Genomic DNA, 72,089 nt, shown 5'->3' with positions numbered 1-72,089 from the left:
AGCTGCAAGGCATGAACATAGGATATCGATTGATCTCCGAGAGAATTATCCAATGGTTTAACCCTCAGTGTGACTGAGGTGATGAAGCATTTTGAAAAAAAAAATGGCACCAGAAAGCTAAAGGATTTATGAGAATTATTCTCTTTAAGGGGAGAAAAGACATCATTAATAGTCTTAGGTCCCTTTTGGTGCGCTTTATCGTTAATGAAACCGAATATTACAGACGTGATCAACACAATACATGTGGTTTATATTTGTCATAAACTACAGATGGTTGGATTTGTTCAATCCTTAACCTTGCCTGCAAGATGAATCCTCTCGGTATGTGGTATCTTGTACCGCTCCCACTTAAACCGTTTGTGACCAAACCAAAAAAGGTTTGGGCCAATCACGTTGCAGTATTATGGTTTAAGGCGGGACATACAGCTGTGATGAAACCAAGAGCTGCTGAGCCCACAGCTAAAACAATATAAACATGACAGCGCAGGAGGATGCATGCGTAGCTGCTTCTATCACATCTGTTTAGTCAGAATCCATCATGTCTTTGAAAGAAGAACAGCCAGAAGTAACTTGTGGTTTCTCATTGATATCGTGAATGGCTAAAACAAACCTTTGGTTGGCGGACACCGGGTGTTGGTTCGTCTTGTCAGCTCAGAAAGTTCTGCTGCATGTCCCTCCTATCACCAAATAGATTTGATGGGAGCAGGACCAGACTGATAATGTGCAGAATGGAGAGTGCTACACGTTATGAATCTGGCTTGCCATGTTAAGAAGTCCTAGCTTTAGCAGAATAACTGTAAATGGAATCTGAAAACGGCTAGAGCAGAGAAACAAATTTTGGAGAGTATTAATTATTGTCTGCTAAAATCATTAACATTTTTAATCACGCATAACAGTCTATAAATGTGATACTCAATTGTAACAAAATGTCCTGCTTACCTAAACACCTTTAGGTAAAAACTAAACTGAAGACAGATTTAGTCATCCACTATTGTCATTCAACGTGTGTCTAGCACACTGAGTCCATATTCTGAATAAATATATAAACTTTCATAAGACGTGGTTGCGAAAGCTACACATATTTAGTAGTTTGTATCCAGCTTTAACTAGTTTAGCAACAATGCTAATGCTAAAGTTAAACTTACTAGCAAGTTTGGCCACAAATGCTGTAGACTAATAGCACACCTGTTAGCTGGGAAAAAATTAACATACCGTTGGCTCTTATACCTTGTTAATATTCAGTGATGTTTTATGCATTAATCACAAAGAAAAATCTTATTTTCCTGTTCTTTTTAAAACTTGCACAACAAATCTGATGAGCACTATGATTTTAACAATGCAAGGTTTGAAATAATCAGATTTAATTTGTAAATTTTAGAAATTGGTTGGAATTGGACAAAACTATATCTGTGTTTTTTTTTTTTTTAGCTCTTTAACGTATACATAGTTTTTGCTCCAAATTGATGTCTACAATCTACCCATAAGTTTGGAAACCGTTTCATCAGCTTTGGTTAAGGCAGAGCTGTCTTCAAAGGCCAGTGTGCTGCATGATTTAGATTTGTCCCTGCACTAACACTCTGGACTTAGATAGGTGATTCAGCTCCTCCGCATAAATGTGAGCTCAGCAGAGCCCTGCTAATTAAGGATTTATTTAGTTCAGTTATGTTTAATCAATAGTATATAAGCAATATCTAAGAGCATGCAGGGCACAGGCCCTTGAGGAAAGACTTTGTGCATTACTGGGTGTTAGGTGGTTTTACATTTTAAAAGATAAAAGTTTGTTTTACTAATGAAGGTTTTGTAAAAATTCAAAACTGAAAAATGCTGCTCAATTAATCAATGAATCAATCAACCAATCAGTCATTATAATTGCGTTATTACTGATAATAAGAATCCTAGATTTTAAAAACCAGATAAGAACGTTGAAACACAGATCACAAATAAAGAAATGAAGAAGACAATAAAGAAATGAAGAAGAGAAAACTGAAATTAAACTAAACCTGAATTTATTTTTCACAATAGGCTTAAAAGTTCAGTGATTACGGCAATAAAAAAAAATCAAACAATTTACAGCAAAAGGGTTATTGATGCTGGGTTAAGCCCAAAATGCATCAGATTTGAGCTTTATAAGCCTATTAGAAATCTGGAATCTATCTTTAAAAAAAAAACTATCCATGAAAAACGGAAAAGACATTCATTTAGAAAATGCTAACAATGCTAAAGCTACACATTAGCAGACAGGCAAGCAATAGCATGTTGCTATTAGTAGCAAATACTTTAGCAAATAGCTAGCTATTGTGCTCTCATTAGCCAATATACCATATTAGTTTATATGCTAACACTAGCAAACATGCTAACATTTGCACCCAAATCAAGTCAGTTAGACCAACATCAACTATTAAGCTGACGTGTGCTAATGTGCCAACATTACTACATTAAATAAAAGCAACATCACCCTTCTTGGTTGGCTAAACATTTCATGTTGTAATTCAGCTCAGAAAAAAGTTTTAAATTAGCCTTTCTGATTTCATGCGTTATTTGGAATCCATTTAAAGTCATTGGAACAAAAATAAACATACAATGAACTTTGGATAAGTAATAGAGTACGTCCATCACATTTCATGACCCCTATCGGTTAAAACTAACTGGATTATAATCTAATAAAGTGAAAATGGAAGGAAATCACAAAGTGCCCACAACAGTATTTAACTCTTCTTTTATCTTCTTGAGGTGATGGAAAACACAGAGATCCATGTAGTACCCAACCTGCTAATGATGGTCGGCCTGGCTTCCATCGGCGCCAACTGGGTTGCCAGTCGGGTGTGCCAGGACTCCCTGGATCCAAGCCGCTTCCCCCGCTGGAACGTCCTCCTGCTGGTCTGGTTTGCTGTGGCCACGCTGCTGTGCTGTCTGCTCCTTGCCGTGGTGGTCCTCAGTTATGCCCTGCAAGGGCGGCTGGAAGAGTCGCTGAAGGTGAAAGTCACATAAACTGGGTTATTGATCCCAACCGGTCAAAGGGGTGAAATACGTGACAATGTGGCCTTAAAAGGTCAAAAAGGTTAGCTGGTCTGAATACAGAATGAAGAAGGCAGAGTTTAGAAGAACTAGGGTAAAGGTGGTAAAAAAAAAAAAATAGACAAGAAAATGTGTGGAATTTTTCCCCACATATTTCTGAGTATACCATATACACTATATTAGTGTTAGGCAATCCTGGCCCATTGTCCTTCAAGTTTTAGATGTGTCTCTGCCTCAACAGACCCTGATTCAAATGGTTGCATGACTTCCTCAGCATGCCATCAAGGGCCGCAGAGGCCTGTTAATCACCCATTTATTTACATCAGGTGTGTGGCAGCAGGGGAACAACTTAAACTTTTCAGGAGAGTGGGTCCTCATATTGAGAGCCACTGCATTTATAAAAAATTCTCTAAAACATTTTGCAATCCACATCCTTTGCTGTTAGGTGGGCCTGAGGAACGGCATCCGGTTCTACAAGGATACAGACGTCCCTGGCCGCTGCTTCCAAAAGGAAACCATTGATCGTCTGCAGATGGAGTTTCGCTGCTGCGGAAACAACAACTTCAAGGACTGGTTCGAGGTTCAGTGGGTCAGCAACAGATACCTGGATTTCACTTCCCAGGAAGTCAAAGAGTGAGTGAGCAACATCAAAAACACACACATATGATACGGGATGAAGAGAAATGAGATCAAAAGCGGAGAAACTAAAGTGATGTGAGGATAAATGACAGAGAAGGTAGCTGAATAAGTGACAGATAAACAGACTTCACTTCCAAAAAGGTCAAACTGTATCTTACAAAGAGGGGGGGAAGCGTGCTGTGTTGTTGATACTAGGAAGGGGTTTAAAAATAGATCTGGCCTTTAGTTTTGAAAAGAGACAGAGCAGGTTGAAGCAGAAGAGGATTGGTTGGTCAAAGATTAAATAAGTGAAAGGGAATGAGTAAACAGGGAGGTTATGACATGATGACACTTGTATTGATGTGCTCTTCACTTCTCACTAAGCTGAATCTCAGGCCTTTTGCTGCACTTAACATTTTGTAAGGGTAACGTTCCTCTTATTGCCTCTTACTTTTAACCCTTTTGTGCTTCTTTCCCATCTCTGTCCGTCTCCTGCAGTCGTATCCGGAGTAATGTGGATGGTCGTTACCTGTTGGATGGCGTTCCTTTCAGCTGCTGCAACCCTGTCTCTCCTCGTCCCTGTCTGCAGTACCAGCTGACAGATAGCAGAGCCCACTACAACTATGAATACCAATCGGAGGAGCTCAACCTGTACAGCCGCGGTTGCAGACAGGCTTTGACCGACTACTACATGGGTTTGATGAACTCAACTGGCCCTGGTGTGCTGTCAGTCATCCTAATTCAGGTGGGCAAAGGTGGAACAAGGCAACTTTTCTAGGAAGTAAATAAGTAAGACTGGGTACAGCCCATTAATGGTTGGTGTATTTATTTCCACGCATTCCTAATGAGGGTGAAACTTTAAATAAAAGGTCTTCCACAGTAAGATGACCTGAAAAGAAGCAGTTGCAGTTGTTTAAATACCCCTTGTAAAACAGTCATGGTCAAACTACCCATTCAGAAAATTGCAGAGTAGGACCAGAATGACCTCAGCTACAATTAGTATTAAAAGAAATGGTAAAGACATGTAGTCCGATCTAATTTTCTGCAACACTGACAGAATTGAAGTACAGAACAAGGGGTTACTTTGTGAGTATAACTTTTTAAACTGGCAATAGTTGATTGTGTGACCATACTGACAAGTCTAGGGTGAGATCTTAGCCAAACTTGTGTTGACAAAAACAAATGACAGGTGGCCCATGGCCAATGTCAGATGGACAGTACCAAATGTCAGATGGACAGTAACCAATGTCAGGGGGACTGTAACCAATGTCAGGGGGACAGTAACCAATGTCAGGGGGACAGTAACCAATGTCAGGGGGACAGTAACCAATGTCATGGGGACTGTAACCAATGTCACGGGGACAGTAACCAATGTCAGGGGGACTGTAACCAATGTCAGGGGGACAGTAACCAATGTCAGGGGGACTGTAACCAATGTCAGGGGGACGGTAACCAATGTCAGGGGGACGGTAACCAATGTCAGGGGGACAGTAACCAATCTCAGGGGGACGGTAACCAATCTCAGGGGGACGGTAACCAATGTCAGGGGGACAGTAACCAATGTCATGGGGAAGGTAATCAATGTCAGATGGACAGTAACCGATGTCAGATGGACAGTATTCAATCTCAGGGGGACAGTAATCAATGTCAGATGGACGGTAACAAATGTCAGGGGGACGGTAACCAATGTCAGGGGGGCGGTAACCAATGTCAGATGGACGGTAACCAATGTCATGGGGACGGTAACCAATGTCAGATGGACAGTAATCAATGTCAGATGGACGGTAACAAATGTCAGGGGGACAGTAACCAATGTCAGATGGACGGTAACGAGTGTCTAGGGGAAAGTAACCAACGTCAGAAGGACACTAACCAATGTCAGATGGACAATAACCAATATGGCCCATGACCAGTGTCAGGTGGCTTATCTTGGGCAAAACCTCCCTGGGTTTCTAAATACGGAAGAATTAAAAAACAGCAACACAGTCCTTGGTGACAGAATCTAATAAACAAAACAGAATTTTATATACTGTTGACACCGTGTCTGCCATGACAACTGAAACAAAGAAAAAAAAAAACACTTCAGAGACATATCAACTCCTCTCATTCGAGTCATTGTAGTCATCTCTTTGTAAAGTCCCAGCATTGATGTCACACTCTATTCTTGGGCCCTGAGGGCTGAAACAGGAAACCGATGCAGAACCACACACTGCTCACAGCTGATCACACAATCTATACTTCTGAATGCAGAAGTTAAGTGCTGCAGTTTTTTTCTTCTTCTTCACATCGACTGGGACAGATGGCTGTTATAGAGGCATCAAGTCCAGCACAGCTTGTTTTTCTGACTTTGCATCATAATGCCGGCAGCTGACTGTAAAAAAGAGGAAAAGGAAGCATGATATAAAATGTGATGAGGAACATTTGTGTTTTAGTGTGGTTGTTTTAGTAAAACTGAAGCCAAAGAAGCATATATGTTCTAAAAGTATTCACACATCTTTGCCTTTTCTACATTATTTCATGCTACAACAAACGTAATTGTATTTTATCAGGTGTTATGTGATAGATCAATACAAAGTAGTGCACAATTGTAAAATGCAAGAAAACCAATAAGGCTTTCAAACTATCTTACAAATAAAAATCTGAAAAGTACAAGTGCAGATTTATGTTTAGCCCCATTTACTCTGATACCCCTAACTAAAGTCTAGTGCAATAATCACCTATTTAGTACATGTAGCCCATCTCTGTGACTTAACCTTGGTATAAATCCAGTTGTTGTGTGAAGGGCTCAGAGGTTTGTTTGGAAACATTAGTGAACGTATGGCAGCATGAACACCAAGTTGGGGAGAAGTTTAAAGCAATGTTAGGTTATAAAGCAATATCCCAACCTTAAACATCTCATGGATCCAATCTGAAGAGGGAAAGAGACTTAAACTTACCAGCACATGGCAAACCATCTAAACTCAGAGATGCAACCAAAAGCCCCATGGTTATTCTGGAGGAGCTGCAGAGAACGACAGCGTAGGTGGGAGAATCTGTTGAGGGACAGCTATTAGTTGTGCGTTCAACAAATCCAGCCTTTGTGGAAGAGGCGCTGGAAGAAAGCCATTGCTTAAAGACAGAAGAAAGACAACAAAAACACAATAATGGCAAGTATAAAATGTTGCCTCTCATTGCTGTCCATCCAATTTGACTGAGCTTGAACTATTTTTCAAAGAAGAAAGGACAAACATTTTAGTCTCCTGATGTATAGATTTGTCAGAGATATACCCCAAACACTAGCAGCTGGAATTTACCACAAAATGAGGTCCTACTATACATCAAATTGGATCAAACAAGCATTAACACACTTATTGGTCTTTTTTTTTTTTTAAACCAAATATCTAATAGTCGACCACTACATCGCTATATAAACCACTTTGTAATGGTATAGGACACTAATTCCCATCAAAATGCATTGATGTTTGTTGCTGTAACATGATTATGCATATAAGTTTAAGGGTTATGAACATTTCTGCAAGGCCCACCTTGTAAGGCCACCTGACCGTTTTCTTCTTTCTCTTCAGGTCTCTGTGATCCTGAGCATGCGCTACCTGCAGACGGCCGTGGAGGGGGCCATGGCCCTGGAGGCTCCCGAGGGTGAAAGTGAGGGTTACATCCTGGAGAAGGGTGTGAAGGAAACCTATGCCGACATCAGAGAAAAGGTTAACAATCTCCTAAAGTTTGGCCAAGTTGATCCAGCTTCCGAGGACGCGGGGGCCGAAGAAGGGGAGAAAGCAGCCGAAGCCATGGAGAAGGCCGCCACTCCACCTCCGGCCAGCTAGAACAAGGAAAAGAAGATTTCAAAATGAGCTGAGGAGGAAGGGAGGCAGGTTGTGTGTCTGTGCTTCACTTATTTATTAAAATGTTTGGTTGTGTGACTTGGGCGGTAGAAGGAAGGACACCTGTTGGGTTTTGAGAGCGGTAGGCTTGATTTGTGCTCCATCTGTAAAGCAGCCGCAGCTCCCTTGAACATGACCAGAACAGGACAACACACTAGGCACAAAGGAAAAAAATAAAATAAATCTCCCGTGTGCAGGACTCGACGAACCATCAGATAATCTGCTCACAAGGTTGAGAAGTACATTCTGTTTCTTTTTTTTCTAGAAGAGATTCAAAGTTTATTCAGGTGTAGCATAAACACAGAAAAAAAAAACATATCTGACTTGTTTTGAGTCAAATTTGGGAAAGTTACACTCAGGAAGCTAAGGTTTATCCCATGTGCAATGTATTATTCATCTCTCCGCTGTAGAGTTTGTACTGAACTGCAATGAAATGCTTAGGAACTTGTTAAACTGGCACATGAATATTATATTAAAGGTAGAAGTTTCTAACTGCTTTGTAGTGTCTGCTTCCTTTTGTGCGTGTGAAACAATCGAGGTGTTAAGGGATATCTCAGTTCAGCGAGCAGAGGTGGATTAAGTGTGTGTTTGTGTGGTTATACTGTATGTGTGAGTGTGATGGCCTATATGAAGCAGTTATCACATCTATTCTGGCAGCCCTGAAACAATCTGATAATCCCAGCGTGGTTAATCCCAGAATTGCTGCACCAGCGGTAACCAACACCCCACCCTCCCTTGGCAGCACGCAGCAACGCACACCTTCACACAGAGACGGCTGGATCGCACTGATGAAATGTGTTGAGATGTTATTTCACAGACATGAAATGGGCTTTTTAAAAGAAAATAAAAAAAAATGCTTTTTTCCATCCGCAAGGAACACATCACAGTGATTTGTCCTATAGCTACAGATTTACCCAATGTGTGCACAATCTTCTGAAATAAAATTTCTATCACAGAATAAGCTCAATGAATGTCTTATTTTGATTCCCAACAAACGGATGAATGTTGCCGCCTGCCGCTGCTAAAAGGAACGTCCTTTAATGCGGAAACAAGTGGAAATGGACGCCTATTACTAGAGATGGAAAACAATTGATTTCAGTACCAACCATTTAAATAGTCATATGACAGCAATAGTTATTTCCTAATACAGTAAAACAGTGAAGAGTATAACTTATTTACTGGGCCAGTACAATAATAACTACAAACACAAGTTTATGCCAATGCAACGAGTATTAAAGTTCATACGGTTTCAAAGTTTATGTTTTGTTTGAAACAACAGGACCAGAAGTGCAATTTGCATATAGTACAATAAATACATAATCAAATAGATACAGTCCAGTATACTACAATCAAAGGAAGATGCAAATTTAACTACATGCATTTAATTTATTCCTTGTAACTATATATATATATATATATATATATATATATATATATATATATATACAATCAGACACAATATTGCAATCAAATTCAGTTTGCAATGCCCCATAAAAACTCATTATAACAATCCCTCCTCCAAAGCAAGCATGTGGTAACAGTAAGAAGGAATGATTTTCCTTTGACAGGAAGAAACCTCCAGCAGAACCAGGCTCAGTGTGAACAGGCATATGCCAAAAATCTGTTGAGAGGACAAAGCTGACACACGGGAAGTGCTTTATAAGGGAAAAAAGACCTAGAAGAGACCCACAACCAAACAGGGCTGGGCTAGTAGTGATGTCTTGTGTAACAAACAGTAATGGAATTTCCTTTCAGGGACAAGGTAGTCAATGAGCATGAGCTGAAAGGCTATTCAAAAATTGGCAGACGAGGGAAGGTTGTCAGATCGTACTTGTTATTTTTTCACATTCTGCCAAACGTCAGCACAAGGTCAAGAGTATAAAGACAGGAGTGGGAAGGACTGTAAACATTTTTGAAGGCTAAATTCAGGCAGCCACTTTGAATGCCTTCACGGAAATTAAAATACCCCAAAAAGACTTTATTAGTATTTAGCAGTACATAAGATAAGAAGTCCCGAAATTGTTTTGAAAATTCAGAGTAAAAAGAAGTTGGCTGATCTATACTGACATAATCGTCCTGCTGCTGCCTGGTTTCTGTAAGACAAAATAAATTAATCCGACAATCACAAAAATTTAGAAAGTATCTAAAGAGCCAGAGTTTAAGTGCAATGAACAACTTTTAATCGTTTTAATTACAATTACCTAGGGCCGTTCTTGTCTCTGTGAATGTGGATCTGCAGTAAAACGGCGGCTGCATAACCTCTCCATGTGCGTCAGATAAATGTTCCCCTGCACTTTTTTATCTGTGCACAGCAACAAGAGATCTGCATGCCATAAATATTGGGGATCTTATGGTATCTCTTGTGCACACTGACACCCCTGCCACAAAACGTAGTTGCAAAAACAAAAATGTGTACAGCTGAAACCAGACATTTATTGCAAAATAAAAAGGGGCTCAACCGTTTTTCTCACTGTTTTCTCTCTGTCGGTTTTAACCAGAGGGTGGTCAAAACTGCCCAGGATATCACTGGTCTTCCTCTTGAGTACATTTACCACTCGATGTTGCAATAGGGCCTGCAACATTGTGAAATACTTTACACACCCCTTTCACCATTTGTTCACCCTGCTACCCCCCAGCAGACAGCACAGGTCTCTAAAGACACACACTGCCAGACTCAGAAACAGTTTTTACCCAACAGCCATCGATGAACTGAGTTCCCCTCTGCCCAGCCTTCCTAAAATTATGTAACTAGCATCCCTAGAAACCGAATGCAACAGTCACTTCAGAAATATTATAACAGACAAGTCATTTTTCATGTGGTCATAGCCTTCTATGTATTCACTCCTCTTTTGTTGTCAGTCTTTGTTTTGTTTTTTTGTAAATTATTCAGGTTATTGTGTGTGAGAGCGGCAAGAATAAGAAATGAAGGGAAGGGAAGGGATTTGAAATCTGAATGTTTGGTTTTATTTTAAGGAAACTCACTGAATACACGAATGTCATATGTGCAATGATAATAAAGCATCTTTTAATTCTTGACATTAAATCTGACTAAACATTTCCCATTTTTGGGACTTGAAAAACTATTTCTATTTGCAAAATAGCAGAGTAATATTTGAAAAATGTTCCCAGATAAACTGAAGTTTACTCACATTTCATCAGTATTTGACATAGTTGCTTTTTAAACTTCATGATGCGGGTCAAACGTTTCTGGTATGTTTCCATAACATTTTCACAATAGTTTGCCAGAATTTGAACCAATTCATCCAGACAGAACTACTGTACCTGAGTCAGGTTCAACACCTTGCTCCAATTCATCCGTCCATCCATCCATCGGTGCCTGGGGCAGATGTATATTCATCTATGAAAGAACGTTTGTGAGATTGGAAAGTGCTTTTGTCTCATTTTGATCAAAGAACACAATAGAAAACACCACCATGGTACTATTTTGTCACCAGCTGCACAGCGGTGCAGTTGGTAGCAGTGTTGCCTTGCAAGAAAGTTCTGGGTTCAAATCTCAGGCTGGTGGTGTCGTTGTGCATGTATGTAGTTTGCAGGTTCCTGTGCATACTTGAGTTCTCTCCAGGTACTCCAGCTTCCTCCCACAGTCCAAAAACATGACTGTCTGGTTAATTGGTCTCTCCATATCGCCCTTAGGTGCACGTACATGGTTGTTTGTCCTGCGTGTCTCTGCGTTGCCCTTTGGTGGACTGGCAACTTGTCAGGGTTGTACCCCCCCTCTGCCCAATGGGAAATAAGCACCAGTCCCCCTGCGACCTACCATTGATAAGCAGGCAGAGATGATGGATGGATGGGATTTATTTACAGAAAATATGATGCAAGTCATTCATCTGAATCGAGAAAGCCTCTAATTCCCTTCCCAGCCAGCAGAGGTCAGGGTTGCACAGAGCTTGTTTTATACCCCCAAGTATAATTGGGCTAAAAAAAAAACCCTTTCTGAACTTTGAGGTTGACGAATAAATCTTGTGTCGTTGTTTTCAGCCACAGGGGGACAGTAAACAACGGAGATAATCAAACAACATCGTTTCAAAGGTGGTATTACACCTTTGAAGCCGTTTCCACCAAGGCATACATTAATTACCACAGCATTAATCGACATTTTTTTTCCCACTTAACAACCCATATTTTATTGTATGCCATCTACTTTTAATCCTGAGAGATAAGGTTGCGTGAGATGACGCGTGCGTGGTGTGCTGGAAAGAAAAAAAAGAAAAAAGAAAAAAAAAAGCGCAACATGTGCGTTTTGAGAAATTCCGGTGCGGTTTTGCAATGAAACTATAACTGACATGCAGTCATAGAGGAAGACAGAGGCGAGGCGAGGCGAGGTGAGGTGAGGGGAGGGCCGCAGAAATGTCAAACTGCTTCACCCAACTCAAGATGGATCCTCGCTGTTTGCGTTATCACAAACAGAAAAGTTGATGCTACTTTTATTTATTTAATTACTTGTCCATTTGAGCCTTCCTCAGCAAGCCCTCGTTAACGCGACAATGGAGTCCGACATTAAGGAGATAATAGAGGAATTCATGGGGAGTGCGCCGGCGCAGTGGGTATGTCATTTATCATTTTGTCACCTTGAATTAGACAAGGCATCTTGGTGTCTACAAGCAGAGGAACACAGGACGACACCGTGGAAAAACTATGAACACATAATCCGCTTTGTGTCCGGTCTGCACCAGACTCCATGTTTTTACTATTTCCATTTATAAATGTTTCAGAATCTTTTAGACTGGTCTTTGGTCTCTTTAGGTTACATATAGAGCTTGAGTCGAATAAATGGTAAAGTACCGATATTAATGTCTTGACATTGTGCAGAGAGAACCAAACCCTCCACTTCTCCTTTTTGGCTGTTTCCTTTGCCATTTAATGACCAGCGGTTGTTTCTGTCAGTCTCAACACTTCCGTGTCCTGTGGAGCTGTTTTGAAAATAACACTGTTCACAGCTCCGTGCAAAACATTTCAGACAGCTTCATCCATTTCACGTTGTGTGACTTTACAACCACAAAATAGGTTTTGAATATATATATATATATTTTTTTGCAAGTAAAAAAATCTCTGTTACTCTAATACCCCCCAAGTCCACCTGTTTGAGATTTAATCTTTGTGTCACCTCAGCTGGTCCGTACAGGCCTCAGAGGTTTGTAGGAGAACATTAGTGAACAAATAGCGGCATGAAAACCAAGGGACACAGCAGAAAGTTTTAGAGACAGAACCACATTAAATCAGAGAGTCAATACAGAGGCAAATGGCGAGTGTGGAGCAGCTACAGAGACCCACTGCTCCGGTGGGGACATTTCTGCCTGCTAGAAAATCTGCCGTTAAAGGAGTAATGAGAAGAAAACCACAGGAAGTCCAATTGAAAGGTTGCAACACACTGTTCAGTAGATGTGGGAAATCCAGGTTTAGAAAGTTACAAGCCGGTCCAGAGATTAGTTTCAGCCACTTGCATTTCCAGCTGGGGACTAAAATTACCCAATTAAGTGAACAAAATGAAGGAAAGTTAGGTCGAGTTTTCAATTTCTGAAGCTGGATTTATCCACCTGTGCCTGAGAGGACACAGCAAACATATGGACAAGGTGCTCCAGACAAGATCAACAACTTACTTTTTGGCCTATGTAGAAAGTGTGGTGGAGCAACACTGCACGTCGCTCTAGATTTATAAAGTATCCTCGCTCTGAAGTATGGTGGCGGCGGCGTCATGCTGTGGGGAGGCTTTGCTTTAGCAGAAAGAGAACAAATGGGAAGGTGGCTATAGGGCTAAAACCTGGGCGAGTCTGATCCTGGAAGTAAACCTGTTAGAGGCTGCAAAAGACTTGAGACTTGAGGTTGAGGTTTCCCTAACCCTTCCAGCAGGACAATAAGCCAAAAGACGCAGGCAGAGATCCACAGACTGGTCCTCTAGGGCTGGCGTCCTGCATGTTTTAGATATGCCGCTGCTCTAGGAGTCTGAATCAAATGGCTTTAATTACCTCCTCAGCGTGTCATCACGTTCTGCAGTAATGACCCGTTCATTTGCTTCAGGTTTATTGAACAAGGGAAGGATTTAAAACACGCAGGATGGCGACCCTGGCGAACCGACTTTGGACACCGCTGATTTAGATCAAAGCATTTTCACATGCTGTAACGGTCCAGTCAAAGTCTGAATCTAAATCCAGTTCAGACCCTGTGGCAAAAGCTGAAAATGGGTGTTCCCAGACAAAATTCATCCAACCTGCCTGAGGTTGACCTGCTTTACAAAGAAGAATATGCAGAAGTTTTAGTGTCTAGATGTAGAAATCTACAAGCTGATTTAAAAAGCTATTCCCTGTGGTCTTATCACATAGATAAATGTGTGGTTCTGATGTGACAAAATGTTACACATTTTAAGGCAAATACTTTTGGAAGACCTTTTATACACAGTGTATTCAAAAGAGAGCTGTCTGGCCGTAATAACACGAGGATTTGTTGCATTTATTAGGCTGTATTGCGTATTTTTCACTGGAAGCCTGTCAGTCTCAGGGGATTCATCCTTCTGGTCTGTGGGCAGTGTTTATAGTGAATCGCTGTACTGAACCGAACCTTTTGGTTTCACTATTGGTTGTTGCCCCTTTCCAATGAAAAGCTCATAGATGCCAAGTTCAGACCCTGCCAGAGGTTTGTTATTTGCTCAAAGCCCTTCAGCAGGTCACATAATCACTGACGTGAGAGTTTTCACCCTGTGCTTCATATATTGTTGGGACAGCCACGCTAGCCGCTCTGCTGCAGGCTCTCAAGCTGCTCAGCTTCCTCTTAGCAGTCCAAGTTTCTGACCAACGGCGCATTTTTTTTTTTTTGGGGAGGTGTGGATGGGTAAAGAAAACTTCAAAATATCGCAGTTTGCATTGGCACAACTCATCTTAGCAGAAAGAGAGACCTTGGCTGCGGTCCTGGTTGGCCGCCTGTCACTGTGAAGTGCTTCCCAGTGTGAAATCATGGATCCCACCTGTTCAGACAGGTGCTCCGACTCAAGTGGCTTCCTGTGTGAAAATGTTTGGACCTGAGCATATCCTTCCTCCATCCACACGCTTTTCTTTTTTTTTTTTTTGCTCCTGTTTTGTTTTTGCAATTTTATTTTTGTCTACCTCTTAGTTCACACTAGAGACTAAACTAATCTCGCAAAATTCTCCCTCCTGCAGGTTCAGCTGTTTGAGAATATGGTGGAGAACGAGAGCAGCATCCAGCTCTACAGCCAGTACATGGAAGTGAACTCGGTTACCCAGAGTGCTCTGGACCGCTACAAGAGGCTGACCAATGGGGTGTTCCTCAATGAGGTCATGAGGATCATGTAAGAATAGTTTAAGATTTTGTCTCATCGTTGCATCGCTGCCATTCACAGAGACTGCAATGACAGCGACCACAGAGCAGAGAAATAAACGCTAACTTTGTTCAGTTCTTTCAAAACAGTGGCTAAAGACGGATATGGATGAGACAAATGAAAATAAAAGCATTAGGAAAATTAGAAACATAAACTGGACTAATTAAAGCTTTGAAGGAAACATATCGATCCTGAAAGAACTCTAAATGAATAGAGGCTGTCAGACATTTATTCTCCAGTATGACTTTGGTTCATAATACTTGAGTGAAAATCATTAAATAGCAAAGAATTGTGACCTAAACAAATCATTTAATATATCATATTAAACATCATATATAATCATGTGAGAGAGGAACATTTAAATAAGCCCCCCTCTCATCTAAAGGAAACATGTATAAATGCCTTTTTCATTCAGAGACCCTATAAACTGTTTTATAAACATGAAATCATCATTTTCATTAAAACATAAACCCAACATTTTATGTTAAGAAGTGTTTTATGCAAGATTAGTGGTGTTTGATTGGGCTAGAAGCAAGTACTGTTCATTTCAATAGTGAAGGCATTTTAAAAAGATAAAAACAAACTATTATCACTCTGTAAAGGCCAAATGCAGAAAGAAAACAGCTGTTTTTTTAAGTAGCAAGTGCATCACGTCACATTTAGAAAAAAAATCCTTGGTTATTTTGCTTCGTCCCGACACTGGAGACTGAACAAGGTGAATAGCTGCAAAAAAAAGCGTCAAACTAGTTGATGCTGTCCGTCTAATATTCATACATTTATAATTAAAGTATTTAAAGATGCAGTTCTTTCTGGTGAAACATTCAGCTAATTATAGACAAAAGCCTAAGTATGCAGTAGTCTTCGCTTTCAGACAAGAGCGATAATTAGAAAGTTTAACCTTGCTTTGGTGTCCTGAGACAGAAAGATCTGTGAGCTGCATAAAGATTTAACTTTCCTTTCCAACTATGTTTTTGGAAAGGGACCGTGTTGCTGTAAATCCATACGCAGGGTTATTAAAATGAGCGCTTTAGCTTTTAAAATTCTTGCAGCCCCGCGTATGGACCTGTCCCAGAAAAACACGATGGCAGGATAAATGTTTACCAGTGGTGGAGCACATTTCAGGAAGATTTCTTTTTCATTTTTTGTGTGTAAACGAGGTTGTCAGGAGTAGTAATAAGTAGTAACTAACTACCCTGCTAAAGAAAGCTGTGGGAGGGACGTTGGTTTGGTGAATCAGGAAGAGATTCTTACAGATGAGTCCAGTTATAGTAGCCACTCAACAGCAAGTCTCCTATGAGAGACAATGTCGACTAATGTAATTAACTTAAACTCTAATCTTTCATGGACCAACACAAAGTAGTACAGAATTGTGAAATGCAAGGGACATGATTGATAGTTTTCAATTATTTTTTACAAATATGAATATGAAAAGTCCCCAGGGTCCTGTTTTTAGCTCTTTCCCTTTCCTACCAACTGTGACCGGCCTCCCTGTGTCCACAGCATCACACTGCCTTCACCATGTTTAAATCATAGTAAAAGGGGAGAATCTGCCTGAGCTAGTTTCTGACATGGATTTTTTTTTTGGATGGATGGATGTTAAATTGGACAGTTTAACTGATAAAGACAACTCTGGTTTTCAAGGGTCCTCTAAATATATCTCCGGTCTATAGATATATTTATGCCTCTGAATCGAAGACGATACATTGGATAACATGGAGTACTTGTTTGCACCCTGGGACAAATGAAACCGTTTATGCATAAATACCTTCAAAATAGATTATTCCCATGAGTGTATTTCTAATTAACGAACGAACCAAAGCAGTGAACACAGCAGACATTATATCCTCTTTTCTCTGAGCCACAGCACAGCCTCAGAGAGTTATAAGCATGGCAGCAGAATCTTAATGCTCTCTGCCTGCATAAAATGTGATGTAACATTCATCACCCACCCTTTCATAACCTCACATTGTTCTGCGGCTTCTGAGAAAGAACGGCTGGCTTGAATGTACGACCCCACAAAATTCGAGTAAATCACAAAACGGGGTTCTGCACGCTCGCCGTCTTGTTAGTCATCCTCACTGAATTTCTTTTCCTCTTGTTCAGATTTCTGCAGGAGAAAACCTTTTGTCTGCTAGATCCCAGTGTTTGTGGACCAGCTGATTCATTGGGACTGACCTGAGCAATGTTTTTTCATCAAATAATTGCATGTGGATCCACACTGCCCGCTTCCTGGGCTCATTAATATTTTATTTTCTCTGCTTAAATGAACTGTTGAACAAGAGTTTCTTATCTGAAGAGATGTGGTGCTGGGCTGCTTGATCAAGCAACATTGTACTCAGTAGAGTGTTTTTTTTTTTTTTTCTACTGTTCACCCAGAGACCCAAACCCCAAGGTGGAGCGGCTCTACAACAGCGAGAAGGATGACCACATGCTGAGAGTCCAGAACTTCTCCATTTTAAATCGGCACCTCAGGGCCTTCTACCAGGTAGGGGAGTGTCAGGGGTTAGGAGGTAGAACTGAGCTATTAAATTATGACCCTATGCACACAACAACATATTTTGGTTAAAAGGGAAAGTTTTGTTGCAGTTCTTCTGCTCGTGCGCACCACAACTGGGGCACATTTTTTTTCCTCTGACAACGGCACGATCCGAAAACAGTTTCTAGAGTGGAAGGATTCAGAAACATCCCGGTCTTTATGCCATTTTTTATCATTTCTACTAGTGTCTCGTGCTGGGAGAAGAGATCGCATTTATAAAGTTTCTATGTAGATGTGTTAATATAAACGGAAAGACAATTGTGTATAGGCTACTTATGAGTTTTATGAATATTTGTTGTTTCTTAAAATAGTAAGAAATTTTGTCCCGTTCAAAGGAAGTAACCCAAAGGCGGGAAAAAAGTGTACTAGTGCTGTATCTGTGATTAACCTGCTTTCTTTGGAGAGCTGAGTTCACTTTTCATACCAAAGTGTGATCACTGATCAGAGTAAAATCCTGAAATCACTTAAAGAAAAAAAGAATCCATCTGACAACTTAAGAAGCTAAACTTGTGAGAAATTAAGAAATTAATGAAACACTTAACTGTAGCTGATGAATATAAGCTAAATAGCTTCAGCCTAAGAAGCGAGGTGATAAAACTATAGTAATAAAAGAGACTTAAGGACAGACTAAAATAAGGGATCAGCTAATAGGTTTTGTTGTAACCTCTGTTATAAGCAAGTTGTAGTCTTTGGAGGTAAATCTAAGACAGGGTTACTATAGCCAGCTAGCTAAAGAAGATAAGCTAGTGAAAAATTGAGGCTAATAGGTTGATTAATTTAAACTGGGTGGAAGCACGATTACTCCAGGCCTCGCTAATCTTGTGATGAACTAAGCTATGATAGGTAAAGCTAAATGTAGCCTAAGAATTGAAGCTAATATAAGCTAAGGCAATAGTGTAAGAAGCTATAACCTTGTGAAAAGTTGAGCTAATTGTAGCTGAAGATACTAAGCTAACTACAGCTCACAGTGCCAAATAAAAGAAAAGAAAATGGCTACAAAAATAAGATTGTGCTAAATTCAGCTTTGACTAGAAAGGCAGAATGTAGCACCTGGTTCTAAGCAAAACGAGGACAACTACAATCCTAGCCTAAGAAGCTAGGCTAATATAAACTATAGTTAGATAAATATGTAGAATCAGAAGCTAATTTGTCAAAAGACAAGTTAAAATATGAAAGGCTAACTATTTGTTTAGTACTTTGACTGTCATAGTAAAAAGAAAGCACACCTCCTTAATTTGTAAAGCTTCACATATATTGTACCTTTATTTTTGGGTTTCATAAATTATAACGACATGGTAGATCTTGGAACCTGTTCAAGCTGGAAGATTGGGGGGGGGGGGGGGGGGGGGGGGGGGGGGTCACTATGATCATGAGTGCCATGATCGTAGTGGGATTATGTATTTTAGTTTTCACTTGTGCCATTAATTGTTTATGGAACTTATATTTTTATTTCTTTTTTATAAACCAAACCCAAGCCTTTTCTACTTACATTATTTATCCTGAATATTTTTAGTGTTGTATAGCATAATACTTGAAAGCTTTATTGATCAAATAAAGTGTTTTCTTTGAGTTGTGCTATCGGAGGTTTAATGTGGGGCCATAGCGCTCGCAAAAACCAATGAATATTATAATGATGGAAGTAGGCTATTAAAAATATTGCTGCTCATTTAACACCTAGATACAAAAAAACAAAACCATCAAACTAACCTTCAAGTGAGCTCAATTTAAAATTGTGAATATCCCCTTTCACCTTCTTCAATATTCCTACTTTCCATAAACACAGGTGCAATCATTTCATTTTCTGGATGGCAGGAAATGACTCAGAGCTCACTATAAACAGAAACGCCTGAAATATCCTGCTAAAACATAACTCCAGGCTACACCAAATGGCAAGGGAGTGGAGGCTGACAAAAAAGTAAAAGTTGTTGACTCGCTTTAAGGTGGTAAAAACAGAGGACAAGATAAGGCTCAAGTATCAGCTTCAACACATGAATATTTGGCCTTAGGATATTGTGTAGAGTTTGAAAAGCGTGCGGGGGTGTGACAGAGCATTTGCACAAAAGAAAAGATGAAACACAAAGTTCCCCTCCTCAATAGACGTGTCCCTGCTTATTATCAGGCCAATGGGGAGTTTTTTTTTTTTTTTTTTTTTTTTAGCCACATCTGTGGTTAAAGGCTATAGCATAAAAGTCTCTTCAATAGCTCCCAGTATCATGCATTTCACAATGTGCATGGTTGGCGCCTGTGGCATTTCAGGAACTGACACAATTATTCCCTGTGAGGATAATTCAAAACCCTGTGTTGTCAGTCCAGAGAGCAATCCCGACCACCAGTCAGGTGGACTGAGCATGCACCGGCTCGCTTGTCACACAGCATAAGAACACGAGTCTACAAGGTTTCACTTCCTAATTTCCAGTGAGTCCGCTAATGTCCCTTGAAAGCTCAGGGTTTCAGAAAACACAGGCAGTAAATGGGAAGCTCTTATCGGGGCGCTGTAGAATTTCACCAGGTGCACTCAAACTTGGCTCCGCTGTCACTCAGGACGTCTACTTCCACATCGGTCACAGTTTTACTTCTCACTCATGCTCTTGCCGTTTATGGACTCACGCAAGTGTGCGCGGCTCAAAAGAGCACGAGAGCTGCGAACTTAAAGCCGCGGCGACGCCGTGAAGCGAGGCAAGGGTTCATTTTCTCTGCTCTGACCTCAGCGTCTCGAATACATTGGCTCAGCTAATTGTAGATTATTATGTGTGAAAGCAGAGCTGTTACACTGCATGCGCACATCTTTTACTGTAAAAGTATCATTTAAAATCACCGTGAAGAAGCTATGATTCATTGCATTGTGCCTTTTGTGTTTTGGTCTGGTTGATTTACTCTCTGTTTGCTTGATTTGCTCTTTTTAAATTTCTCGCATATCATTTCTACCTTTTTTAAATTTTAAATGTTCATTTTCAGTTGACTACTGATTTATAGAGACTTTAAAGAGAACTGTTTTCCATAAGTGGTGAAATTTCTTAAGAGAACTGAGGATTTAATAAATAAGGTTTCAACTTTCCGGGTTCTCTTAATTAACCTTGTGTTAGCAGAGACCACCCAGATGCTAAGGTAAAACTGCCAACACAGCAATAAAAATGACTTTAATAGCAAATGTCCTGCTGTTGCAGCAAAAAATGTAAGGTATTAAAGTAAAAAGTATTGGATCCTCTTGGTTGGTATATTTATTGTAGATGACGAAACGAGATGCTCAGCATGAGTCTGCAAGCTGCATCTTGCTGTGGTCACAGCAGGAGGTGGAGCTACTTTATCTTTATCTGAGCTTATTGAGACTCAAGATAAATTTAGAGGTTTATGAGAAGTCTAGGTCATTTAAAAAAAATCATCTGCTATTCAAACATGTACGATGTAATTCTCAGACCTCATACAATGGTGAAATCTTTAATTAGTTTGCTCAGTTTTTTTAAAGATATTTTCATCGTCTCTTGCTTTAAATTTAGGATATTGAAAGTAACTAAACTGTCCATTAAATCCAGTGGAGCAGAAACCAGCTATTTGCATTTAAATTGAAATGTAGGTGGAAAAGAATTATAAGATCACATAAAAATCTATATAAGACACCTGAAAATTTCCCTCTAATACTGTATTTAGATAAATGTAGCTGTTTCTCTTTTTGAAATTTGCTCTTTTAAAAGAATATTGATTAATAGTTTTTCTTCAGAGTTTAGCTGCGTTTTCACTAATTTTCTGTCTTGTCTTTGTATCTGACAATAACCCACCCACACTCAGCCGCCACTTTATTTGGTACATCTTGGTAGCTCTAGGTTTTGCCTTAAGAAATACCTTTTCCAGCAGGATGATGGAAACTTTGCTCTGAGATTCTGGTCCATATTGACAAGACAGCATCACACACCTGCAGCAGATTTGTCAGCTGTGGATCATGATGGGAATCTCCCATTCTACTAAATGCCGATTGTGCTCTGTTGGATTGAGATCTAGTGAATGTGGAGCCATTGGAATACTGTGAAGTCACTGTCATGCTCAAGGAACCAGTTTGAGATGGTCTGACATGGTGCATTGTCCTGCTGGAAGTAGCTAAGAGAAGATGAATACACTGTGGTCATATTGGGGGGGGGGGACATGATCGGCAACATTACTCAGGCAGGCTGTGTTGTTTGAATGATGCTCAGCTGGGCCGTAAGTGTGGGCCCACTGGGCTTGGATGAGAGTCGGCTGCTCTAAGTGCGGTAAAGGTTTTAAATCAGAAAAGGTGGGTTTCCCTCTCTGGGTTGGGGGGTTTCTGCCTCCAGCAGAGGAGTTTAAGGATCTTGGTGTCCTTGTTGATGAGTGACGGTAGGACAGAACAGGAGACGGACGGACGAACGGGGCTTTATCTGCAGTAATGCAGGTGCTGCTTTGGTCTGTTGTGGGGGAAGAAGAGCTGAACCAAAAAGCTTTCGATTAACCACTTCATCTACGTTCTGATCGTCTACTATGGTCATAAAGTATCCTGACTGAACAAGAACAAGATCCTGGATACAAGTGGCCTAAAGGTGAGGAGCTCCGTCATCTGGGAGGAGCTCACAGTAGAGCCGCTTCTTCTCCACATTGACGGGACTCATTTGAAATGGTTCAGCCATCAGGTCAGGATGCCCCCTGGACTTCTCTCTTTGGAGGTTCTCCAGGTACTTCCCACTGGGAGAAGAACCCAGGGAACCCTATAGGGACTATACTGTATATCTCGTCTGGACTGGGAATGTCCTCCAGTGTTCTCCAGAATGAGCAGGAACATTCTGCTGGGGAGAGGGACGTCTGGGGTTCCTCCCCTCGATCTGTTGCCATCGTGACCCCATCTCAGATCGGTAGAGGGCAATGGATGGATGGTGCTATGTGTCCCAGAGTGTGCCAAGAACAAATCCCCCCGGACAGCACACCGATAGCAGCTAAAATGTTTAGAGAAGGAAGAGGGGTCAGTGCTTTCATGTTGTTTCTGAGTCAGTCTGTCCATTTTCCTGTGACCCCTGACATTAACAGGACATTTTCATCGTCACTACTGCTGCTCCCTGGATGTTTCTCCTTCTTTAAACCGGAAAGATGGTTGTGTGTATAATCCCTGTAGACTGACAGCTTCTGAATTACTCAGTGATGCCCATCTGACACCAACAAGCATGAGACGTTTTAAGACAATCAAGACTTCTTTCTTCACCATTTTCCACTTCAGGAAGTCTTCTTCAACATGCCCAGATTGGCTGATTGATTGATTGATTGATTGATTGATTGATTGATTGATTGCTTTATTCAACAGACTTGTGGTCCACAAAGAGATAAAAAAAAACAAGAAAAATTAGAATAGAATAAAAATTAAATAAATAAATAAATCTTATAAAAGACTTGCATACCAATGCTTCCACAGAGCCGACTGGAATCTTAGCGCACCGAGAGAGGGATGTGAAAACATTACAATAAGGCTGATTATTTGTGTTAGCGAGATATTGAACAGGGATACCTAATTGAATTGAAAGCTTTGTGAAAAAACATTTTTAATTAATTCGTCTAAAGAAATTGGAGCTAGAAGTGCCTTGGATAGAGGCTGTCAGAAGCACAATGTGTAAAGTTCAAATCCTGCCGTCTCCTATTTGTCGAGCTTTTACCATTAAATGATTTATAGGAGTTATTTTTTATTTTTTTTAACAAACAAAATGCCTTCCTCTGAAAAAGGTCAGGGACTGCGCCGAATGTGAACGAAAAGCATCCAAAGTCTAAAGAAAAACGCTGAAAGACCTTCAAGAACCGCAGAGAACCATTGATCATATTCCTTTAAAAAAGGCAAAGCATGGAAAATTAGAGGTGGTTTAAAGTGTTTCGACTGTGCTGTATAAGAGAGGTGGAAAATAGCCACTTTTACTCTGGGAACTACGGATCGCGACCTCTTTCAAAGAATACAAGGACATCTGGCTCCTTGGGAGCAAAAGATGGAGAAATAAGGACTGATTGAAGAATTTTGCTCAATACTTTTCCCTAAGTGTATCTGTTGCAGAAATCACAGCATAGCACAAGATAATTGCGACGTGTGTCGCTCATATTGTTTTCCTCATTTCTTCTGAAAGCGTGCATTACTGTAGCAGGAGATGATGTTTAAACTAGAACTGCCGAGAAATTTGAGCAAATATAACCCTGAACTGTGCGTGGATCTTGGCGGCGCTGCCAAGCAGGGAGTTATTCACACAGAGACAGCAGCATGCCAACAACAACAAGCCACTGCTATATAATTTTCAGAGTGTCTAATCTGCTGCGGGAGTCTATTTGGCAACCCGAGCCACGAGTGGCTCGATGGCCGTGTCAGGGCTGCAGAGGCTATTATCCTGCGTGCCCTGAAAGGAGCAGGAATGTAAGGCTGGCTGCACATTGCAGCTGTTAAAGGAAGTCCCCGCCTGCCTCCAGTTTATGAATTAAAGCGAGGAGCTGCAATTGTGACTCGCTTTCTGCAGTCTGACGATTTTCCTTTGGACGGATGTGAACAGACTTCCAGAGCAGTTGGGGAAGGAGCCTCGCCAACGTCGGAGTGTGGCTTTTCGACAGAAATGTTTTTAATTACCCGGGATGCTGTTCTTGTCTAAGACTAATTAAATAAAATGAGCAACAGAAGGATCACCTGCTAAACTCTGACTGCATTAGACGTGGGAGGAGGAACACGCTGCAGACCCACATCATGAATCCTCTCTCGCTGCCAGGGAGGCCAGGTTGTCTGGATGGGAAATGTCTGAGGCGTCTGCAGTCCAGCTTGATTCAGCGTCATTTGATAGAGCCAAGAGATTTGTCCAAGAGCCTCAGAGCACAAATTACAACTCGCTGAAACAAGCTGACCACGATGTTGGGCCGTCTGCCGCTCCTCCATCATGTCATTTCGTCTGAAGCACATTATAGATGCTTTGTCGAACAATCGAGAGTTTATTCTGCCTGGCTTTAGAGGATAATGGGCTAAAGGTTTATTGGCTTTGGTAATATCTATATTTTATAAGCGTTTCTAAATGGGAGAAAGAGTCCGTCTTCAACTAAGATGAACCGTCAGATCAGATCATACAGAGAATACAGTTAAAACTTAGAGACTATGCCTTACAAAAGTATTCACACCTGTTGAGCCCTGTCACGTTTTCTCATTGCAACCGCAAACTTCAATGTGTTTTTATATTGATTTTTTTATATGTGTTGGACATATAGATGGTATTGCATAGTTTTGAAGTGGGAAAAAAATCTGACAAGTGGAGCATACATTTGTACTTAGTCCCCCCCTGAGTCATTATACAACCACCTTTCATTGCAATTACAGCTGCAAGGATTTTGGGTGAATGTCTCTACCAGCTTTGTACATAAGTAAGAAGATTTTAACTACACCTTTTTTTTTTAAATAGCTCAAACTCAGTCAGACTGATTAGGGAGCCTCTGTGAACACCAATATTCGGCTTTTGTCACAGATTTTCAGTGGAAAGATAAGTCTGGACTTTGACTAGACCACTCTAACGCATGTTGCTGTATGTTTATGATCATTGTCATTTGCAGCCTGTAGCAGGTTTTCTTCCAGAACTACTACATATATATGTCCATCCAATTTCTCATCAGGTCTGAACAGCTTCACTGTTACTGCTGAAAGAAAATCATCCCCACAGCATGCTGGTGCCTTCACCTTGTTTCACAGTGGGGACAGTGTGGTAAAGATAATGTGCAGCTTTAAGCTGTGCTTTGTATGCAGGTTAAGACATTTTATATTGGACTCAGCTGACAAGAGACCCTTCTTCCACATGTCTCCTACTTTGCTTATATTTTCTTTCTTTTTTATTGCCAGATTTGTGGAGAGCACAGATTCTCCCACCTGAGCTGTGAATCTCTGAGGCTCTTCCCACGGGCCATTTGTTGCTATTAGACTGTTTATTGATAGGTGCCTCCTGAAAACAATTGGTTGTGCTGCATTTTATTTAGGGGTATCGGGTAAAGGAGGCCAAGTACATATGCATGGCACAACTTTATATAAAACAAGAGAAAACAATGTATTCTTTTCCTTTCACATCACAGTTGCGTTGTGTTGGTCTGTCACATGAAATCCCAAGAAAGTCTTGGGTTGTTATGTGAGAGAATACTAAAATGTTTAAATGGTATTTATATGTTTGCAAGGTTCTGTAATTATACAATAAAAACCTTTTGTCAACTAAAAAACTGTAGTATTGTCCTCGGGCTTCATAAAGGTTATCACTGTGTTGTCAGTAAAGGCTACATTATGTAAATGACGTCTGTGACTGCTTATCTGTCTCACTACCCTCATCACCCACATGTCGTAGAATCGGGGCAACACACGAGAAAACTTCACTCAGTTTTACGTCACATACTTATCACTTTCTTTTTGTTTTTACTAGATGGCTAGAGGACAGAAAATGAAATTATAAGTGTCCTGAATCGAATTTGCAATAACCTTCTCGGAGCTTAAAGAATAAATAAACGGACTCTCATTAGGTTTCTCCTCTTTGTTTACACTACAAATTACAGCAGCCAGGTGGAAAATGCTGCTCCTGGCGTTTCTCCAGCCCCGCTTTCCTGCAGACAGACTCTACCGGCGAGAGAAAGATTTGTGCTTAACTCTCCACATGTATCCCTTTCATGCAGGAAGACCTGCAGCAGTTGATCCTCATGCCGCTCCCAAATGTCGCCATACTGGGGCAGGACCCCCTAACAGGTACAAGATAACAACATGATCCTATCAGTGGCGTGTCTCTCAGCCACCAGAAACTCATTATTTCATGCACGGGTCCGTATCTGGGCGATCTGTGAAGCACATTAAGGTGATAATGATGGGGAGGACGGTGGAGCGGGGTGGAGATGATGGTGATGATGATGATGATAATGAGGATGATGACAGTTATTTCTGTGTCCTCAGAGGCAGCTGTGGAAGAGCTCCGGAGACTGCTGCTGCTCCTATTGGGATGTGCCGTGCAGGTGATCTGAACACACACACACACATTTAATGGGAGGTAATTACACTAATAATGCTTTTAGTTAAGGGTCATAAAACCAAAACTTCTTCCCTTTTAAAATCAGCTTCGTGGGAATCTTACTTTTATTTTATCAGCTTTTATTTCATTTTTTCTTCTTCTTCAGGCTCATGGATTCAGTTGAGATTTAGAAAGCCAAAAGAGTTGTTTCAATTGACGTCCTAAAGACACAGCACTGAAAAATGTACAATTACCTCTAAGTATTCACCCAGGAAGTGATTGGAAATCATTCACCTGGCACAATTAGCCTGGCGCTTCTTATCTTTGGAGGTTTCTTGTCTTCTTCTCGACAAAAAAAAATATTCAAGCTCATCTCCAGGACTTTCACAGTTTCCCTGATTATTCTTCCCTGAAGCCATTTGTGCATCTTCTTGGCAGTTTGCTTTGTGTTTCTGAAGGGAACCCGGGATCTCTGCCATGGTGCTAAGTGTTAAAGCCAGAGTGATAAGCCAGAAAGTCTGTTGATGGTTCCAAACTTGAATCAATGGAGGCGTCGGCGCTTTGGGACGCCTGGGATACCGCAGAAATGTTCCTCACATCATCACCTCCACACGTCGACACACATCTCTATTGAGCTTGTAGCTGAGCTTTTTACTCTGACACGCAGCTAAACAGTTGTGCTTAAACACCTTTTTAAAAAAAAAAATCTGTCTTTTTGCATTCATTGGTTTAAAAAAAACAGTAAAGGAATGTAAAGACATGATTAAATTAATAGAATGCAAATTAAAGAGATTAATGCAAAAATAAAAATCAGAGCAGTGTCAAACATTTTAAACCATATTAAATCAAATCCAAAACACTTAATTACAGATTTAAAGGCCAAATAACACAATCACATGTTTCTTTCACTGCAGTTTTAAGAAGAAGAGTGTCTGAAAAATTAAGAGATTTTAAAACTTATTCCAAAGAAGTGGGGGGAAACAAACATTTTAAATTAAGTATCATAAATACTTGCTTGATACTTTGAAATGTTTTGAATATATGTCGGTAAATTACCTAATAATATGTCACAATAAACTATTTTATATGCATTTTTATTATTTGATCTAAAGATATTCCTCCCAGAGATTCATACATGGTGCAGTGATGCCTGCATGAACCCAGACACCACACAATGTTAATATTATTGTCACCGGAAACATTTTCTTCAACAGTTTTTTTGGCTTTTTAGAAATCACAATGATGAATATGGAAGTCATTTATTTTTGGATCTCAGAATACTCGCTTGTGCACATCTTTTTCTGGCCTTCACAAGTCCTCATGTTATATTATGCTTCTATCACAGGTCCTTTTCTTTAATTACGCCATCTTTAGTTGCTTGTTTTATGTGATTAACAATCCAAAATATCAGGACAACCTTCAGTTGACCAATTCATCAGAGTCTTACCTTGTATAGCTGCTGGTATCCAACCCAACATGCACAAATGCACACATTACATGCCTCTTCCTTGTGTCTTTGCAGTGTGAGAACAAGGAGACCTTCATCCAGCAGATCCAGTCTCTGGACATTGAGACCCAGGCAGCCATTGCCATCTGTATTCAGCAGGTTTGTGAAGAACTTGTCTGAATTAAATCAGGTGCCCCCTCTCTGAGATATAAAAAGGTTTTCTCTGGGGTATATTTTGTCCTGGGGAGAGTTTCTAAAGAACACATTTGTCCCTAAATAATATATTGCACAGTATTTCTGTGGTATCTGCCTGTAGGCAAAGAAGCTGAATTATTATTCCTCTTTCTGATGCTTCAAGTAAGTGCGAAAGTGAGCTACTTGTCATTCTGCCGGCTGTCTTGTAAAGACCTCTGGGTGCCCCCTGGTGATGGATCTTCCACCCGTCATGTCCACCTCTCCACCTCCACCTCGCTCACGTCCCCGCTTCATCTTTTCTTGCTTTTTTTTTTTTTTTTTTTGTCATTCTCTGCCATCCATTAAAGCATAAATGCCACTTGGCTCCCGTTTGAAAATACCCCCGCTATAAATAATTGCCAGCTTCACAAAAACAGCATGCTGGATACCAGCGTGGCTGAATTTCAGAAACAACATGTAGCCCACCAGCCTTTTAGTGCCAAACTTTTCAGCCTAATAAATCACAGAGGTGAGAAGTGCTCCTCCTGTGTAGATGGATGCATCCCCTGCTTCCTGCTCATATGGCCTCTACCGGCGAACCTCTCAAAGCCATCAACGTGATCATTCGTTTTGCATGCGCGAGTGGAGCCAGGCAGAATGCTAAACGTACTTGTTTCTAATCTACCCAGATGCTTGGCATTCACGGCACACGCGCTCCGCCTGGAGAGTTTTTTCCCCCCCTGATCTGTTGGTTGTATCGCACTAACGTTGATTTTTATCACAGACACCTGAAGAACTGTCCTTGCTGCAGGTGACCCAGGATCCTAGAGTGGTGCTGCCTCTTCAGTGGGAGGAGCTGGTGGAGGCAGAAGGTGCAGACTTACAGCTGGTCTTCGGCTCTATGGCCAAGCAAATCCAGACCCTGCTGGCACAGAGAGACACGCACCTTGAGGTACGTATGCTCATTAATTTAGGAATAATTACCTCCTCCCTGGATGAAATCTGGAAGAGGAACATCAAGGCTTGCACACCAAACTATTGCACATAATCATTATTAACCTACATGTAATCAGATTTTAAGATACAAATATATAAATAGCACAGATTTAATTTTTAAAACCATATTTGGTAAATATAACAGTTTTGACAGCTGTTTCTAAGATAAGAAAAACAAACATATTAGCCCTGCAAAGTCTCACAATGCATGTGACATTTGATTAAAACCAAAACGTACTCACACAGAAAAAAAAAGCGACAAATGATTACTGCAGAATTAGTTTGTTTTAGTCCAGATAAGATCCAGTTGTCTTGAGTTAATGTAAGCCAGCCGGCCGGCCGGCGTTGGTTTATATGAAATCAGGCTGTGGAGGTCACAGAGCCAGCCTTATTTAAACAATATTGCAATCAGCAGTGTGTAATGAGAGGATTTTATGAGCCAAGACGCTGCTTTAGGTGATTATTTTATAATCGCACTTAAAGATGCCGTAAGTCATCCTGATGATGGACCGTACCCTAGCCGTACCCAAACAGCTGCTGACCACACAGGGTTCACGGCAATGGGAACATTTCAGGGGCAGCTGGCAGACAGATCAGAGTACCGATGTCAGACAGGTTAATCCAGTTCTCATGACAAAGTATTTAAACTAGCCAACACTTTGCAGCAGGAGTCGCTCATCCAAATGCTAATTACTGTAGAAATATTCCTAAAAACACCAACACAGGATTATTATACCCTTACTGTTTGTAATCAGGTATCAGTTCTGCTTTGCTCATAATGATGACGTGTAGTAAATATAGAAAAATATTTATTTTAAAGATGTATACATAGATGTTTCTATAAAAGAGGATGACACAGTTGGATTGGTGCAAATAAGCACGGCAGCGATCTGGGTACTCTGAACGCTGCGTGCTCCTCAGAAAGACAGCCGGGGGGAAGAAACTGTCTTGTGTGGCGGCTGGTTTTTCGTAAAATCGCGCTCTGTAGCGTCGACCTGGGGGTAAAAGTCTAAACAGTTTGTGTGCAGGATGCGTGGGGCCTGCACAATGGAAAGATAGTCAGCCCCAATGATTTTCTCCGCAGACCTAAATGTTTGTTGCAGTCTGGACCCGTCCTGTAATCTGCATTAGCCAAACCACACAGTGATGGATGAGCGCAGGACAGACTGAATGATGGCCGTCCAGAAATGATCAGCAGCTCCTGGGGAAGGTTGGACGACTTGAGTTGGTGCAGAAAGAACAGTCTCTGCTGGACCTTCTTCTGAACAGCGTCTATGTGCGAGGACCATCAGGTCCCGATTAAAGGGGTGGTACCTGGGAACCAGAAGATGCTCCCCAGCCTCAGCTGCTGCCGGTCTGTCAGGAAGCTCTTGCTGGAGGTGGAGGCCGGTACTGTGAGCTGGGTGAGCTTCTGGTGGAGGATGTCTGGCTTAATGGTGTTGAAGGCTGAGCTGAAAACAACCAGGATTGGGGTGTATGACCCTGGATGGTTGAGGATGTGCAGGATGGGGCGTAGTCCCATCATGACCTTTTTGCCCCGTAAGCAAACTGCAGGGGGTCCAGCATGGGGGCTGTGATCCACACCAGTGGCTCAAAGGAAATTTGTTTTGAGCGCAGACGGCAGTGTTTAACCGTGTGATGGTGCGATCCTGGAGAGGTGCACTGATTCAAAGCAGGATTTATTCATTCTCATTAAGAACATAGTTGTGAATAGACTACAAGCCTATACCACCTGGTAAAATATCACTGTGCAGGATGCATGGCTTGGTGTGGAAATTGATTTATATGTCATAATTTTTTATCCCCGCTTAATGGTCATCGGGGCTTTGCGCTTCCAAACAACATCCAGCCTGCTCAGCGTTATTATAGTTATTGGTTCAGTGAGTGACTTGTTGTGTTTCGCTGCTTAAAATACAGTTTCAGATCTTTCTACCGAGCCTCCGAGAGAACTCCTTGCTGCTGTTTTGTCAATAAACGCATAAACTTTGAAATCAGTCAAGTCTATGTGTTAGCAAACCTCTACCTCATTTAGGGATCGTATTACTCCACACTCTGAAGTTCCTTTTGGGACCTGATGTTGACATAACCCCCCCCCCCCAGTCACAGCGCATATTTACATCGATAAGCCTATTTAATTGGAGGCATTTCAAGGAAGCTGTCGCGTCCTATACCATGTGGTAAAAAGGGACTGTGCTTGGACTCATGCCCATCCACCCAGGAGTAACCTTTTCAGGAAGGGAGTGTGAGACTCCAGTAATTGGGACATACTGCCCCGTCTTCTTTTTTAAAACAGAACAAGACAAAAAGTCCGGGAATCCACATCTCCACCCACAGCAAACCCCCGACCCATGAGTCCCTGTGCCGCTGAAGATGTGCGTCAACCATCCCAACCCCCCCACAGCGTCGTAGTGTTTTCATGAACTTTAAAAGAAAGTTTTAGTAACTATAGATGAAATCCTAAAGTTCAAACGGCAAAATAAAAAAAAACTACAATACGGTAAATAGGAGAAGTGATGTTGAGTAAGAGATCTCCCACTGCTGTCTGGGTGCTTTTAGTGAGTTCATTTCCTTCTGTCATTGCAGTAAGTTGTTACATTTCACTCGTGTTTGCTTTAGATGCGTTGGGAAATTTGCTGTGTATGTGTGCTTATGTAAATATTGGAACTTTACTGAAGTTCTTCTTCTCAAAATGAACTTTAGCTAAGCGGCTCGAAAAGCGAAATATAAGTGAGACGTACACTTAAAACACTTATTTGGAGTGTATACATAGATAAAATTGCTGTTATTTGTATGCAATGAGTGGATGCACACAGTTTAAAGACCTAAAATCTAAAATATTATTTTCTTTCCAAAAAAAAGAAACATGAGAAATATCAGGTCAAAACTTCTTCATATTGATCTTTCTCTTTTATTGTGAATTTAGATGCATTTTGAAACCTTCAACTTGGCAACATTACATTGAGATCTGTTTATATTGCATTAAATAAAACGTTACGGAACTTTTAAATGTTTTTTTTTTCATCCTCCTGCTCAGAGGATAGCAGAGCTGTGTCAGGAGCGTGAAGCCACCGGTGATTCAACAACGGCGCCGCTGAGGGGCCACGTCGATGATCTGCCGCAGAGTCTGGCCCTCCAGCTGGCCGACAGCAAGGCCAAACTCCGCCGCTTCAAACAACAACTGTGAGTGTGTGTGTGTGTGTGTGTGTGTGTGTGTGTGTGTGTGTGTGTGTGTGTGTGTGTGTGGAGGAAAAGCCCTGGAGAACCTTTAGTAAAGTTGTCATAAAGGTCAACGTTAATAATGTGCAAATTTTGTCACTCCTCTCAGCACAAAAATGAGTTGTTACTCAGCAACGAGTCGGGTACTCGGTGTAACAATCTAATTTCCACCATGTATTAAAATGTACCCAAAGGTCAAAGTTCAGCTAAAAGTCACAAGTTGTAATTTCACTTTTTCCCAGTACACATTATGTGTTTTATTTCTGTACTTTTTGTTCCAGTTATAAGAGATGTGACCAGTTAAAAAAAAAGAAAGAAAAAAGCAGCAGAAAAATAAGGCTTTGAGTGTTTTTATGTTTTTTAGGGAAGACAAAGGCGATCAGATTTTGGATTACAAGCAGGAGATTCAGACGATGGAGGATCAGCTGAAGAAACTTCAAAAAGAGGTACGGACAGATCGCACACTTGATCTCCTAAATTGCTCTGGATGTATACAAATATCACAGAGGTCTTGATGAGGAGTTTTTTTCTGTCCCTGTTACTTATCCCATTCATTTAACAGGAAAGCTTTTCCTGATGCTGAGTCACAATCATGTACATCATTAAAGATGTTGGAGGCTCCAGCTACTTTGGGGCCCTATAAGCGAGATTATAGTTTTACCCTTAGTAAGTCCACACGAATTAACTTAAAATAATGAAACTTCTGGCTGTGAGAAGGGAAACTATAAATAACCACTGGCCTGATCAGGGTTAAAATGAAATCTAAGATCTTTTTGATATAACTATTGTTCAGTTTATGTCCTTGCATGGCCTCTGCTTAGCCTGCTCATAGAGGAACTACTGTCCATTCACCTTCTAAACTCCAATAAGTATGTTCAACACAGAAGTTAGCATCTAATTCTAAGCATCACTGCGCGCTGTTAATTAAGTGAAACTGTTCTGTCACAACCTAGAAGTCATATGTACGCCATCTTCAACTCGTCACGGCAGCAGAACCCGTCTGCTAACGCCGTTAGCAAGCACAGTTTAGCTAAACCGCATAACGACTGACTAGTTAACCTGCACAGCGACATTGACTTGATCTGACGTTTTAGTCATTGACACAGATAGAAAATGTTACAATATGTTACAGACAGTGCATTTTATCATGTGAAGAACACGACCAGAGTTCGACTGTTTGTCTCTCGGTCCGGTGAAGAGACAGTAATACTTCCTTTTATAAGACGACACGTTGATTACTGTAATACTCTGCTGACTGATCTTCCTAAGAAAACCACAGCTCCACTGTAGTTATTACAAAATGCATCTATACGGATCAGAACGAGAGCTCACACCAATTTTAAGGTCTCTGAGGTGACTACCTGGGCATTATAGAAACAACCTTAGATATTCATATGGTTGGAAAATTATTACTTTTGGTCAACATGTTTATCTGATTTGCCTTTACGTTACGTTCTCTCCTCCTGGATGACTGAACTAATCTGTACATGGATTCTGCAGGTGCACATATCACTTCAGTTGAAAATTGTACACATACGTTTACACACGGATCTGCAGGGAAAAGAGCCATTCAGACACTGAGCTCACAGTCAAAGGCACATTTCTTGCTACTTGCGTCATACTCAGTTTTGATGCAAGGATTTGTGATTCTGCTCAGTTTGTGGTGTGTGATTCTGTATTTCACGTGTTCCTCCAGAACCGTTCTCTGCAGAGCGAGGTGAGGGGCATGCGCGCTCTGCGGGACGAGCTGGACTGCGCCCGGGAGCGAGCTGCACGGACCGAGCAGCTCCAGGCTGAGCTTCAGAGCTGCAAAAACAGACTGCGCAGCCTGGATCTGACTCGCACTCAGCTGAAGGTACGCACACAAACAAACTACCAGGATTCAAGGCACAAAAAAACACGTTAGAGGTCTGCACAGTCCCTGCCAAACCACAGGTCTAAAAGCATTCGATAAAGCACAAAATGAAATGTTTTTGCATTTTTACTCAAACTTACCCATGAATATATATATATATATATATATATATATTTTTTTTACCAGAAAAAGGTATGAAAATAATCAGAAAAGCTCACATCAAAAATATCTCAAATTAAATCCAACTTGGTTATAGCTAATATTTGATAAAAACGAAGTGTAATTTAATCTTACTATTATAATATTTTATCTTCTGATTATTCCCTCAGCGTTTCACTCAAAAGCCAGCTTGAGTGAAAGCAAAAGCCATAGAACGAGATTATATTGCGTGATGTCATCTGGATTTACAGCTCAGAGCTGCTTCACGATGACGAGGAGGAGCAGGAGTTCGCCTCTAGTCGCTGGAACTTTTACAACCAAATGAAATTTATTCTGAACAAGCTGAAATGTTCTGAGGCAGAAAATGTCCTCATCCTTGTAAAACATCTCCCGGTGTCCTCACTGTCACCTTCCCTGACTTATTTGATTCATTCTTCCTCCCGATTACGTCCTTGTGTTTGCTGTTTCATCCAGTTTTTATTGAATTAAATACCGCAAATTCCAGCTAAACACTGTCAAAGCACAAGCTAAATTTATAATTGAATTTTTACACATAAAAATCTGACCTGAATCTCTAACTGAGTTATGGAATGTTTTGCTGTGTCGTTATTTTTGGGGCTCATGCCTCTCAACGTTGTCTCTACAAGTTGATTTGTACAGTGAGAATCCGCTCAAGCCAAAAGGGGCTGAAATTTTTTCCAACCACAATCAGAAAAAATTCATTTAGTAATTATCTGTTTACAAAATGGTTTTCATTGTCTTTTCTTTCCTATAAGGCTGGACAAATTATCCTGTCACAGTGTAGTGTGTCCACTTTGTGGCATAATACAATACAACAATAAAATAATAAAATAATGCACCTTCATTTTCTGCGTATTTGACACTGCAGAATGCACTATTTGATCATGGCTTCGTTCATGTGATCATATTTTGGCGATGTAAAAAAAAAAAAAAAGTCAACTCCATTAGTGCCACAGCTCTCCCATTCCTACAAGAATAATGCAGCAGAGACTCAAATATCTCTGAAAGAATGCAGTGATAACATTACTTAGTCTCACACTTACTTGTTCACTCACCTCAGGTTGTTGGATGCTTGAGTCTGAAGAGAAAACGGACTTCATGAGCTACTTTGTAATTAATATTTCCATTCATTCCATTTGATGTCGGAACTTGGAAATCTCGGCTTCCAATGGGAAGTAACAGTAATAGTTTGACTTTCTCCTGGGAAAGTCGGAGAAACTTTTTGAGGCCAATTGTCGAATCCAATATGGCAGCTCCTCGCACTTTTTTTTTTTTTTACAAAACAAAGTTGTAAGAGAGCGGCTGCAACTCTTTACCCAACAAATTAAAAGTGGTGTTTGCATGGCGAAAGTACAGCTCTAAAGGACGTTTATTAGCGGCACTACGAACAAAACAGCAGCTTTCCTGGCTGTCGCTATGTTGGAATCCTAACCTTTTGTATTTTTGTTTTTATTTTGGAATCCTGACTTCTCAGATTGTGTTAAATCGAACGCTTTTTACTCGGGTTCACCCCATTCCTAGCTCCTATTTTCGTTTTCCGAGGCAAATTTGATGTACCATAACCTGCTAATACTTATTTGACCACTTGGGGGACTCATTGATTTCCTTATTCCCAGATGGTCAGTCGATCCATAAATTATCCCTGCAGTGTCGCTGGATGGCTGGTGCATGTCCATCACAGGCCTGATCCCTAAATATGAGAAATAAAATTTATCATAAACACAATGCCCTTAATCCCCATATACTTTAGCTATTCAGAGCACCAATGCACCGCAAGCGACATGTCTATTTCAAAAACAGGACGGGACTCCCCTTCATTTCCTCACATTTGGACCTGCATAAGATGCATTTGTTATAAACTCGCCAGCATACATGGCAGGATAAAAATCAGTGTGTCAGCAGCAGGAGTAGAGTGAATTTGACACAATGAAGAGCTGAGATTAAGTTTCCCCATTTCAGATAACATTTGCTCTCCTTTGAAATTAGTGTAAAATATATTCTATAGCCGGTGTCAGCTTTCCAGAGTTGTTTCATTCAGTTTAGTGACTGACGAGTAGTCCATACGCTGTAGAATTTAAATTTTAACTCATTGTTTGCAGATTTTTGCTTTTTTTTTTTTTTTTGCTCCGCTGGAAGAGCAGAATTACTCCTTATATAGTTGTAAATGCTCTTGTCTGTTTTTATACTGAGTACCAGAGGGTATCTCCATGCAAGCTAACAGACTCCAGATGCAGTTCGGTCTAAAGATCAGAATCCACATATGTAAAAATTGCGACTCCAGTGCAATGAATTCAAAGTAAATAAAAGAAAGACATCAATGTATAGATCTGATCCATTTTTTCTCAGCTCCGTCTCCCTCAGATCTGCACAGCTTTTGTTACCTTTCACTGTGAAGCATTTGCTTAAAAATGACTTATTCTCATGAAGCGTTGAAAAAGATCTGATCACTCGCTGAACCTTGTTCCTGTCAAACTTTTGATTCTAAAGTTCTTCTCAGAGTTAAAATTTAGAAGTCAAATATAAATTTTTCTTTGCCCCTGGCAAAATCAGGATTTAGAATACTTTAATTCAACGAAAAAGTTCGTTTCTGACAGGAAATGAGACAGGCATCCCACAAAACGAAATGAAAATTATCATCAATTTTGGAAAAAAAAAAAAAAAGCTTATTTACATTTAAGTAAAAAACGGCATGTTGAAAGTTACCTATACCATTCTCAGTAGTTATAGATATATTTAAAAACTTTCTTGGCTTTATAGCCATAAAAGCCTTCTTATACTGTGATTGCTGACCAGCTTTTTGAATGTTTCCACTGGTATTCTGAAGGTTTATCCTTGTTGATGAGCTGCAAGCCCTCCATGCCATCACCCTAATGTTTAGCTTCAAATTCATGCCAGGACTCTGGCTGGGCTGCGACAAGACATTTATATTATTTCCCGTCAGAAGAAATATGTTGGTCGCATTAAAAGGTTACTTTAAATCTAAATTTGCAAATAACGTTCTAAACTATAAACCACCATACTTACATTTACTTACAAAAATACATCAGTCTTATTAAATGCTATAGAAATTCAGCAAGAACTGATGAAAACCAATAACGTTGGACCACAGTAGATCTATTTTCTGGTTTGAATCCAACTTTTTTTGGTCTAAACGGCCTCTGTTGTAGCAGACAGAATAAAAAATTCTTTTAATATTTCAAGAACAAGCCTGCAGCACATCTAATAAAGGCTGCACCATAAATCTGTCCATGTGCTGTAATAATAATATGTCGCTCATCAGCTTTTTGATTTAAGCACTGGGATATTTCCTTGCGAGTCCCCTGTAATAGCCGTGTTGCTTTCAGCTGCGCTAAATAACACAAGTGTTGCATCAGAGCAAAATTAGATGGAAACTCCACACTTTTTACTTAAATGGGCACAAACCCACATTTAGGAAACCCGGGTTTATTTCCAGGATAATAATCCAGTCCTATCCTGGATATGTAGGTGTTTGTGGTCCTGCTCGCTGGTTTTAGTTTTAATGTAATAATCTTGCTTGAAGACTTTTAAAAGACTCTGAGCAGTAAAATCTTTATAGCGCCACCGACGAGTCTTAGTAAAACTCTAAAAACTATGCACAATGTTTTGTTAGTTGCATCTCTGAATTACTAAGATAAGTTTTCTTACTAGAGGATGAAGAGACACTGGTAATTAGGTACAGGTCACATGCATACCTTCTTATCTACATTTATTGATAGACCAATACAAAGTTGTGCATTATTATTACATGGATGGAAAATAATACCTTCTTCTCAAAGTTTCCTTACAGAACAATTTTTTAAAAAGCATGGCATACATTTGTGTTCAACCTCCCTGAGTTTATGCTTTGCAGAACCACCTTTCACTGCAATTAAGGCTGTTAAGTGTTTAAGCATCTAAAGACGGAGATTTCTGCTCATGCTTCTTAGCAAAAATAGTTTAAGCACTGTCAGACTGTGTGAAGAGAACTGCATACCAACTTTGAAGTCCTGCCAGATCAGTTCTCAATATGTTCTCCAGACCGTTCTATCCTGGAACTGTTAGAAACATCCCTGATCAAACAAACCTGAATCCAATGGCTGAATTCTCCTCATCAGCTTGTCTTTCAGCTCTGCAGAGGCCTGGTAACGGGCCCCTCATTTGATTCAGGGATTTTGGAGACGGGGGGGGGGGGGGGGGCGCTAATAGTTGCAGGATAGTAGTTCTGGAGGACTGGACCTTTTTTATGGCTTTCTTTCAACAAGGACTTTCCTCCCTAAACTCTCCATCATGGCCAGATTTGGAGAAGGCGAGACTAATAGCTGTCCGGTCGACAGATTCTCCCCAGCTCAGCTGTGGATCCCTGCAACACCTCGAATCCTAACGTCGGACCTCTTGACTGCTTCTCTGATTAATGCTCTCCATGTTCAGCTAGTCAGTTTAGGTGAAGGAAAATGTTTTGATTGGTTTGCACACTGCAAAAATTGATCTAAAAATAAGTAAAATGTTCTTAAAGTTAGTGTATTTTTCCTTGATTTGAGCAGGTAAATAAGATTATCTGCTAATGGAATGAGTATTTTGACCCCTAAGATAAGATAATTAGACATCCTGGACTTGAAATAAGATGATGGAGATGAGTTGTTACTATTTTAAGTGCAAAAATCTTATTCCATTGGCAAATCATCTTATTAACCTGCTCAAATCAAGGACAGATACACTAATTTTCAGAACATTTTACTCATTTTTAGTTCAGTTTTTGCAGTGCAGATGTGCCGAACTCGTCTCGTTTCTGGATGACGAATGGTGCTCTGCGAGATGTTCACATGGAGATTCATTTGCACGTAGATTGTATTAACTAATTAGGTGACTTTTAAAGATTGTTGGTTAGCTAGTTACGCTAAGTTTTTGTTTGTGGATCGCATGAGATCCTTATAAAATGCATCGAAGCTTGTTATAATTTCACAATATGTGAGACATTTCAAGGGGTATGAATACTTTGCCAAGGTACTGTAGCTAGCCGTGCATTTCAGTAAACCGAGATGCAAATTGTGCTTTTTTTCTGGCTCCACTTTCACGTACAATCTAATGCCGTGTCCATGTGGCGTCCCCTACAGGAGCAGCAACATTTGTGCGCAGCACTGCAGGAGACTAAAAGTCTTCTAGAAGAGCAGCTGGCAGATGCTCGGGCTCGCTGCTCCTCCATACGGGAGCTGGAGAAGGACAATCTTCTTCTGCGTCAGAGAATCATGGACGTGGAGGCGGTAGGTGGAGCTATGGGGCTGATGTTTCCCAAACAAATGCACGAGTGTTGAACTTTGTTTTGACTCCATTATTTATTTATTTTTTGCAATACTCAATATGCTAATAACTATGAAGCTTCTATATCCGAGATTTGCTTTTGCTTTTTGTAACGACTGCATGGCTTACCGTTTGCATGTGGGTGTGCAGGAGCGGGACACTGAAAGGCAGCGGGTCGACGAGCTGCTGGAGATGAACATGAGCCTTGAGGCAGACCTGAGGCAAAGGAGCACGGCAAAGAGAGGCGCGTCCTCCCCGAATGTCACCCTCCATCAGCGTTTCCTGCAGTCAGAACTGGACTCTGAGGAGGAGCTGTGCGAGCTGATGGGTCTGCACAGCCGTCCTTTTTTGTTTCCGAACATACATTATTTTTTATTAACGGAAAATGGAAGATGCGTTGAAATAAAGCTGGCTCAAATAGCATTAATCATTAAAATCTCGTTGATTTATAATGCCTTTGTTTTTTCTTCCTCGGCTTTACTTCTTCTTTCGTTATGTGTCATGATTCTGTCTTTATTCCTGCTGTCTCAGATCAGAAGCCGCTGAGTGTGGAAGTGGGTGAGGCCTCAACGCTGAGGCTGCTGGGAGCAGAACAGGAGAACGCTGAGCTGAGGAGGAGGCTGGAGGAGCTGCAGGCTCAGCAGGAGGCCCAGCAGGAGGCCCAGCAGGAGCTCCAGCAGGAGGTCAGGGTTTAGAAACCGAACATTTCTACCTGTATGAACAATCTATTCTTGGTCCTCTATCAAAAAATGAAAGCTTAACATTTGAATACTATTAGACCTGCCAAATTCAGCTACATCCTGGATGAGGTTGGTGGTAACTGTCTGCTCCCTCGCTGCAGGCGGATTCGCCAGATGCCAAAGATGAGCTGGCCTGCCTCGAGGTGGAACATCAGAAAACACTCAGGGAGGTGAGCAGAGAGGAGAGGAAAGGGTCACGGTCACTTTGTCCTTCCTTTCAGACGTCACTCTCCCTGTGTTAAGAGAGTAATCTCTTCCAGAACCCATAGCACACAGAATCATTCACATAACTTTACTAAAAATAACTTGGGAGTCGCCTTTTTCACTTAGCAAGGTGTGCAGCAAAGTTGCCGGTACCCGCTGAAGCGAAATCAGTCAGGGAAAAGGGCCAAACTGATCCGGGCAGATCCAGCCCACCCGCTGCCTGACGAATCGAAGCTGCTCCCATTAAGACGCAGACATCTGCTGCCAAGATTCAGGACTAATACACTAAAACATTAATATAGCCCTACAGCGATTAGATTTTAGAATAATATAGGACGAGTTTGGTGTTATGTCTGTCTTTTCCTACTGGCTGTGCAATCAGTTGCCTCTACGGGATAATAAAGATCATTGAACTAACAAGGCAAGCCAAGAGTTCCTAATATGGAGTATTTGGCTCACTTGGAGGAAAAATATGTATATAAATGTAAGGTATTTTCAAAAATGTACAAAAAGAAATATCTATTTTTGTGCTATCTCCTTTATAGCATAGATTTACATCTTAAAAGCACAATTATTCCAGGTCAGTTAGACATTTATGTTTTTGAAATACTTTTGCCCCTTTTTTCTTGTCTTTTCAACTTGTTGCCATAATTTCCCCTTTTTAATTATAAAACATGTAAGTGACAAAAGACGTTTTGCTCCTGATTTAATTATTTATATGTTTACCAAGTGATCCAGATCCTCTGTCGTACTACTTTGTGTTGCTGTGCTGTAAAAGCGTAGGAACAAGCCTGACCAAAAGGTTCAGATGTTGATGTAGATGTTTAAACGTAATGTTGAACTGATGTTAGATTCTTGTTGTCATGCAGTTTTTTGTGAAAAAGCAACAGTGCTGCGAAAAGTATTTGCCCTCTTACAGATTTCTTGTTTTTTGTTTTGTGTCAACTAAAACATTTTTCAGATGATCAAAATAATTTCCATTTAAAAAATGTCTAATACGACCTGATTAAGTCATGAAATGACTGGCACCACGTCAAGATATGTTCGCCCTTTAAACCTAAATACGGCTTGTGCTGCCAACCAGACCGAAGACATTTGATGTGTATTTTTACATCTCTGCAGAGGAATTTTGGTTTTAATTCAGCCATATTGGAGGGTTTTCCAACACAATTGGATTTTAGTTCTGACTTTGACTAGGCCACTCCAAAACCCTCATCCAGAGGGAGACTTGTTGGTGTGCTTTGGATCATTGCCATGCTTTCTGCTGCATAACCCAAGCAGGCTTGAGCTTAGGGTTACAGACTGATGGCTCTGCATTTTCCTTTAGGTTTTTTCTGGTCCAGAGCAGATTATAGTAAGTTATAGTAGTTATAGTAATTACAGCCATTGTTTGTTTGTTTGTTGTTTTACTAAAATGCTGATAGTTACACACCAAATATATTAAGACGCACAGTTTTGTTGCGTCAGTCAAGAGAATAATTTCCCAAAAGAAAAATAATCATGATGCTTTTTGGCAAATGTGCTGCTGGCCTTTATGTTCAGCTATGATGTTTTTCCTTTGAATTCGCCCCTCGATGCAGTTTTAGTTTTTTCCTCATTGTTGAATCCTGAACACTGCTTTAACTGAGCTAGAAGCCTGCAGGGCTTTAGACCTCCTGGATGAGTCCTCAATGCGCTCTTGGAGTAATCTTTGTAGGTCGGCGTCTCCTGGGAAGGTTCACCGCTGCTTTTTATGTTTTCCAGATGTGGATAATAACTCACTGTGATTCCCTGGAGTCCCACAGCTTTAGAGCTGGCTTTGTAACCTTATCCAGACTGAAAGATGTCAACAACTTTGTTTCAAATTTCTTCCTGAATTTTTTTCAGATCAAAGGTCTAAAGGAAAATATTCCTTACATTGTCAGACAGGTTCTGTTAAAGGGACTTCTTGATCCCACAGGTGTGGCACTAATATGGTTATTCAGAGGTAATTCATGATACAACAAAACACGATTAATAAATGAAATCGTCATTGGAAAACTGCATTTTGTACGTACTTAGGTTATTTATATAAAATATTGATAACACATATATATATATATATATATATATATATATATATATATATATATATATATATATATATATATATATATATATATATATATTGCTGCCTGTTGGCCAGGACTCCCTTGAAAAAGAGGTTTTTAATCTCAGTGGGATTTTTTTTCCTGGTTAAATAAATAAAAAAATATATCAGTCACTGAAAAGTGTTGTAACGTTGCTGCAATTCCTGTATGAATGTGTAAGAGCTGCACAGCATATAATTTGTTTGCATCAAGAATAATATCTTTGTGATACAGACAGGTTAATAATAGTCTCATATACCATGTTTTGGCCTCTGTGCACCACCACAGCGGATTTAAATTGAAGCAATCAGGATGTTATTGAGGACTTGCGTCTTCTATTGACAAAGTTCAAGAAAAAGAAAAAAAAAACACCTACTGACTCATCATCATCGTCTGTTAAGAAATTATCTGTATTTTTAAGAAGCACTTGAAAGAAAACTGAAAAGTCTAGACTTCAATCACATCTTGATTGCTGTATTTCAGATATGAACCTGATGAAAAGTGCATCACAGGCCCAAACACAAACCAGCCATTAGTGTCAAACAGTATGAAGGAGAAAATCACTCTCCTAATAGGAGTATTGGTGGAAACAGTGATTAGTACTACGGTTTACGTTTGTATGAGAAATGAATAGAGGTAATTAGATGTAATGTTTCCACGGCAGCTGGTTTGGATCCATGATGGTGGACCTGTCAAAATGATCAAATGACAATCAAAGCTTGTTTATTTACACTAATTTCTGCATCGTAATACTTTTTATATTATATATATACACGTGGTGCAGTGATGATGTTTTACGTTTTATGTGTTAATTGTAAAAACGCTGCTTTTTTAATCCTATTTATACGTTAAATCAGTTAGGTTAACTTCCTATTGTACTATTCTAAGTAGCTTTTCTGCATGCATGCAGTTATAGAGGGAAAAAAAACCGCTCTGCTCAGTATGAATTTTCAATTTGCAGAAAAGAAGTAAAGGATCAGAGAGTTAAACTGCTTTTGAAATTTCTCTCCTATTGCGTTTTTCAGCTTCAAAACTTGAAGAATGAAAATGCCACTCTGAAGCAGCGGCTGGAGGAGCTGCTGGGGGAGCTTCGACACCTACGAGAGACGAGGAAGGAGGAAGGTGTGAAGAAGCCGGGCCGAGAGAAGGAAGGGGAGGTGATGAGAGGAGTCCAGGGCTCTGAAACCAGCAGGGGGGAGGGGGAGGGAAGGGTGAGGCTGATGGAGGAGAGGGAGAAAAGGGGCGAAATCATAGGGACGCGGCGGGAAGCAGGAGTGGGTGAAGAGGGTCTCCGTGTTCAAGTGGAAAAAGGCGAACTCTGCGATGAGGAGATCAAGACCAAAAGGAGGGGGGAGGCTGAAGGTGGGCAGAAAGAACTTGAAAAACAGGAGAAGGAGCCAAAGATGGAAAGCTCCGGATCAGAGAGCCTGAAGCACCCCGATGAAGACAACGCCGAGACCGCAGAGGCACACCCAGATGTGTGTTCCCCGTCCGGTCCCGACCTGGAGCTCCTAACGAGCCGACTCCAGGAGGTCCAGGAGGAGGCCGACCGACAGGCGAAGTCAGCTCAGGACCTGCGTTCGAAGCTGGGGGAGCAAAGCAGGAAGACGTGGGAAGCTGAGCAGAAGCTGGTGCTGGTGGAGGCCGAGCTACAGCGTCTGAAGAGAGCTGGAGAGAGTCTGATGGAGGCCCGCCGGCATATAGAGGTACGTAATGATAGACCGATGAGTCTCCGTGTGTACTGAAACGCATAAGATCATTTTAAAATCAGCTTGGTGAGCGAGCTGAAGAGCTGATACGGGGTCTAAAAACATAAAAATAACATTTGGGAAGTAAAACACGGTCAACAAAAGCTTAAAAATTATTCACCAAATCACTTTTTACACAATAACTGGCTAATCGGTGTTTCCAGGACAGTGTGTCACACTAAGGCCCATTTCTCCAAAGCTCCCTTAAAACTGTAGACAAGAGAACGTGCCATTTAAACTAAGGCAGGTGTGTTGATCAGATGAGGACCGAGCAACAAGTAAATACACACATCCCTGAACTTCGCCAATTTCTAAAGTCAGAGCAATAAATAACTCGGCTTCCTGAGCCTCTGAACAGTCTCTCAGTCTGCGTCAGCAGGCGACAAGACCGCTGACTGGACAGCTGTCCAGAAGACGGTCGTTGACCCCCTTCACAAGGGGAAAAAGTCACAAAAATGTAATTGCTGAAGAAGAGCGCTCTATCCAAGCGTATTCATAGAAAGTTGAGTGGAAGGAAAAAATGCACCAGCAACAAGGATAAAAATGTGGTTAGCCTCAGTAAGAATTGACTGAGACAGGAGTCAGTGCATAAAGAGACACATCAACACACTGCAAAAATAGAACTCAAAATAAGAAATTATTTCTTGAAATGAGAGAATTTTTCCTTAATTTGAGCAGGTAAATAAGATTATTTGCCAATGGAATAAGATTTTTGAACTTAAAATAGGAACAATTCATCTCCATTATCTAATTTCAAGTGAAGTATATCTAATTATCAATTCAATTTCAATTCAATTCAATTTATTTATATAGCGCCAAATCATGAAACATGTCATCTCAAGGCACTTTACAAAATCAAGTTCAATCATATTATACAGATTGGGTCAGATTATACAGATTGGTCAAAAATGTCCTATATAAGGAAACCAGTTGATTGCATCAAAGTCCCAACAAGCAGCAGTCACTCCTGGGGAACCGTAGAGCCACAGGGAGAGTCGTCTGCATTGTACATGGCTTTGCTGCAATCCCTCATACTGAGCAAGCATGAAGCGACAGTGGGAAGAAAAACTCCCCATTAACGGGAAGGAAAACCTCCGGCAGAACTGGGCTCAGTATGAACGGTCATCTGCCTCGACCGACTGGGGATTATAGAAGACAGAGCAGAGACACAACAAGAGAGACAAATATTATCTTATTTAATACTAATTCCATTGGTGGGTAATCTTATTTATCTGCTCAAATCAAGGACAAATACATTCATTTCAAGAAAATTTTACTTATTTCTAGTTCTCTTTTTGCAGTGCATATTTTAACCCCAACAAAAACAACTTGCTCCACCTAGTCTTTGAAAATAGTCTAAAGGTTTTTGACCTAACCTGAGTTTTTTTCCCCCTCCTCTTAGTGTATCTGTACAACAACCTGGTTAGAGTCATCTATGCGTGCATTTCAAATTGGCCCTAAAGGTTGCAAATGTTACCCAGGGTGGCTCACAGTAAAGGCTCCCTATACATTGATAACTTCCTGAAACTGATTATTATGGCATGTTTTCACGTTATAACAGGATCAACACACAGCTTCCTGCACCACACAGCTAGCTAAAATCACAGGATCAAACGCACGTCTTTGTGGAGAGGCAATGAGACACGAACAGAGAGAGATCATTGTGACGTCTGCAGAGACAGACTTCACTGAAGATGATGAGCAAATCAATATCAGTCAGGATGGAGAGACAGAGTCCATAAGTGAGGTCAGTTATGCTGAGGAAGAGGAGGAGGAGGAAGTAAAGAAGGGACAGATGATGAAATGTCAGCGGGGTTACCGCATGTTTGATGATAAACTTAATTCTGCAACCGGTTTGAATAATGCAATGCCGTTGTTCTTGGGAATAACGGCATTGCATTATTCAAACCAGCGTTTCCTTTTTTTCACACACTAGTGCCCTCGTTGCATAGAAAACAATATGCGGCGTTCAGTCTAACAATAGTAGTTATAGGTTGCATTGTAGTAAACAAAACCGTCATAACTGAGCAGTGCAGAAATCTTAGATGTACACACTTTTTATTGTTCCTTAAACGCATCATTTAAAAAACAAACTGGAAATAATTTCTGCTGTCCTGTGAAATTGGAGAAAAATGTAATTTCTTATGCATTAGCAAGGTTAACACATCAGACCTGCAAAAGGCCACGATGTTGCACTTAATTTAGTAGTTCTAGTAGAAATATTTATTTTAAATTAACACATTTTGAAGTAAAGTTTATTTAGGATGATGTTGCTTTAAATAGCTTTGTTTGACGCCAAACTTTAAATGATTAAAAGTGGAAATTAGTATAGTATAGTATTTAAAGATGAGGCTGAGGTGTTAAATGGTGAGTCTTTGATGTACAGCCAAATAAAATGGGAAGACAAAGAAAAATAGAAATAATAAAAAAAAAATTAAGCAAATGAATGCAAAAAATCAAAAACCTGACAAGAAATGAGGACATCTGAAGAACCAAGGAGCTAAAAACAGGCACAGGGTCAGTGGGAGGGGGGCAGCGGGATGAAACACACAATAAGATGTGCTGCAATGGCAGAATATGCAACAAAAATAACTACAGCAACACCCAGGATAACTGTGATCCTACAGGAAACAAACACTGGTCCTCAGAGGGAGAAGGTGAACTTGGCCTGTAGGACCAAGGAGCTGATACGATAAAATAAAACAGGAAGTGTAAAATAAAAACCCAGAAAATCTAAAACTGAAGCCAAATATTAGCACAATATTAGGAAAACTCAGGGAAAGGCGAGAGAAGACTGTTTGGTGTCAATGAAATACTATTAAATATTAAAGATTTAATGATCATAAAAATAGCTAAACATTTTTTATTTGTTTTCTTTATCCTTCTGTTACCAAGTAGTTTTAGTCATTTCCCTCATTAATTCAACAACTACAGTGACAGCAGTAATTATAGGATGTCGGCAAAAAAAAAAAAAAAAACAACCTCAAATTAATATCATCTTTTATTGCAATTGAATAATTTCACACTGAGATATTTAGAAAAATCCAGCCATAAAATTTCAGTTCCTTTATTTAGAGGAAGAAAATATCATATGAAGAAGTAATTGTTTTTAACTAAATCAGTGGTGACACAATTGATGGCACCCCTGCTGTCAGCTTTTAGTCTTCCTGATTAACATTTCAAAAGCTTGGAGCAGACGGAGGGGGAGATCTTTGATCATTCCCCTTCGCACAATCTTTCTGGGTCGTGAACAGTCCTGGCTCCTCACCTCAGCTCACCGCAGAAGTTTTAGATGGATTTAGGTCTGGAGGCTGTGATGCCCTGGAAGAAAGGTGGATTTTGTGCCTGGTAAACCATTTCTATGTCAATTTAAGGGTTTTATCTTAACTTGGTATCCTGCTAAAATATCATATGGCAACGTTTTCTGTCATAGAATCACGTAAAGTCATCTAATTATTCATGAAGCCACGCGCTCCAAGAAGTTTCCCAGTTTCGTTTTTAGAAGAAGAAATGGGCCCACAGCATCAAGCATCCTCTACCATACCTAACATTGTCTTTTCCACACATTAATCCTTTTGGTTTGTTTGTTGCCGTAAAGCTCAAATATGTCTCATCTGACCAAAACATACTTGTAGCTCCTAACGTTGATTAACAAACTCCACACATGCTGTATGTTTGTGACGTTCTGACTGGAAAAGGCTTCTCTCTCATCAATCGGTAGGTAGGCAGCATCTAATGATTATTCTGGAGACCTGCTGATCCCAGGTTGCCGCTCTTTGCTTAATTATTCGACCATTGAGCTCATCGCAGATGTTTTAACTAAGTGAGGTACTTGATTGTGTCCCTGTTGCTCCTCCAGGTTCTTCAGTCGGAGGGTCTGACCATGGAGGAGGAGCTGTGCCGCCTGCGGAGCCAAGCGGAGCTTCACCGGATGCAGACCACGGTCATCGCCACCCTGGAGGGGGAGCGGGCGGCGCTGGAGAGGGACAGGGACACGCTACGCAGCACGGCGGACGCCCTGCGAGCCGCCCAGCGCAAGGTTAGGAGCCGACACGCAGGCAGGAGTTTCCAAATACTCCACACATCTCATTAAAACCTAACCATGTTTTTATGATCAAACCAGAAAGGATGGAGTCAAGCTGGGTTTGTTTTTGGTGTTTTTTTTTTTTGCAAATGATTTTAGTTTGTTCAAAATAAATCTGTTTGGCAGCAGATGAACACGTTCTGCACTGCAAAAACTGAACTAAAAATGAGTAAAATGTTCTGAAAATTAGTGCATTTGTCCTTGATTTGAGCAGGTTAATAAGATGATTTGCCAATGGAATAAGATTTTTGCACTTAAAATAGGAACAACTCATCTCCATCATCTCATTTCAAGTCCAGGATGTCTAATTATCTTATTTTAGGGGTCAAAATACTCATTCCATTAGCAGATAATCTTATTTACCTGCTCAATCAAGGACAAATACACTAACTTTAAGAACATTTTACTTATTTTTAGATCCATTTTTGCAGTGTGTGCGCCATAAAACATCGTCGTCGTCTAATCTGTTTCAAACAGGTTTATTTTCAGCTGCCACACTCGAATAAGAAACTGTTTAACTCAGAGGAAAAACCCTTATGATTTCAGAGTTTTTTTTAATGCATTACCTTTGGCCTGATTTAATTTAAAAATTAAACCTGAAACCAGCTTGTTCAGACATTCTGCATCAGCAGAATGAAGTCGCAGTGAATGTTATGTTTAATGTCCTATTTGCAGTAAAATTTCAGGACATGAGTAAAGCTGCAAGTTAAGGAAAAGAGCACTGCTTAGTCAGCTTTAAAGAAATACCATAAAATGAGGTCCATGAATGCCTCCTAAACAGAAAGAGCTGTTAATAATCCCTTTTCTGATCTTGCTGTATGTCGGACTCTTTTTCCAAAAGAGCAAATCCAACTTTTTTTCTGTTAATGCAGATTTTTTCTCAAATTTAGTTGATTCCATATAGTTGTCACATGCAGCTAAATACATTTTCAAGCTTTTTTTTAAAGTTGAATAAAATACATGTTTTATGGTTTTAACACCATTTAACCCCAAAAAGAAAAGCTTTCTCTGCTTTTTTTTAGAGGCCGGTATGTTCAAGTGGTTCAACAGCGTTCTTGGATACAGCAATTTCCTGCCTGACAAAAAATAAATAAAAACTAAACGCAGCTGCTTCCCGCAATATAAAAGCGGAGCGGCTTATCTCCTGTCCTCGGTTTCTGAAATAAATAACGTTTGCTTTACATCTGCAAAGTCAGCTTCCAAATAAAGAAATAATAATAATTTGTACATTTGAATATTTCATGAATCCCTCCATGAAACGGAAAAAGTTATGTCAGACTCTACATCCTGACCACAGCAACGAGCAGCAAAGAGTCGGAGCCCCTGGGGTTTGAATCGGTGAATGTTAAATGAAACATGAAGTGCACTCTTACTTCCCTCAGCTTCAGGCCAGAGTTTAACCCAAATAGAAAAATTACTTCTTATCCTCTTTCTCACTTTTACATGTGTGGGCTCAATGAACTGCTTTGTGGGGTGATCCTCTGTGGTTTGGCTCAACCATAAATAGGGATGGTTACCTTTCACATTTGAGCCGGTACAGTACCGATACTCGGTACCTGGGAATTGATATCGGGACTTAATGCTACCTATATTTGGTATTTTTGTGCGTTTATGTAGTAATGAATGTTAGTTTATTAATAAAATCTCAAAATCTTTCAATTTAACATATTTATTTCTCGATATATAAACTTGTTTGGATCTAGAAATAAACTGTATTAAATAATTTATGAATTTTAATTAATTGCCTGAAAAATAATTAAGGCAATGTAAAAATAAAACAAAAGTCTCAGAGTGAACGAGGTGAATGTGGGATTGAAGCTGTGTGTGAATAAAATTCAGGGAACAGCTTTAGTGCAACAGTTTCAGAGACGAAAAAATAAATAAATATTAAAAATGTTATCCCGCTTTGTAAATCAGGGCAGGAAACATTTCCAGTAAGGGAACAGAGAGGCTCTCTTTGCTCTGACTGCAGGCTGGTTTCAGGACGGGGCAGCTGTGTCTGTCTGTCTGTCTGTCTGTCTGTCTGTCTGTCTGTCTGTCTGTCTGGGAGACAGTGCTTGGGGAAGCTTGTAGAAGTGCTTGGCTCTCCAAAGACAATAACTCCAGAAGCTTTCACAGGAAGTCGCCCATCACAGAAGAAAGTGGCTAGATTTTTCGCTAGTCGCTTTTTTGAAAAATAAAATAAAGCTCACTGGATTGATCTGAAAAGTAAAGAATATTACGAGAAATCTGCTAAATTGGCAGCTGTGACCAAATGTTTCCTCAGATCAGAAGCATTTCCGCCGCTGGTCTTGCACTTCGCCTCACAAATATTGCAGCGAGCGTAATCTGCGTCGCATTTTGAAAAGCGGAGACAGTGCTTTCCATCAGCAGTGCTCTTGTGCATGTAAAGCTGTGTTCATGTTCGTCATGGATGATCGCCTGCTCTCCTACTCCCTCAGTATCACAGTGATGCGTTTAGGTACAGAAACATGGTTTGATTTTACATTAATCGGTACCTGGTAATACTGAAGGGATTCGGTCGGTACCTATAAAAGTACCGCTACCCATCCCTAGCCATAAAACAGGACAGGGCCAAACCGCAACAGATCATCTTCCCTCCATCCAGCAACTGTACAGGTCTAGGTCAGGAAACAGGCAGCTAACATCTCCGCAGACCCCACACATCCTGCACACAAACTACAGTATTTAGTCTTCTGCCCTCGGGTAGGCGTTAGATTGCATTATTTGCTAAAGACAGGCGCCATAGAGACCGTTTATTCCCCAAGGTTGACAGTCTGATGAACACCTAACGGTCATAATATGGTTATTTGCACCAATTTAACCATGTATTCCTCTTTTGTAATAATCCTATGCATGTACATATTTCTTAAAAAGATCCTTTTTTTTTAAATTTTGTACCAGTTTTATTTCCTTCCAGATTTTCTTTGATTTGTATTTAAACGTCTGAGAGCAAAAGGGAACCGAAGTCAAATTCCTCGTTTTTATTCATAAGCGTAAATAAAGCTGATAATCTGTGCAGTGGATGCAGAGACGTTGCACATTTCTCCGTTAAATTTGTTGCCTAATAGCCTAGCCTCTTTTAGATTTAATGGAGAGCTTGTCTCTCAGGTAGATTCAGGTCTGCCCTTTGACCGCAGTCTCCACTCTTTTGCAGTCTCTAACAGGCTTTCCTCTGGGATTGCACTAAATCGGCTTGTGGCAAGCTGAAAACGGGACTTGTAATAACTTTTCTTATCAATGACTTCCTTCCTGCCGCTCTCCCATGAAGGCCAGGTTGGTGTAGCTGATAGTTGTAATACCGCCTGGTTCTCCTACCTGAGCTGCAGCTCCTCCACACTGCTAACCCACCGGTGGAGTTTGTTCACTAATTTTGTGACTTTTTAAGTCAAATTGTCGATCTAGCTTTTATTAAGGGGCGTTAGATGAAAAGGGTGTGAATACATATTCAATGTATCATTTTCCTTACTCTGTGTCTGCCGCATAAAAACCCATGAAATACATTTATGGTCTTTTGTGTGTCGTGAGACTAAAGGGGACACGAAGCACAGCACAGGGAGCATTTCTGCAAGGCTCAGAGCTTCAGAGCTGTAGGTTTGATCAAAAAAAACATTGGCATAAAAGAAATCCTAATAATAATCTTTAATCATTTCTGCTTTCATTTTTTCCCCAGCCAAAAGATAAACATTTATATAAGATATTTTTCTTATGTTTTTTAATATTTAACAAAAGTAGACATTCCAAAAAAATTTAACTGGTAGCATTCTGTGATATTGGGCCATAAAAGCCACATTTTAATCATTATCTTCTAATAACGTGAAGAAGAGAGATAATAACTGCAGCTCAGGGTAAATGAGGCTCCTATGTAATGTGGAAATTATGACGAGTGCCGCCTGGCTGTTTTCTTATTCATGACTTTCTATCTCTGCTGCAGTATTTAATATTATGATCGGTTTATTACCTGGCTCACAGTGAGCCATGTTTAGCGCTCCAGTCACTTTGGTTATTTCCTGCTGGAGCATACTAGTTGCTCGGGTTTTATGCCCAGAAAGAAATAAAATTGCATCTCCCTCCGTCATCAGACGGACCAGCTGGAGCTCACCACCCAGGCTCTCAGAGCGGAGCTGGAACGGCAGGGCCGCAGTCTGGAGACCTCGCGGCGTCGGGAGGAGCAGCTGGAGGCGGAGCTCCGCGAGGCCGCCCTGGAAGCCGGGTCTCTGGTCCGAGCGCGGGACCAGGCGCTGCTGGAGGCCTCGCGGCTAGAGCAGGAGAAGGAGGCGTGCCAGTCGGAGCTGGACGGCGAGCGGAAGCAGGGGCGTCAGCGAGAGAGGGAGGCGGCGAGGCTCAGGCAGCAGCTGGAGAGCACGACCCTGGCCCTGGAGCACAGCAACCAGAGAGCGTGTGCCCTGGATGCTGAACACAGGTGCACGCACTGCTGCACACAAATTTAACCTTCATTCTGCAATTAACTTTTACAAGGCATCGGAGAGAGACTCTTGCTTGGGCCGTGCACTTATCTGTGATGTCGAATCTTCCTTCACTCAACCCTCTTCTGACCCATGTTTCTGCTGCGTGTGTGTGTGTGTGTGTCTGTAGACGTGTGTGTCAGCAACTGACTGAGTCCAAGGAGCTCCGCGCTCAGCTGCAGGACCTGGAGACGAAGCTCAGCTCTCGACTGAGCGGCGTGGAGCAGGAGAAACTGCAGCTGCAGCAGCAGCATGCAGAAGCTCAGGCAAAGATCACCTCACTGTCTCAGGTGTGTTTTTAAAGAAAGGCTCGTTTGTTACCCGTGGTTCTGCTGCACAAACTGAATACGCACTGAAAATATACCTGAACGCCACAACCTCTCCACTAAATAATTGAGATTTTAAACATGCATGACACTAAAAATGGAAAAATAAGAAAGTAGATTACGTTTGATCCTTTTGAACAAGTCATTTGTAGACACTGTGTTCCTAAAACGCGCAGCGGAACGGGACGGTTCTCCATTAAAACACATGGGGTTGGGATCCCACTGTGGGTCATAAAACACCTCATGGGGGGTCCTGAAATAATCTCCAGAAATAAAATTGAATTTAAAATTTATTGCTAATTGCATATTTCTCTGTTAATTGTGACAAACATAAAAATACACCAGTTACAAATGCCTTGAACTATTACGATGATTGTTGAGGTTGTAAGTGTTGTCATTATGCCGTTGTTTCATTAGCATATTAACTACCTTCCAATGCTCCAAACAGCAAAAGTTGGGGTCATTAGCTTTTGTAGCTATAATTTGTGTGCTGGAAAAGTTTGGGAAGCATTGGATTGGTGTTCAACTGAGACATTTCTGGGGTTCCACAAATGAAACTGAACAAAACACTCTTTTAGTTAATAGATGCATTATAGCCTTTCAAATGTTGTCATTAAAACTGGGTGTGATATGGATTCAATGCAGTTTTTTATTTGAAGACTGAAACAACATATTAATGTAATCAATGTTAATTTTAGAACCCAACATGTTGTTTTATTCATCATCAATATTTGTTAAGCCCTTACTGCTTGAATGTTTTAACAACTATATACAGATTCTAAATTAGGCAGAAATTGTTAATTGGGTTATATCACATACAATAGATATACATTTATACTTATTTATTTTATTTAAACTTTATGTATATAGCACCTTCCAACAATGCATAGCATTGACCAAAGTGCTTTACAAATTAAAATAAATATGAGTACTAAAAGTTAAACATCAAAATCCCATTTAAATAAACGGGTCTTAAGTTTGGCTTTGAACAAGATCAGGTCAGAGATGGGACGCTTCTGAAAGGGAAGACAGGCTGTAGGACAGCAACAGAAAAGGACCGATCCCCCCATTTGTTGCACTTAGAGCAAGGCACCTCCGGCAGATTTTTCTCTACAAAACGTAGAGTTCTGCTGGATTTTCACAAGAAATGTAGTGTAAGGCCATTCAAAGCTTTAAAAATAAACAACTTGAACTGAATCCTAAACTGAACCAGGAGCCAGTGCAGGGATGAAAGGACAGGAGTGATATGTTAATAATTACGTGTGTTAGTCACTGAGCAAGTAAATAAGTGAGAGATGGAGAGATTAATGTCAACATAAAAGCATTACAATAATCAAGTCTAGAGCTTACAAAGGCATGGACGGTCTCTACAGATCACCACGGCTCAGAAGAGCCTTTACCTCGGAAAGCAGATGGAGTTACAAGTAACTTGTTTTCACAACTGAATTTATCTGTTTATCAAGTTTTAAGTTACCGTCCAGCTTCACTCCTACATTTTCTTTTACCACTTGGTTGAAGTGGGGGAGCGAAAGAGCTAGCCTGGGAGAAATAATACATGAAATACTGGAAGAGTTGAACAAAATCCATTATGTTTTGTCGTTATTTAAGTGAAAAAAATTGTGAGATAGCAACGCTTGATGTCTCTTAAGCAGCTATCAATGAAATTTTGACTGAGCGGGGAGTTGGGCGTGATTGGCAGATAGATTTGGAGATCATCTGCATACAGACGAAAAGACAAATTATGAGATGCAATGATCGGTCCTAATGGCAGCATGTATAGTGAAAAAAAGAGTAGACCCCAGAATAGATTCCTGAGGTACACCAGAGGTCAGAGGGACTGAAGAGGAGGACAAATCGCCTGTCATGACAGAAAACTTTCCTCCATTAAGTAGGACCGGATTCACTCAAGCACAATTCCCTGAAGGCCAACCTGCTGAGCTAAACGAGTGATGAAGAGCGAATGGTCTGCAGTGTCAAAAGCTGCTGAGGTCTAGCATCACCAGCAGAAAAGGCTTTTGGCCTCAAGGGACAAGAGGATATCATTTTGTACTTTGTGTAATACAGATTCAGTGCTATGACGGGATCTAAAGCCAGACTGGAATCCTTCAAACAAATGTTGGATATAACATTTGTTATATTCTAGAAAAGACTGTAACTGAATAAAAACAATCCTTTCAAGAACTTTGGACAAAAATATGCAAATAGGAAATATTGGCCTGAAATTAGAAAAGGCTGTAGGATCTAAGCCTGTTTTTTTTAAGACACAGCATGCTTGAAAAGAGACGGGACAGAACCTGAACTTAAACAGCTATTTATAAATGTCAAAAGACAAGGACCAATGGTGTCTGTGTATCTTGGATGGAATGATGTCCAGTGAATAGTTGGTAGATTTCGTCTGCTGAACCGCCTCAAAGAGGAGAGGTGAGCGACACCATCTCACTTTAGTACGTGAACAAGCAAAATTATGCATGATCAGGCAGAAAGGTGCTTAAAATATGGCCCTTGATACGTATTTCACAATCATCAGTTGGGACCATGATCGCTAAACTTAATATATAAGTTAATATAAGATTCATAAAAGGTTTTGTACTGTTACTGAAAAATAACAGGGTAAACACGATCAAGTTTGGTCCAAGGCTACCCAACTTTAGACCTTTTTAATTAGTTAATAACCTTTGAGATACACAGTCCAGCAAAAACACTATTATACCAAGTCCTGTAATGTCAACAGCACTCTGAATTCAAAATAAGGAGTGTTACTGCAGAAGTGCAAGGGTTTAGATTCTCTTACAAGTCATAAATTAGGAAAGGATAATATGTACTTTATTGATCCCAGAATTGGGAAATAATTGGGCAGCATAACATACAGAAAGCAGACAGTAAGAAATATGAAACAGTATAATCTAAAAAATATCTATGCATTTACTAGGGCTGTTAGTTTAATTAAAGGCTGTCGATTAATTCAATTACCTAATTAAAAGCTTTTTGAGCAGCAGTGTACATCCTATTGCTCCGTAATTACGCAGCAGAACTTAACGACTCTTTAACCCGGTTTACTATTCCCACTCCGTCACTAACTTCTCCACCTTATTCCCGAAGCTTAACGGTGAAGGGATCGGGCGTGAAGGAGACAGATGTGGAAAACCACACATAAATATGTTTTTGCTACGTCAAAATGTCCATCAGTCTGCACAGTGGCAACACGGAAGGCGTTTTCACAAAGCTATTTGAAGATGCTGAATACGTGCAAACTGAGGCCCAGGGCCAGATGTGCTGCCATAAAAGCCACGCCAAGCATGTTTGCCCAGATGTGAAGATGACTTGATGATGCAGGCGTTCAGGGGAAACGTTCTCGTCTAGATCGCAGACTGCAAAAAATACCGTCTGCTGAAAGCGCCAAGGTGGATGCTGGGAAAAGAAAAAAAAGGATGTTCATTTAGGCTGCTGTAAATTAACATCATAAAGCTTGTAATGACTGCAAATGCCTTTAAAGAGAACAGTTATTTATCGTGCCATCAGTTATTGGAATAATTGACCGCTGAATATACATGAACTGAATAGTAAAGTAATTATTACTTGAGAATGCACTATATAAATTTGTGAGTAGTGAATTAACGTATTTACTGTATCGAAGTGAGAATTAATGTAATATGAATGGAATAACTTATTCAGAATGATTTCTGATGACATCTATAATAATGTCTACAATGTTTAATCGTTAAGTGATTTTTGTTTTTGTCTTGTGGACCACAGGAAGACTAGCTTGTCCCACTTTTGGTGGCAAGCTAATGGGGATCTTTTTAACAATAAACAATAAATTGCAAACACATTTTCCAAGCAAAGTTGTGCTTGAACTCAAATCCCACAATTTATATGACGCAGATTTTACAAATACTCTCACAGATAGAAATAAGACAAGATAAGATAGGATGTGTATGTATATGTGTAAATATATATATATATATATGTATATGTGTATATATGTGTATGTATATGTGTATATATATATATATATATGTATATGTGTATATATGTGTATATGTATATATATTCCTTTCTGTGGTAATATACTGCTTTTTCTTTTGTTTTCCTCAGATTTTAATCTTTTAATGCTTCCCCGCCCGTTTTTCATCTGTAGGATCTATCCAGTGAGCAGGATCGTGCTCAGAAACTGGCGGCTGAAGTCGACGGCCTCAGGCAGAAGTTGCAGAGATCCGAGGCGGAGCTCAAGGCGACAACAGATTCTCTGCAGCAGTCTCAGGAGAGAGCCGAGTCGCTCTCACAGCAGCTGAAGACTGGCGGATCGCATCGCGTTTCAAATTCAGAGCCGTCGTACAGAAACGAGACCCAACCGGATGAAAGCCCTGAAACCAGCAAAGATCTCGCCCCGTGCGCGACCCGGCGGCACACCACAGGAGAGTCAGAGAGGCTGCTGAGTGAGAGGGTGTTGGAGCTGGAGAAGGAGGTGCGTAAGTCTGTAAAGGATGTGTGGGTGTGAGGGGTTTGGGCTGTAGTCTGCTGAAATTGTTGCTGTAGGGACACTCTGCGACTATCAGCTCGCACAAGGCCACTTCCCCGAGCGTGGCGGTTTATTTCCAGAACTTGGGTTTTATCTCTGCTCATCAGTTTTAAAATGTCACCTCGGCTACTGTTAATCTTCCTTATCTCCCCTGCTGCTCCCCGGATGCAGCTCATACTGTTCCTCTCTGCCTCAAAAACACACATTAACCCCAACATCAAGCTGTTAGAGTGGAGCTGCATCATCTCCAAGGTCAGGAATTTCATCCAGTGGATTTCTCAGCCGGCGCTGCATTATTGCTGGTAAACTTTGAGATTAAGGACGGCTGAAGGAAAAGGCAAACAGCTGCGGGCTTTTAGTCCTGGTTCAGTCACACATATTTTGGTGCAGTTTGGATTCTTATGTAAAAACACTTAGATATGTTAAATAATTATAATTGTTGTTAATATCTTAAACATTTGCAAGTTTAAAATGCCTTGAATTAAAATGAAAAGCAGAATTGTTTAAGATTTAATTAAAAAAATATGACAGATCAGATGTCTGGGTTTCCCTCCTGGACCTGTTGCCCCTGCAATCTGATCTCGATGATAGATGGATGTTTGTTGTTTTCCTTTTATCATTTTTCTTTATCTCTCCTTTAAGTTTGTTGAATTTTTGCACTTCATAAGTCTTCATTATTACTAATATTATTAAGATTAATTATTACAGATGGAAAAGGGAATATTTTATTTTCTGTAAAACCTCTATAGATTACAACTTTAAAGTAAGATCATGAATGCAACAATACAGCAAACAAAGATGTGCTTTAAAGAAAATATTGAACCATATGACCTCACATATACAGCGCTGATGAGACGTTTACATACACTCATTACTGACATGAACTTTATGTCAATTATGAGCTTTTTATGAGTTATTTGAAGCACTTTTTCACAGGGTGGATGATTATTCAATAATTAACAAGTATGCACACATCTAAATTTACGTGGCTTTTCTGTCATAGAGCAGCGATTATACACATAAACTTGAACGTACACAATGACCCCCAGTAAAATCTGATTTATACTGTATGTTCCTCAAACAAGATGAACCTCTGTCACAAACTTCTTTGTGAACCCATAAACTTTAAATAAACTTTTCCAAACCTGCTGGAAGAGAGGTTGAATATCCCCTCTTTTCTAGCAGAGTTGGAGAACATTTACTTGAAGTTATTGGTTTCTGCATGTTGTGTCCAAGTTTTAACTTTCCAGTTGGTGATTTGAGGCTGAAGATTTTGTTCTCTTTCTTCTTTTTTTCTGTACTTATGCACCAGATAGCTCAGTCTTTGTCTCATTTGACCCTTTAACTTTTCTCCAGAAGAGAAAGTATTTTTCCTAAACATCCTAACTTTTTTTTTTTTATTTGAGAGTTAAAGCTTGTGTTAGATCGTTAAAACCTGCACACAGTTTGATGGTTTTAGAAATAATAAAGCCGCAGTGTTGCATTAAAGCCCTGGGCTTAACACTATCGTAAATTTGGGAACTGGGTGAAAATGAATGGTCTGTGTCCGCAAACCAGTAATGACAAAAACTTTTTGAAAGCAGCAAAAAGTGTGCAACTTAGTAATGGATATTTAGCCAAATATTGGTGGGGGTAATACAAATATATTTGGGCTTTAATGTAGAATTTTAACTGTGTGGAATAAATAAGATCCACATAGAAATAGAAATAACATGTAATTGAAAGCTTGGGCAACTACTTCAGTTTTTTTCTTTCTCTAAAAAATTTTACTAAAGTTGTTTACTGCATTCTACCCAGGGTGTAAACGTCTAATCCTAATGGAAAATTATTAATCAAAGGCAGAATAAAATTTCATTACACATGTTATAACATCAGCCACAGGGTTATCAGCAGCCAATCAGCCAGTCTAACTTTACTTTTTTTAATAACAGCTAACGGGTGCAACCAAAAAGTGCATTAAAAGCAAAAAACTCTCAAACCAAAAAAAACAAACAAACAAAAAACCTTAATTTCCACCACCAGCACATTTGCAATCACATCCTTTTACTTTGGCATGTCTGTGTTTAACTTAGAGGTGTCATATTATACTGATGATACTATGATTTGCTGTAAACATGCAGCAAATACAAAATAGGTTGTTACCTCGCATCATGATCGAGTGATAAATACTTTTAAGTTGATAAACTTGCTGAACACCTTTTCACCCAGATCACAGACAGATTAGCTGTTTGTCAGGTCAGTATTGATTGGGTATGATTTGAAAGAGGTAAAATATCCTCTCCAGGGTGGAAGTGCATTTATTAAATCAGCAAATCTATTCACTGTAGTTCTGTGGACTCACTGTCTTCACGTATATAAAAAAAAGCCCTAACTTCCACTACTGACAGTTCATGGCTGCAGCCATTAGAGCAGATTTTGCTTCAAGAAAGCGAAATTTGAAGGTGGCGATTTACGAAGGTAGAAATTCCCGATGTATGATTGAGTCAGCAGTGTGCAGGTGTTAAATATGAGAAAAAAATGGTGTTTAAAAAAAGAGCTGTCACACAGTAAACCTGAGCTGCAGACTCTGGTGTCCATGCACCAACACTTGTTTCTACGCTGGTGTGTGAAGAAATGCAGTCAGCATGTGTGCTGGGAACAGAAATGAGCGCTGATGTGCAGCTGCAGATACGTTTTCCAGCAAGACACAATTATTTTTATACAATCAGCATTTTTCCTCCGGATTATGTCTGACAAGGCCTAATCAACATTATTTAGGTGTGGGTTGCACAGCGTGATGTGTCAGTAATAACTACGCATATTTACGGGAAAAGTTTAGAAATGGACTTTATGATAGATGTGGGAAGGATTTCTAGATATTTAGGTTCATATAAAGGTCATACATCCCTCAAAGTCTGACCTGGATGACAGTAATTCACAAGGCCAGCTGCTGATTCTACCTAATAGCATGGTGATTTCCAGAGGTATTTGATACCACAGTGTTGTTGCAGACCCTATTATAATACAAGCTTTTTTTACTCTCCCTCAGAGAGCCGTGGCAGCGGCAGGGCAAGAGGCTTTGCAGATGCGCTTGTCTCAGTCCCAGGAGGCGTGCGAGCACCTCAAGGAGCAGCTGGAAGCTCTGCGTCGGCACTCCCTCAGCCTGCAGGACTCCTGCACGAGTCTGCAGACGCTCAACACTCAGCTACAGGTGACCACAAACAGCAGGAGCTCATTACCTCCAGCACTACTTCTGTAACATTTCTTTCAACCAAGACCAAAACATGCGGGCTAAACCACAAAACTACCAATGTCAAGCTAGCTCTAAAGACCTAGTTTGACATTTAAGTGTTCCTAGTCACTATCAGGTGGTTGGTTATGTAAAAAGACCAGAACAGACAGAGAGAGTGATCTTAGCTGTACCATTTTACACATGATCTATGAAATATTTAAATGCATGGCAAAAATAGCATGATGTCAATAATTTAGACACCCACAAAGTTTCACGGATTCTGTTTTGTGTGAGCCCATTTTTTATTAAAAAGCACAGATCTTCCTCATGAGTGCACTTTGGTGCATTACATTGTTCCCGCGTCTCCATTGCCTTGCAAAAGGATTCAGAGCCCCTTCACTTCTGCACATTTCTTAACGTTGCAATCCTAAACATCTGTTGCGGTTTTATGTGATAAACCAAAACACTGAATAATTGTCTATATCTCCATTGTTAAATTTTCAAAATAGACCAAACTCAGATTGGACAGAAGTAATCTATGAGCATTTCTTTTTAGATTCTCAATAGGATTTAGGTCTGGACTTTTGAATAAGCCATTTTAATGCTGGGAGGTTATCTGCTGCTCCCGTCTTAAGTCTTTTGCAGCCTCTAACCGGTTTTCTTGCATGATTGCTCTGTTTTTCTCTCAGTCTAAACCCCCATCCCTTTCATTGCTGAAGAAAGAAACCTCCACAGCATGATGCTGCCACCCTCGTGTTACAACATGGCAATGGTGTGTTCATGTGACGTAGTGTTAATTTAGCTTCTGCCTTGCTGGCCAAAAGTTGAACTTTGGTTAAATTCAATTCAAAGAACTTTATTTATTCCCATAGGGCAATTAAAACAGTGAATCTGACCATGGCACCTTCTTCTAATTGGCTGTTGCACTCTCTTCGTGTTTGTTCACTAATGTTCATTAACAAACATCTGAGACCTTCCCAGAACAGCTTGAGATTAAATTACACGCACAAAGTCTGTGTAATAATTAGGCGACTTCTGCAGGGTATCAGAGTAAAGGAGGCCGAGCACAATGGCAAACCTTGATTTTTTTTTTTGTATAAAAAAGTTTTGATTTGTTTTTAGAATTTTTATTCCCCATCATAAATATGCACTGCTTTGTTCAAATATCAGATAGAGCCAGAAAAAATACAGTGACGCTCTGACAGTAATGTGATATAATGTGAAAAAGGTCATGGCTTTAATTGATATGTTGAAGGTGATATATTACAGCACCATGCAAAAGTCCCGTGTCCGCTTTAATTTTTTCGTTTTGGCTCTGAGTAACATTTCTTTGGGCTTTATAAATATTTTTTTTTTGCCATTTTCAGAGGAATTAAGTGCTGTAGCCGATGTCCTCTTTTGTCCTCAACTTGTTCCCCTACCTCGTTTGTAGAGCACAATATGCGTTCATGGCCATGCGTGATATGCAGATTCACAGACATGCTCTCTCTGTCATTGACACGCTGAGGTGGAGCAAGCGTCTCTGAGCTCCCAGCATGCAACGGTGTTGGCCCGCTGCAGCGAGAGCGAGGCCCGGCGCGCGACCCTGGAGGCCGAGTCGAAGGTGTGGGCGCGGGAGCGAGAGGAGTCGGCGGCCAGGATGGAGGCTCTGAGGCGGGACCATGAGCGGATGACGGCGTTGCAGCAGCAGCAGGAGGTGGAGCTGGAGGAGCTGCTGGAGAAACACTCCCAGCTGAGGGGCAGCTATCGCACCCTGGAGGCTCAGCACAGGGAGCTGGAGGGGAGGTATCAAAACTTTATTAGTTTCTCCCAAAACAACATTGAGATCTGCACATCTGATTAGGATTCTTTGGTCAGTCTGAAGGTACTATTTCTGTTGGTTTGATGCATTATTTGTATTTTCAAGGTACAAGGAGCTCCTGGATAGTAAAACCCAGCTGGAGGAGAGGGAGAGAGAGATAAAGGTGGCGAGACAGAAGATGGAAGCAGACGCCCAGAGGACGCTGGAGAGAGAACGAGAGCTGGAGAGGCTGAAAGAGGACAATGAGAGGTAACTGATCCAGACAGCTTCCTCAGAATCACTTTCATGAGATCTGATCAGCCTTTCATGGCACTCTTGTTCATTTGAATGCAGGGAGCTGCAGCGGTAATGCCTCTATATGAGGCACAGCGAGAAGCACAGGAATCGATTTGAATGCAAATGTACTAAATAATGCACTGAGCGCATTTTTTGTCCCTGATTGTGGACGTTTGGGTTTGAGAACAGAAAAACAAGGCTTCACTCCATAAAACATAAGAAACAAAACACAAGCGCTTTAAGTGTATGTAAAGTTTGTTCTGCGGACTTTTCAAAGCACTTTATTTGAAGTTCTGAATTTTTACATCCCTGTTAGATATTTTTTTAATTGTTTTATGTATTTATTTCAGCAATAAATCAGGCTTACTGAGATCTACAGTTCGAAATAAGTGGTTCTGATTGTAATTTCTCTTGAGGCTGATGGGTATATAATATTAATGATCATCATCATAAGATGCTTGTGTACTATAATTAATTAATCAGCCATAATCATGCTGATGCAACTGATTACTGACTGATGGAGCTAATGACAGCCTGCCGAGATGGAGTCTGTACACGTCAGCCTTAAATACCATATTATCTAGGAAACGCGCCAGAATGCATAAAGGCTTCTTATTTTAAAACAAAATAATAGCTTCCCACAGAAAATTCTTATTCTGTGGGTTAATCGGTTGTTTAAATAATTTTTTTGTGCAGTTAGAAACTTAGCACCATAAAATGTGATATTTGTATATGTACACCATTCCTAGGTTAAAATAAAACCCAGGCAAAAAAAGGTCAGTACTTTTAAATGTAAGATCATTTTTAGGTAAAGTTCAGAAATATATCCAACTACCAAAAGTCTATTTGCTTTCTATTTAACCTGAGAAAGATTTTCTATATTTTCCGGTTTCTTTTCCTTTGATAAAGAACAAACAAGCTGTAATTTTTGTGTGAGCCTGTTTATTGTTTAACCTTTGCTAAAGTCTCTTTCAGGGTCATGAATAACATTTATATAGAATGCTTCTGGACACCACCTGCAAGAATAAAACGTTGTTTTGACTGGAGCTCTGCTCCGGCAAGGACATTGATCCTAATTGTCAAACAATGCGGTCAGTTTCTGCTAATTATTTCGATTGGTTAAAGCGTTTTCAATCTGAGGAAACCCAACAGATTGCATTGAGTCATTGCAGCATTCACTCCTCCTGATAGTTGCCAGCACTGGGTCGTTGACTTTGCAGCAATCCCTCATATTGAGCATACACATGGAGAGAGGAGTACTTTCTATGTAAATAAAAGTTTATAGCTTTAGAAACTCTAGGAACCACCAGTAAACCTGCAGTCTGAGAACGAAGTGCTCTGTTAGGAACATACGGGGTAATCAGAGCTCTGATATATGATGGAGCTTGATTATTAAGGGCTTTATACGTTAGAAGAAGAATTTTAAATTATATTCTTGATTTAACAGGAAGCAAATAAAGGGAAGCTAAAATAGAAGAAATATGATCCCTCTTGTTGATTTTCATCAGAACTCTTGCCGCAGCATTTTGGATCAGCTGAAGGCTTTGAACTGCATTTTGGGGACTTCCTGATAGTAAAGAATTACAATAGTCCAGCCTTGAAGTAACAAATGCATGGACTAGTTTTTCAGCATTACCCCTGGACAGAATGTTTCTAATTTCGGCAATATTCTGCAATTGAAAAAAGGAAACCATGAAAACCTGTTTAATACGGGATTTAAATGGCATGTCCTGGTCAGAAGAAGCACAAAGGTTTTTTACTTTATCAGAGGCCAATTTAATGCCATTTATATTATGCAGTTTCATTTGAAAGACTCTGATCCAAAGATGACAACTTTTTTCTTGTCTGAATTTAAAAGCAAAACAAATAAAACTGATCCAGCTTGTTAAGTTCTTAAGACATGCCTGAAGTGATGTGGACAAAACATTTCCTGCAGAAGGAAGGTCAATCTGACGTTACCATATGCACGACAAACCATAAATCCTAATAAGAGAATAAGCAGTAAAAATGTGGTTTGGCCATTCTGGATACAAATCCTATTTTTAGAAAGTCTAATCGATCTAGTTTTTCCGTCTGTCAATTAGTTGACTTTGTAGCAATCTTTCAGCCCGAGCAAGCATATGGCGACTGTGGAGAGGAACAAGTCAATTTTAACAGGAAGAAACATTAGCAGAACCAAGCTTTTTGCAATAATCCTGACTACCACAACAGGTTTAGCTGACACAAAGGGGACAAAAAACAACAACAAAACAGATAAATTGGCTTGAAGGCAAGCAAGATCATAATCTCAGTTTATTTGCCTTTTTAATCTAAAGACACATTATTTTGTGCAGAGGTGTATGTGTTTCGTTGTCTTAAAAAAAAACTCTCTAAATTGTATCCTGATGCATCTCAATGATCCAGGTAAAAAAATGAAAATATTTTTTTTTTTGAGTAGATCCTTTGGATGGGTTCTTCTTAGTTAAAACGTTTCATCTCTTCTTCAGTCTGAAGAGTTACTAAATAACTATCATTGCGAGCATGATTCAGCCTCCTGGGAACAACAGGATGGCCATCAGCGCACTAATGTCTGCTTGCTAGCCTGATGGACCTCCTTTGCATGTGAGCACAAGTTTGGATTGTCCCAACCAACTCATGGAGCCACTAAGGCACTGCTTTAAAAGGCTGAGTTATTCAGTGGCTCCTCAGACTGAAGAAGTCTCTTGGAGCATTTTAACTAAGAACCAGAGGACCTACTCGATTTGTTTTTTGTCTCTAAAAAGTAGTTATTTAATTTAAAGCTCCGTTCAATTTCATTGAGGTCAGAGATCTCCTCACACTACGACTCTTGAAGGTGGAGTGGATGACGCGGTCAGGCTTAGTGTTGAAAGAAAAAGGTATTTTTCATGCATTCAGAGGAATGGTATCTTTTGAAAGCCGCTGAGCCAGACAAAAGTGTTTAAATTATTAAAGATTACCCTTCACAGTACTATAAGGCCAAATAAATCACGTGTGTTGTGGCTGAGCCCCGAGAGCGAAAGCCTGATAATAAAGACGATCATATCGTCTCTGTGTAACAACAGTGTTCAGTGCACTGCATTTTTAAACTTTTTTACAGTCCACTTATTGTGTTGTTTGGTGTGCGTATGTACAAATCTAACATTGATCATCTGTGAAAATGGAAAGACATGAGGAGGATTTTTTACTCTGTTAGGCAGAGACCTCAGATTTAATCTAAGCCACGTTCTTATACCATCTATGAAGGCAATGTATTATTTAGCTACCAAACTGTTTCCTTTTTGGAGTCTCTCAGCCTGGCAAAGAACTAGAAAATAATTTCCTGATCATTTAAAGCAATTTTCAGCCATGAATCCAATACAGACCGCCATAATTAGTTACTTAAATATCGAATTGAGATTTGCGTCAACAGTAGATCTTTATGCATTCCTGAATCAAGACGTGTATAACTCACTCGTTTAATTATGATTTATTCATTCATACCTATTAGTTTTTGTGGTAGTGGACCTGAAGGTGGTTAGCTGTTTGTCTTAAACTTTGTTTTGACTGACAGTTATAAAAGCATGAAGTTATGAATAAAAACAACACCTGCAATGTTGCAACATAGAGAAACACTTGCTAAGCACATGATGAACATAGTGGAGGTATTCTGACAGATAGCTGCAGCTGAAGTTATTCAAGCACCACTGCAAATTAGGTTTGTTGGCAAAGTCTGCTATTGTTCAGGTGCTTGCAAACACTAAATTACATGAGGACAATTTGAAATACGCTGTGGATTGTTGTCCTGGTCAAAATTCGAAGCTTGGGCTTCTTCACCCTCCCATGGTTTCCAGTTGCTTTACTGCATCTGTCTAGCCTTGTACACATTTCAGGTTTCCAGCACCAGAGCAGGCAAAGCAGCTCCAGACCATCACTGAACCACAACTAAGGCTCACTGTAGGCATGATGTTCTTCCCAGCATATGCTTCATTCATCCTCCCCTCAGCATACTAACACCGATCCACATGCTAAGAAATATACTTCCTAAGCTTTTCTATACGTTATGAGAAAATTAGAGTTGGCTTTTCTTGTTTTGGATTCTTGGTTTGCGTAGGTATTTGGGATTAGACAAGGAGTCCTATAGAGTTGTGCCTTACTATGGAAGCTGAATTCTCAGTGGCTGCTGCAGCCAAGTCTTGCTTTAGGTCAGTCAAAGGTTTTTGGCCACCTGCAACAATCAGGTTACAGGGCCCCCACTGGTGATAACCTACTCTAATATGAAAACATATTTCTAACATGCAATGAAACATTACTACCAGCTGTTCAGGGATCTAAGCCATCATATCTCAAGCACACCTGATGCAACCCCCTGATTGGCTGCATTGGGTGTGGCTGGGACCACCCCTGATTTACAGGTGTGTGCTCTGACAAAGAATATGCTGAGGGGGATTGCCCAATATTAGGACCATTATTGATTAAAATAAGGATTTCCAGCTAAATCGGGATAAAATCCTTTTGATATTAGCCACATTTAATTGTTTAAACTGCTCTTGTGTAATGTGAGGATAGCAAAGCTGCCAAACAACTTTGAATTTACCCAGTAAAGCACATTTGCAGATGTGTTTAAATCATTTCTATTGCAGCTGGGATCTTATGCACTGTCAGCACCATTACTGAGTTTCTGCTATTTTTCATATCTGTGCTTTACTTCTTACATCTCGCTTTGTTTATTTCACATAACTGTACACTCTTTATTTCATATGTTATTATCTACGTGTGTTTTCCATTTGCATGTCGCTTTGCTGCTGATCCTCTGAATTTCCCGACTGAGGGACAGATACAGGCAATGTTTACCTCCCAACTTCATGTATTTCAAAATGAAATAAAACAATATTTCTGTTTTTAGCATTAAAAGTGATTAATAAGTATGATCTTTAAAGATTTTCTGCAGGATCTGTTAGCTGCTTTCTGGCTTTGTCAGCATCCAGACTGTTGTATAATGATGATAATTTGAGCTTCTGTTAGAGAGCACTCAGCAAACGGTGACTCAGAGCCCTTCACAGGACACAACAGTGACGGTGCATGTTGACATTGCAGGCTGCAGGCCCAGCAGAAGGACTGGTTGGCCTCACAGGCGGAGCTGCTGGCTCAGGGCTCTGTGCTAAAGGCGGAGCTGAGTGCCTCCCAGCTGGAGAAGACTCGAATGGAGGGGGAGCTCAGCGTCCTGAGAGAAACCAATCAGAGTCTGGACCTCAGCAACGCTCGGCTCACCAGCCAGTACCAGGTAACAGGAAGCAAGAGGCAAATTCACGCTGAAATCTAGCTGCCTCCTGCGGGAAAACGCTGGTGTTTTGTTGCTCACGAATGACTGGGTTGCACAGGATTTAGCATTTGAGAATGGAGACACACAGACGTATTATCCACAGGCAACACAAACAAATTTATCTACAAGAATTATGGTCAATTTGGAGGGATTTAATAAGAATTCATAGCAGGTTTTAGTGAGCTTTTCCCATAGATATGACAGGGAGGAGCAGCGGTAATATCATCAGTGGGGAGCAGTGTGGGTCTAATCTCACATCCGTGATATAAAAGCCATTTTCAGCTTGACATATCAGCCAAAAATGATGTACTTGTCCAAACAGAGAATGAATACCAAGTAGTTCTGAAGAAGTACAGGCCTGTTTTACCATCCAAACAGCTAAGTCCTCAGTAAAATACAAACAAGCACTACAATTTAAACACGTTTGAGGGATGAGACAAGACAGATGGAAATTGACATCCTATAAAAGGTTTTAGAAGTCAACTAGCAGATGTCGTTTTCTGCTGCTTGATCCAGCTGCTCGTGAAACCATTTCTAAACCACCTGGCACCATTAAACTATGGCTTAAAGGCTTTTGGGGTAGAAAATGGGGGTTTTGGACAAGAAAAGGCTCAAAAGTGGTGCTGGATATCACACTGGTGCAGAGCACAGGCAGTCGTTTTTGGAATGGACTGTGGCACAATATCACATTTGATATAGTTGTTATTTTTACATTTAATTGTTAATCTAATCCTACGTGCGATATACCTTGGAAGTCACCAATTAGCGATGCCAGCTTTTATATTTAGATTTATTGTATTTAGCATTATATTTAGTACTCTAATCGTTGTTTTTGCTTTACCGTACTAGTGACAAATCTGTCAACTTTTTTGGGTGTGTTCTGACACTTGCAGAGATTCCTACCTGAAAACGGGTATCTTCCTTACCTTTCTCAAAGTGCTGCCTCAGTCCTGTCCTCTGTCTCAGAACACTTGGAGACGGGTCCAGTCCTCGTACAGCGGTCCTTCCCAGTTGTCGGCAGAAAAAGGATGTTTTCACGTCTGTGTCCAGACTATAGGTGACTCTCATATGTGCAAATTAGCCACTGGCAGGGTTGCTGTTGCAAACATGAGGTTAAGGAGTCAAACCAGACTAAACTGAAAACCTAAGAATAAAATAAAAGTAGCTGTGCCAGAAAATCAACATTAGAAAGATGATTAATAGGTCCAAATGTATCCAGGGAGTAAAATATATATAATTTACTCACCTTTTCTCTCCTATGTTATTCCTCTCGCTTACAGCACCATTATAATGTCATGCTGATTATGCTAATTAAGTAATGGAATACTTTTAAGGACATCCAATTGTTATTTTCCCTTAAGGAGATGGCAGCACTGTCAATAAGCTGACTACCGCTTGCAATACAAAACAATAACAATGTATTTCTCAGCATTTCAAGCATTCAAACGCAGCAGCAGCACTTCAACTAACAGAGGTTGTAAAGTACTGTGTGTGCCTTATTTAATGAGATACTGACAGAAGTGTAAATAAACACTTGTATACTGTAGATATACTGAATATTGCTGTTGAGCTTGGTGGTGTCCCTTCGACTTCCCAAGTCAGTTCTGACTTTATGGGACTTGATAGTCAACTTCTCGGTTTGACTAGAAGCTAAAATATTCAGATTTCAAAGTTGTAGTAGAATTATGTATACTGTGTGTGTATATATCTATATCTATCCGTTATATATTGCACTCCACATTGGTCCTGTGGTGATAAAAATGTTCTTCTTAAAGATTGGCCTATATATAATGCATCAAATGTATACATATTTTTAGTTTTTTATATGAATGCTATTGTTAACGTCAGTGCCACCATGCATAAATAGTCTTGATTTTTCTGATATTTTAATAAATAAAGTCTCACAGTTTGAAGACATTTTTTGAATTGGAGTCAGTAACACAAGGAAATGCCAAAGGAACCGGAATTTTTAATAATGATAATTTAAAGGAGCTGTGAGACTATTTACTGTAAAATCAACCTAAATCATTCTCATTTGTCACCAGGGATGGAAGTAACATTCCCTATAAACAATTGGTCCTCTCCATCAAACAATGTCTTAGTCAAGTTTTTCTCCTTTCCGGTACCTCGAGTACGGTAAGGAACTTCAGAGTGTAGCCCGTGATTTAACTTCCTGGATCCTGAGCCAATCATATGAGCGTTACCAGGGTTCCCCAAACAGATCGGCACCATTTGGTATTTTGGTCTGTCTTTTGGCAAAAGAGCAAACAGCCTTCAAATATAGAAGCCAGTAAGAGAAGCGGACCAGACATAGACGAAATACAACATCATAAGACCTTTCCTGTGGACGTAAAATTCAGTGCAACAACGGACCATTGAGTTAAATGGGGGTCTCTGTGGAAGGCATTGTATTGTAAAGGTGTCGTTATTACTTATTGTTCCTTTAAATGCGGAAGTACCACATTCTGGCTAAATGTGGTACTTCCGCACCAACACAGCTAAAATTATGCCAAAATAAAATTCAAAAGAGAAGAACTATGACCAAAGACCCTAAATATCTTTTAGAAAAAAAGACCTTGAAAAATTAGGAAGATCTGGTATTTCACTTTGTGCTTTGTCTGATCATTTAGATTCAAGTTGTAATTCTGGTTTTGTTTAATGGGCTGAATATGTGACGCTTCAAAGTTCAGCACTGATATCTAATAAGTAGACACTGAAGTCATGTTAGCTTAGCTTAGTTTGGTGTTGCAAAGTAGCTAGCTTAGCTTTGCACAAATATATTACATGCATTGATGGATAACTCAAGAAGTTAAATGTACTTTAAGAAAAGAAAGGAAAATTGATTATTTATGCTATACCAGTATACAATTGTGTATATAATCAATAGTGTCATACTTTTAGCGTGATTGTGGCTAGCTTTTATTAGCCTTTTCAGCAGGCTAGCTGTTCTTCTAGCCCCTGACTGAGCTAAAGCTAACGAGCTCCAAGCCCCAGCTACATTTTACATAAATAAATTAGGCTTCAACCAGTTGATTAACATTAATCAAAAAGTGATCACATATCTCATGTTGCCAAGCTGTTGCTTTAAATAGCATATTAATAATGAAAAGCACACAAAGAATAGCTTTCCTTCTTGCAGCTTTTTCCCCAAATTACATCCGTATGTTTTATGAGAATTTTTTTCCGTCATATTATCTTTTTTTCTGTTGAAGTGATTATTTCTTCTCTCCACTGAGTTATATTAGGTACATATGGCAGTTTAAAAGTCTCCCCTCTCATTATGCAGTAATTCAGAGAAAAAATGTCTGAAAGTTCATGTTGGAGTCTGTGTGTGCTACAATAATCTATTGCTGTAGCAATTCTCTGTGACGGGGCTACGTTTGACAGGGCAGAATAATTGGAAACTGATTGCCAAAGATTAAAATAGATGAGATTTTCTGTACATGTTTACATTTATCCTGCAAAGATGTTTTTTAAATGGGTTTGAAAATTGGGAAATCAATGGGGGTCATTTCTTTGTGTTTATTTTCTTTGTTTATTTTCCACCTAGGATTTAACTCAGAACATCTAGGGAGGGTGAAAGTAATTTTTGTTCTTTACAATAGTAGTTTAAGAAATGTCTTATTATTTTTTATGTCGTCCAATATTGAAGCAGTCTAGTCTCTTGCTTGTAAAGTTCAAATCTAAAAAATTGTCACACAAATTTTATTTGATGAGAATTATTGGTACATTTAGCAGGTAATTTGCATATTATGGACAGACTTCATTTAAATTGGT

At 40.2% G+C, this 72,089-nt stretch overlaps 2 protein-coding genes across 2 annotated transcripts in view; both read left to right on the top strand.

Moving 5' to 3' along the window:
* Positions 1-8,007, top strand: part of rom1b (retinal outer segment membrane protein 1b) — a 9,251-nt gene extending 1,244 nt beyond the window's left edge. Inside the window, exons 2-5 of the mRNA XM_012866112.3 lie at positions 2,731-2,973; positions 3,461-3,648; positions 4,132-4,378; positions 7,197-8,007. Coding sequence (XP_012721566.2) covers positions 2,731-2,973; positions 3,461-3,648; positions 4,132-4,378; positions 7,197-7,454 — 936 coding nt within the window. The 3' untranslated portion in view covers positions 7,455-8,007. The remainder of the gene's footprint in view (positions 1-2,730; positions 2,974-3,460; positions 3,649-4,131; positions 4,379-7,196) is intronic.
* A 3,729-nt stretch (positions 8,008-11,736) lies between these two features.
* On the top strand, positions 11,737-68,273 carry ccdc88b (coiled-coil domain containing 88B; the record flags this gene model as incomplete). Its single annotated transcript, XM_036127603.1, is given in 23 exon segments — positions 11,737-12,076; positions 14,681-14,829; positions 17,236-17,344; positions 26,042-26,111; positions 26,313-26,371; positions 27,890-27,973; positions 28,800-28,940; positions 32,019-32,164; positions 32,565-32,646; positions 33,897-34,055; positions 39,347-39,493; positions 39,681-39,858; positions 40,062-40,213; positions 40,372-40,440; positions 43,608-44,288; positions 48,190-48,369; positions 52,497-52,837; positions 53,011-53,170; positions 57,345-57,671; positions 60,754-60,915; positions 62,444-62,721; positions 62,843-62,986; positions 68,087-68,273. Coding segments are annotated over 23 exon segments (4,065 nt in total), but the record flags the coding sequence as incomplete, so codon positions are not given.
* Between the last annotated feature and the right edge of the window lie 3,816 nt (positions 68,274-72,089).

This window comes from Fundulus heteroclitus, chromosome 23 (genome assembly GCF_011125445.2).
Source record: "Fundulus heteroclitus isolate FHET01 chromosome 23, MU-UCD_Fhet_4.1, whole genome shotgun sequence".
NCBI classification, from domain to species: Eukaryota; Metazoa; Chordata; class Actinopteri; order Cyprinodontiformes; family Fundulidae; genus Fundulus; species Fundulus heteroclitus.
This window is presented reverse-complemented; position numbering and strand designations above follow the sequence as displayed.